Genomic DNA, 72089 nt, shown 5'->3' with positions numbered 1-72089 from the left:
CCATGTCAAAATGGCTGCTGTGAAAAAGGTATGTTGGTCTCCTCAGTTCCCAGGTCTACGCTTACAGTGTTGTTAAAAGAAGAGCTGATGCAACAGAGACGTAAACATGACCCTGTCCCAACTTTTTTGAAACGCATCTGTTTTGACTGTCAGTCTCTCATAATAAATAATCCCAGGTCCACGCAGTCCGGGAGTTTTTATCGGTACTTTATTTCACTATTTGGTCCATTACATGTCAAGCTACTTTCTGAACCTTTGCTTAATCTGGCTCTGGGTAGTATTTCAAAATAAAGGTCTGTTTCTCTACTAAACATTAACAGCATTGAATTCAACACAGACATATGCTTTTTCCAAAAACAATAAAATAAAGATGTATTTGTGCTATTTTTAATTAAATATGGGGTTTTGGTCTTTTGCCCATCATCACATTTTTACACAGTGAGACCATTTTAAGTGCAAACAGGGTTGTAATTTAAGATAAACTAGTCAGCTATCTTAAATTATCTAGTTATCTTAAATGAATTTAAACTAGTTTACATTCATCCAGGCAGCTCTTAAACAGTTTATCTATCTAAAATGAGTTAAAGAAGCTGCAAATGTTAATTATGTGAAATAAACATTCAAGTAAGCTATGGCTAGCGATTCTCATTCACACAACCTTAATTAGTATCATTGGTAACACCTGTGTTTAGCTGCGTCACACTACAAGTTTCACAAAAGCATGTGTGTTATTTCAGGTTATGTCAAAATGGTGGTTGTGAAAAAGGTCTTGGCTGGCTGGATAGACAATAAATGCTAACAAATTGTGTCCACAAAACATACCAGATGATTAGAAAGTGAATTAGACTGATATAGAAATTGTACTTTTAGGACTCACCACTAAACTAAAACACATTTCTTACATTCATGGGGGACTTTTTAACGTCTCTTGGACAAAATCTGTGAGTATTTAAACGTCTTATATTATGGGTTTTTCCACATACCTCCTGGCTTTGATATGCTTCTTGAATTGAAATGACCCTCCGGCCGTCCCAGCCCATCTCTCTCTGCTCTCCCAGCCCGGGTTGAAAGGAGGGGAGGAGGGGGGGAGGTGTGACTTCGAGCCTACCGTCGACAGCCTCGGAGTTTAGAGATCAGTAAAAGATGAGGACACTGAACGAGAGAGAAGGGATTAAAGTTCAACGTCAAGTCGAGGAAAAACGGAGAATCGACAACTCAGCAATGAAATGTATGTCTCTGAGTGTGCGTTTAACTCTCAACTAAACCCTGACTGCGAGCATCCCGAGGTAAGTTGAGTTAGGACAGGACATCTGGGGGAAACTAGACTGCTTTAATCAAAGGCACGAACAGACTAAATACATCTGCGTGTTGTAGTTAAATGTGAAGAAAAGTTTGATTATGTATCCAGTATGTGTTTGTGATTTTTTTTTTTTAAATATATAATTTAATGTATAAAAAGGTAAAGATAGTTAAAGGTAGAGGTAGTTTGGGCCATGGTCCAAGAATAAGCATGTAAACAAACAAACAAACAGCATCATGGTGTATTTTAAGGACTACATGTTTCCTATAATTTAACTTTTCTGCAAGTATATGCTAATTTAATATGAGTGAGAAAAACTAGATCAATCGGTTAACAGTCCATCAGACACCATGATATATGATATATTGGCTTCTTTCTGTGATAACACTCATGTTCCTCACATCTTCCACTGCAGTCGAACACGGTGGATCTGCTGACACTGGACTTCTTGCTCACTCCTGACATCCAGTGTCAGCAGCTGGCGCTTTGAAGATGATCAACCCTCAGATATACCTCCACTACAACTACACAGGCAAGCTGGACCACCGGCCCAGCGTCGGCACAAGCCCTGGCACCGTGAACACCAAAACCATTGTCTTCCTTATTATATGCATATTCATTGTGTTGGAGAACCTCACTGTGCTGGTGGCCATATGGAGAAACCACAGGTTCCACAACCGCATGTACTATTTCATCGGCAACCTGGCGCTGTGCGACCTGCTGGCTGGAGTCGCTTACCTGGTCAACCTGCTCCTGTCAGGAGAGAAGACCCTGCAGCTCTCACCTGCTCTCTGGTTTGTAAGAGAGGGAAGCATGTTTGTAGCACTTGGTGCCTCCATTTTCAGTCTCCTGGCTATTGCTATAGAGAGACACCTGACTATGATCAAAATGAGACCATATGATGCCAACAAAAACTACAGAGTGTTTCTGCTCATAGGGACCTGCTGGCTGATCGCCATATCTCTTGGAGCTTTGCCTATCCTAGGCTGGAACTGCCTGGACAACCTGCCCGATTGCTCCACAGTCCTCCCTCTCTACAGCAAGAAGTATGTAGCTTTCTGTATCACAGTTTTCATGGTTTTGCTCTTAGCCATGTCAGTGCTTTATGCACGCATCTACATCCTGGTTAAGTCCAGCAGCCGAAAGGTGAGCAAGCACAGAAACTCTGAGCATGCAATGTCGCTGCTGCGCACCGTTATCATTGTAGTTGGAGTCTTCATCGCCTGCTGGACGCCCATCTTTGTTCTGCTCCTGGTAGATGTGGCATGTGAGCAGCGCTGCCCAATCCTCTACAAAGCTGATTGGTTCATCGCAGTGGCTGTGCTCAATTCAGCCATGAACCCAGTCATTTACACTCTGGCCAGTCGGGAGATGAGACGGGCCTTCCTGGGTCTGGTGTGTGGCATTTGCTACAGAGGGAAGACTTCTGTCAATGGCAGCGGGAACAAGCAGTCTCTGGATCCCAGCCGCAGCAGGAGCAAGTCGTGGAGCAGCCAGAACAACCCCAACCAGAGCCAGCGGAGCTCCAGGCAGGCGGAGCAGGAGAAGGAGGCAGACACAGCCCATGGCGAGGTCTCAGTGGTGGCAGGAGGGGCTGCTCAGGCTGCCCATGAGAGTGACAGGAAAGACTGAAAGAAAGGAGCAAGCTATCTACAGTAGGAAGGTGAGGGCGGGCCTAATCTATAAACTCATCAAGTTGTGATTAATACAAAATGAAGGATTTCTTCACAAACTTGAGGCAGAGACTGCAGGGCAGTTGTTTTTCCTTTGTGCTTGATATTGATATACATGTATGCATCTTCCACATTTGGGACGCTTATTAAAATGTCCACACTTGGCATTAGACTGATTATTGTATGACACAATAAATGTCACTACCTTTGTCAAGTACAGGTTATATTTCATCATTGTCCAGTGAGAACCACATATCTCCAGATTAGCTCAGTTAACAATTAATTGAAAGATTAACTCTTTATTAATTAATTAACAACTACTTGAGGATCTGGACGTGTGTGGTTTTCATTGAGTGATGACGGTTTTAAAATAAACGGTGCTCTTACCCTTGACAAAAAAAAAAAAAAACATTTACCTCTGTGGTTACAGATGTGACCATTTAAGACAAATAAGAAGTGAAAAATCACCTGCAATGAATTAAAGTGCAATTATAGTTATGCAAAATAATGTAATGAAGAATGATTGTAGACAATTATTAGTGTAATTACAAACAATGGGAACTATTTATTATTCTATGCAGTTTATTCTGTAATTTAGTATTTACTCAGTAATCCTACAGTATACTGTGCAGTTGCTGTAATGAAAACTGCATTATAAGTTGTATATGTGATGTAAATGAGATAAAAACACACGTTGAACAGTCCAACCTGCTATCCTTTTCATTGTATCAGCATTATGTTCAAACTACATATGTGGTCACGACACAGAGAATTAATGTAGTCAGTGTAGTTCATGCAGCATCAGTTTTTTTATGATGCAAGGGCCCCATCTGCTGGGTAATAATGGGAGTTAATATCCTCAATGCTGACCAAATATCTTCAAAATGTGCTGCATGTTTCATCTCCATTTTAGTACCAAGTTGAACAAGTCGTGAATGTGCGTTTGTCTGTGTTTGTTGTTTGATTATTCCAGACGTTTTGTATCAACTTTAAAAAGCATGAAGCTGGTAAAGTGAAGGAAGAGGCATGTGGATGCAGCATGTGAAATGTGCAGCTATTTGTATGATGCAAAATATAATCTTTGACACAATAAACTAAAAAGGAGAGTAAACATACTGTGTCAGGATCAGCTCTTGCGTACAGTGTCCTCATCATTCATTTGAGAAATGATTTAATTCTAGCCATGCAGGTAGTTTAGATTTTCTATGTCCAGGTTTAGATATAGTATTTCTGCATCCACCACAATACAAGGAAAGCAAATAGATTTCTGTTTGTGTTGCTCCGAGTATTGGCCAAAGAACATTAAAATGTTCAACAGCAATAACAAGTTACAGAAACAGTTTTATTCTGGATTATATAAGGACAAAGAACTTCTTAATTTTGTACAAAAGAAGATCTATGTAGGATTTTGTGGCGTATAGTTGCTGATGGCAACCCTCTTTCCTAGCATGAAGGAGAATCTACAGAGGCCGCAAAAACACATGAAAAACAAAGGCTCTTTCTAAAGCCAGTGTTTAGTTTGTCCATAATGGGCTACTGTAGAAACATGGCGGTTCAACATGGTGGACTCTGTGAAAGACTGTGGCATCTATAAATGTAAAACATAACAAAAACATAGTGATTTTTATTTTTCAGGTTATTTTGCATATTATATTTCATTTCTGCCATATTCTGTAAATAGATTCGCCTAAATGTTACACACTGGACCTTTAAAACCTTTAACAGTGTGCTCTGTGGATTATCCCGACTAACAAAAACATTGTTTCTGGATATTTTTCCATCTACACTAATATAAACAAAAGCTTTCTGTAGGCAAGATATCACTAGAAGTAAATGAGGGAAAAGTAAGTTTCTATATAATTTGGTTGAAGCAACCCCTTAAAGTTTTAGACTGATGACACTGTGGCTAAATGCTGTAATAAACTCAAATATGTTATTGATTATTACAGCAGAGACAACAACAGAGGTTCTACACATTCACGGTTTTATTGCCAACAGTCATACAGAATAATGATAAACCCATACAACCAAAAGATTAAATCTGTAAACATCATTTGGACTTGTTTCTTTGTTTTTATTTCCTTTTTTTTTAACTATACCTGTTCCAAAATAGTGAGTTTCTGTGTGATTCCCTCCGACAAAGATTTATATTTAGAATCTGGAAATGATACATTTATAATATATAATAGAGAGGGAGGGAGGGAGAGAAAGATAGAGAGAGAAAACAGTACTCTCAAGCAGCAACACGCAGCAGGGCAAAACACAACCTCTAGTGAACAGGCATGCCCCATTGAAGATCAGCTATTGCACTTTGAAGAGAGAGAGAAAGAGAAATAAAAATACCATTTGTACAAAGAAAAGGCACATTTTCATCAACAGAAATCTGGAAAGAAGCCATGTTCTTTTTGTGTCCCAGCGTGTTTGGTTGTATAATTTCTTTATGCCACACACACAGCTAACTGTCATGTTATCAGAGAGATTCAAGTATGGAGTTGTTCCTGCTTTATATGCTTTGTTCAAAACTTTGCACATTTTTGCCAAAGTGATTACTAGAAATGTGCTCTTCAGAAATAAAGACTAACCGCAACAGAATTCTTTACATTAGCATAGTGCTTTTGTAAAAATTTAGCGGATTTTTCCTTCTCCCAAGATATTAGATTTGATGAAATTATGTAACAAAGAATTGGACAAAGTAAAAGTTAATGGCTGATAACTGTAAAAAAAGAAAAAGAAATGATTCTTATATGTTAAGTGTTTCCTTTCAAAGGGACACAAGGAATCACGGAAAGTCTTAAAGTAAAATGTATTTGGTGCTGGATTTTTTTACATTTTTTTTAAAACAATCCCAATACTGTTCTTTGCTAAAATATATGTTGTGGTGAGATGCATGTACTGTACACTCCCTCTTGCAGCAAAATACAGGCACGTTATATTACATTGCATCTGTCTTGTCAAACTCATTGAACACATGCTGATTTTGGTTCAACTGAAGTGGTCCAGTGCATATCAAATACAATGCCCCATTCATTTGGTATCCATCGGAGGACTGACAATAGTAAGGATGAGAGCATTTAAAAAGTCTGTTGCCAAAACTGCTGTGTACTATTTCTATAAGCCATTTCAAAATTTTGATTCCCACTCTACAAAAACTGTCCGTACAACCGAAATGCAGTAAACTGTTCTGAGGAACGATTGTGTACAGTGGACTGCAAAGTGCAAATGAACTCTGACCTGTCAAGCAATAATGGTTGAAAACTTTCTTCCCCCTAACCCTAACTTTCTTCTTAGAGTTGGATTTTCCACTGGACTGTAGAGAATTGTGAAAAGTGAGTGTGACTGAGAGGGGTAAACAAGCATTTCTGTGATGACATCTAGTGGCAATAAAGTAGTATTGCCATAAGATTTTCACACGCATCAATAAGTGAAGGTGATCTAATATTAAACATTCGGTACTGAGTGCACATTGTGTGGACTCAACGTTTATCTAATTCGGGCTCCTAAGTCAAAAGTGTAAATTAAGCCTCAACACATTAGTAATTTGTCTTGGTACAACTGACACAGATGATCTAACTGATCTAACTTTCTGATTGTGCTATTCATTTGTGATTCAAATGTGATTTATTCAAATGATAATTTTTAAAAGTTCTCAAAAAACAAAAACAAACAACAACAGCAACAAAAAAAAAAGTAAACGAAAATGTAAATTAATAATGTGAGAATATCCATTGCATGACTCAAGCCCCAAAACTAATCATTGACTACACACCGAAAAGAAGAATCCGGGAGGAAACCAATTCAGAAATTATCACTGGTTGAAAAGCATAAATATTTTACAGTGTCAGCATACACAAGCACTTCTTTCAAATAAAGGGGCATCAAGGTCTACGAACAATGTCCACAAGAACAATTGATTTCAAGTCATGCGACTGCAGTGACACAAGAAAATACTTCATAAAAAAAAAGTTTATCTTTAAAGCCATTGACAGCACTATGGAGGATGTCTGTTTGCACCCCAACACTTTGTGACTACTGCAAAGCAAAAAAACATTCAGTTCTAATCCCCAATAAAAGCAGATTTAATATAGTGACTAATTGAGTGAGCTGTCACGCTATTGGTGAGATTAAAGGACATTTTTCCTAAATTATTTCATTATAAACAGCATTTGTTGTCCAAACTGTTTTTGTTTCCTCGACCTCTTAGCCAACGGTACCTGTAGAAATGTGGTTGTGCTTGACAGACAAAACTAAAATTTCAGGTTTTTATTCTAAAATACTCTTGTTAACACCTCTTTGAGGTTTGATTTGCACTTCATCTAAACTACAAGAACAATTGTCTTTTTTTCTTTTCTTTTTTTCATCTTTTAAAACACCAAATCAAGATATTATGTCCAAATGCACCTATGTCTTCTCAAAAATATAGCATTTCAGTCATCACAACAAAATAATAACAGTTCTATAAATATTTTTTTTTTATCTTAAACAAATCTTGCGTCTTCCAGTGCCTCCAGTAAAGTAACAACGGGCCAATTTCCCCAGAACACTGTCAGCGCATGGAGCCTTTAAGCATTTTCTCTTCATGTTTCATCTTCAAGTTTCAGGATGGTACTGTAGGAGAGACTGTCCAGAGCTTCCTATTTCCCATCAGGCATTACAAGCATCACTGTTTCCTTCCAACGGGCTGTAGGAGACACAGTTCACTCCCAGCTGACACAATCGGCAGATTGTTGTCACGGTGATGGCCAATAAGATGGCTAATGCTGTCAAATACATGATCTTTTGTCCGTACCTTTGAAAAGAGAAAGAGATGTTAAATGTCTGTCTTCTGGTTAGAAGTTCAATTTTAGAAAAGAGTTTTATTTTCTTATATTTGATGCATTCATACTAGCTCAGTCTTTTCTATCTACAGTATCTCCCTGAAATACACTCTACATGTCTTTTAACCCCATCTTACCGTGCCCTCAGGGTCCACCAGCAGTAGGTGTTTGGCAAGTCCATTGTGCATGCCTGTCAGTACGTAGGACCCTGGGTTGGTAGTGCTCTTACGAACCAGGAAGTCCCCATCGTCTTTCAGCAGTTTTTCAGCATCACGGCGGCTCATTTTACCATGGTACCACGTCTGGCCCTCCAGCTCCTCCTGTGCCCGGAAAGCCAGCGAGCGGACAAGAAGAGGGCTCGAGTTGTCCACGGATGCTGCCTTGTGAAGACCAGAAGCCTGGGACTGGGCTTGCCCTTGGGACGGCGGATGAGACTGCGACTGAATGGCATCCTCGAAGGGCTCTGGTATAGGTTAGGGCAGTGCCAAAGTGATAAATTAAGACAGGAAGGATACCTGTAGCACAATTTTTAACTTGATATCCTACAGATGTGAAATACTAGTAAAAAGACAACTGTTGGGGAGTCCCATTGTCACGGTAGACTAAAATACACGCCACATAGACACAGCATCTTTGGTTTGAATCTGGCTAAAGACTTTATTGCATGTCAATTATTTCTCTTTCTCCAATGTAATGACACTGTTTTTGTTTTTGCTATGGAGTAATGTTTCTATGAATGAAACTTCAGTAAAGCACAGAGAGACACAGTCATGCACTGAAAAAGGCAGCGAAGAAGTAGACTGCTAGCAAGTCAATATGGATGCAGGTTTTAAAACATTAAAGCACATTTGTTAGACATCATGGATCCACAGTGAATTTTGTTAAGCAACGCTGAATGCAAAAAGACAACTTAACCTCTGGAAAATGGACTTCCAGGAAATCCGGTGACCTCATGTTGCGCTAGTAGCAACAAACATAAATCAAATGATGCTGTTTTTTGAAGGATCCTGACCCTCATAAACATCTTGTTTCAGCAGGAAATACACCACATTAAAGACGCTGAGATCCTATTTCCTATTTTAGGATCTTTGACACTTAGTCATTCAATCCTGTTTAAGCTGAATGGTATAAAGCAACCAAAAAAAAAAAAAAACGGAGTGGTGCTTGAACAGCATTATATAAAGATATATGAGAGAAAGAAAGGAAACTTTCTTTCTCTCATATATCTGGTCTGTAGGCCAGTAGAATAGCAGCTACAGAAGGAGAAGTTGATCAAAAACAGAGCAGAAGATGATGTGCTAAATATCAAATTAAATAAAAAAATGCCACAGTAATACAATTATTTTTGATACTCCTAAACAACAAAGATATCTTCTTTCACTTTTATGACTGACTAGTATAGGTAAATTAAATTATATACACTATATAATAACCTATTACACAGTATAATACTGCAATTAAGTATTTATTTAATAACTTTCAGAATCAATAGACTGAATTTTCCCACATTGTATTGTCCAGTAGACTGATTGAATTATGACTTTCTGTGACGCCAGTACTGGAGTTTGTTAGTAACAAAGTAAAATGTGACCTTTAACAGTCGAGGAACTCCAGTAGGTGGACAATGACGCTGAACTTGGTTTTTATATAAGATCAGTCCACATTTGAATAGTATAGTTCACTGCTCACATGTAATTTGTATCAGGGATTCGTCATAGTTACACACATCTTTACGTAACTGATCTTTCATGCATAATAATAGGAACGCTGAGGTTGAAGTTGAAAGGAGGAAAGAATAAAGCTGTGCACTGACATTAACACTGTCCTCCTATTGTCTTCATACTGATGCTCTGTTATTATAATGCCACACTGAAGTCACTGAGAAACAAAAGCCAGGAAACCCCTATAATTAAGAACTCTGATTAGAAAGTCATATTACGAATGCAAAGATCCTGTTCAGATACTAGCCTTCAACAGGTTAGTCCTAATGAGCGCTTCCAAATCCACTATTCAAATCACACGATCAGTCGACACTGAAACTTCAACTACATGCCAACCAACACTTACTCATGTCAAACAGGTCCTTCTGTGGGCTCTCTTTGGCTGCAGCTGCCATACCCTTTGTCACATTTTCCGCCTCTGCCTGCAGTGCTGCGAGCACCTGGGCGTCGATCTGCTGAGTGTTCACATATGCAGGCATATCTCCTGTTTTTGGTGCCTGACCTTTACTCTCAGGCATGCTGCTTATATCAAATGATCCTACAGAAGACATGGGGAGAAACGATCAGAGCAACTGACTTCAAAATTGTGTCTGCAAAACATGTCTTATGTATTTAAGTAGTGGGAAGAATGGATTTCCTTACCCTGTTGTATGAATATGGGCTTTCTTTCATCGCCCCAGTTTTCTCCACAGTGCCGCCCCTGGTAATATGTCTGATCTACTGAACCTGGGCCCATCTGATGACATAAAGACACACGGTTATTAATCACCATGAATACATATATGCATATGAATGCTGTAGTGTAGAGACCAAGATTATAGCATTGGAAGTGTCTTGTCTCTGTTTGTAGTCCAAATATTGCACCTTCTAAGTCAACCAAAATATGATTCTTATTTTCAGGTGATTATACAAACAAAAAAAAACAAAAAAAAAACCATACAACATATTTAACAAAAAAAAAAACATAGTTATGAATATTATGTTCTATTTCTTACATATTCTGCCCTCCTAAATCTCCTAAATCTAAAACACTGGATTAATTATTTTATTGAGATTACATCCAGATAAATTGAGTGGTACCTGACAACCATCTGATGCTGCGTTCTGATTGGTCAATCGGGTGTCAATGAAGCCTCCAGGGGGTGGCATCTTGCCAGGGATGTTGTTATAGTAAGGATGTTCTACTGACTCCTCCTCTTCCTCAGTCCACTGTAACTCCTCCATGTTTAATACCCTGAGAAGAAACATGGCTTGATAAAGAAACTCAACACTCTGTGTGTGTTAGGGAATATGTACGTCGCGTTACATATGTGATGAACGCCTCACCTGTCATGTGTGGAGGACAGTTTGCTTGAGGGACACTGCAGGTACTGCTGGAAGCGAAGGTCAAAGGCCTGACCGATGGTGCTGATGACGTCCTGGGCCAATCCATCGGAGCACTCCAGGATGTGACATGCTGACGAAGGTCAGAGCAGCAATTTTCAATGAGCATGTTGCATGTGAGATATGAGACTATAGAGTTTTAAAGGAATGAACACCTACCTCTTCTGTTGACGGGGTCCTTTGCTACATAGGCAACAAAATCTGTTGTGTCCTAAAAAAAAAAGAAGAATCACTACTATAAAATATGGTAACAACTTTATACCATAGCCTTTATTTTCTGGTTAAGTCACTTTGATTACATTTATAATAACAGCAATGGAAAATATGGACTAACTATTTACTAATACAGTAATACAATGTTGTTGCCATGTTTAAAGATGGATAACAGCTTTTGTAACAAGTCTTTGGTAATCAATATACAGTATTTTATTAAGAGTAATTAAATCTAGAACATATCTACATAGTATGATATAACTCTCTGTAAATAAATGTAAGTATGTAAGTGTGTTTAAAAAAATCACAATTAATAAAGGTAGTATGACAATATGATTTTTGATGAATAATAATAATTAAAAATGTAATTGCATTCAAATGAAATCTTCTTGTTTTCAAGTAGTTTAGGTCTTCCTTATCACTAAGACACTTACAGGGTCACCACCTGATGCAAAGGAGATGGACTGCATGTGATGGTTGGCTATGATCTGTCAAGAGTAAAATTACATAATATGAGTTAGCAAATGTGTTCATTCCACACGCACACACACATAATTTAAGATGTATATCAGAATTTGGTTTATTTCTTTGCAGTCTGGTATCTAACACACCGTGGTGGAGCCATATTGGAAGTATTTAACTTTTAGCAGTTGCCAGTTTGATGAGAAGATTGACACAAATTTCGCCAGTAGACGCAATTAGCTTGGCATAAAAAGTGGAAGCAAGGGGAAACAGTTATCCTGACTGTTTTCTTTCAAAATATCAGCACCTCTAACTCTTTGTTTAATGTGTACAGAAATGAAAAGGTGTGGCTCTAAACAGACACACATCTTCTATTTATTTCTCAATAGGATAACACCATAAGCTGTTTTTGTCCCGCTGTTTCTTCGATAGCCTAAAATGAACTTTAGTCAGCGAGCCATCACTGCCTGCTTGCTTGAAAATAAATCTAATACGCAGCTAGAGTAATTTGTGTTTTAGACTCAGCCTGCTGCCTAGTCAGCAAGAGTCAATGAAGGTAAAAACCAACAACTAGTTTAGTTGAACTTTTCTTGAGCTGTAACTTCTTGAGCTGTTGGGTGAGTCATAGATTTGATGCTTTGTCAACAGTTTCTTTGCACTCAGGGTACTCAACATATCCGAAATTTGATTCTTTAGTCTCTTTTGAGCTACTATGTGTTGAAATGCTGAATTATTTACTTTGGCTCCATCTGCTGGCAGTATCAAGAAGGACACTGGGGGTAGACAGCAATGAACAGTGCAACCATCTTCCTCTTTTAACTGTTCTTTTATAAAAATAAAAAAAATAAACCTCCTTAAACAAATATCCCTAAAAAAATAAGATTTCCTCTCTCAGCAGCCTCAATCTGGACAAATGTCCTCTGATCAGTGTTTTTCATCTATTTCAGCCGTTGGAGGTTCATTTGACCTTGGGGGACACATGCTGTGTGTGTAGTAAATATGTGAAAATAATAGCCCCACTTACTTAGCTACTCACTGAGCTTTCAAACTTATCCAATGACCTTCTTCTGTGAATCCTTTAGGTAACTTTTTTGCCTGATTCAGATTTACTTGAGCAAGAGCAGCAGCTAACACATACAGTATATGTGGTGGTTGAAGACAGTCTCATACAATGGTGCTGCTATTTTGTCAAATGTAATATCATAAGAGTAATAATTTGTTTTTGTGTCATGCATGTGGCTCACAGAATCCTATGGCTCTTTAAAAAGGGTTGCGCACTGACCTGTTTGCCATCGGGGGTCATCAGGTTGAGGCTACTGGTGGAGATATTTAAATTTATGGACATGCCAGCAAACTGTAAGTTGCTCTTCCCGAGGATACTGGACAGAGCTTTGGACGGTGGCTGAGAGGATCAGAGGACACAGACAGACACAAACAAAACAAAGTCACTTTTTTTTACCAATCACACAGCACATCATAAAGGAATAATTCAACATTTTTTGCTTTCTTGCTGAGAGCTAGATGACAAGATCGATACCACTCTATATTTTATTCGGAATATGAAGCTACGGACAGCAGTTAGTTAGAAAATAAGTTGTTCAGCTTAGTGTAGCTGAGCACAAAGACTGGAAACAGGAGGAAACAGATAGCCTGACTCTGTGCAAAGGAAAGAAAATCCACTTAACAGCACCTCTAAAGCTCAATAATTGTCATACTATATCTCTAGACTATTTCATGCAGTGACTTCCTGGAGTCTCCACTGACAATCGATCATGAAATAATCTGGCACATAACCTCCTGTAAAACCAGAACTTAGTTGTTTTTACACTTCAGTTTTTATACAGGTTAACCCTCCCGGGTCCTATCAGTTGCTTTTGCAATCGTGAGTGACTCCAGAGGGTTAAACAAAACAGATATAATGTGTCAATTATTGAGTTTTAGAGGCACTGATAGGCTGATTTCTTTTTGGATGGAGCCAGGCTAGTTGTTTCCCTTGTTTCCAGCTACCAGCTGCTGACTGTAGCCTCGGCATACTTCTTGAAAATGCTGAATTATACCATTAAGGTATAATTTCACCACTAGCAAATTAATCCAGAGGCGACATTATTATTCAATATTTGCATTGATTACAGTTTGGGCCATGTAGATTTCATCTAATAAGAGGGGGTGTTAAGTGTTGGATACTCAACATGCTGTCGTGAGGTGGTGATTTTGCCGAGAGGAGGCAAAGACGCCAAATAAAAACGAGCCAAATCCATTCAAAATTCTCAGTACGAAGCCGAGCAACCATAGTGCCATCTGTCACACAGCCAAAATAACATTATCTTATATCTTACGTCTGTTCTGAGGGAGAAACTGGTCGGCACTGATTTTGTGTTATATACTCTACCCTGACATTTGAACAAGCTCTAGAGAGCGGAGTAATGCTTCATTTCACACCCCACATTCAGACACACTGTGGACACACACCATGTACACGTACGCACACGCACACACACACACGCACACACACACACACACACACACACACACACACACATGCGTGCACGCACACACACACTAGCTCAGCCTCCTGATCACAGATATTGTGCACTACATGAGTCACTAAGCACTGTGCGCGGTGTGCAATGCATCGTGGGCTGGAGCTACGCCCACGCACATACAGTCCCATACCTCTTCATCTCTCTTCTCTCTCCTCAGCATCTCTCCTCTCTAAGTACAATCTCTCTCTCTCTCTCTCTCTCTCTCTCTCTCTGTCAGTCTCAGTTTTCCCTCTCTTTTTACATGAAGGAAGGATGAGAGAAAAAGAACTTACAGAGGCGATGCTATATATAGAACCTGGAAGGGTAAATGAATATCTAATGCTGTTTCCTCTTTTTCTCTCTACTGTACCTTTCACTATCATTCATTTTCTCAGCTCTCTCAGTTAGGGCACATCACTTCTCCCGTAATCACTCCATCTCCCTCCCTCCTTCCCTCTCTGTCCATCCATGTACCTTTCTCTTCCGCAGAGCTCCTTTGGTCCCTGGAACAGCCTCACACACCAGGCTGATGGCTTCCCTAGAGGGAGGGCGAAAAGGAGGATGAAGCCAAGATGGTGACCATGGAACAGCCACAGAATCACAGTTATTTTGGCATTAAGTTGGACTGTATTTACAGACACTATTCATACCAAGCGTGATCTCGGAAAGAACAAGAGTGCACAGACAGGCTAACGGCTCTGTGAGGTTGTACATAGGCACAGCAGAGCTCTTTATTTTAAAGACATTTCCGTTCTCTCATATTAGAATATTTCAGTTGTGACGGCTCATTGCTGAAATCATTTGTATAGGGAATGTTTGTCAGGCAAACTGTCTGGTATATTTTATTTCAGGACACATTACCTGGTATATGTTCTATCTTGCTGTGCTTTTTAATCATTATGCGATCATTTAATATTTTAATCCTTTGGGTGTTTCCCCACAAATGACTGTTTTTGTTACAGATAGTTGTATAATCAGATCTGTGAGTTACTGGACTATTCGGAAATCTTTGGGAAATAAAATGCTGGATGTACAGTAAGTTTATATATTTTTCAGTCTTGTCATAATTATGAATATATCGATTAATTATATGTCTCTTAAAAATAAATGAAAGACAAAAAGTAAATAAATACACTTAAAGAAAAAAGGCTGTGTTTACAATATGCCTGAAGTCTGCAGGTTGTTACACATAAAATGAAATCACCCGGCCACAAGAGACTTGAGTCAAGATTCAATATGCAGTGTAGAGTGTTTTATATGGTGCCATAGGGAATATTGCAAATGCACTGCACCTCTTGAAAGCATGCAACTGTATCTGTTTTACAGCGTTACACATCACAGAGTAAAACTGTTTTTTTAAGATGTGAAGTGAACTGTTTTGTCCGTGTTATCATTAGTATGTAACACAACATTATGTGGATTGAATGCTTTTTTTAAAATCTGGATAAATCACACAATGCAGTAGGCTGTTTTAGAAAGGGAGAAATCAAAATCTATAGAGAGAGAATCCACTGCTGTGTGGCCTTGGAAGCTAACGTTAGTCTGGACTGACTTCGGGAAGTCAAGCATAAAAGTGGACATGACACAAACCGATTCACTGTTGGCCTTTGCCTCACTGCACATTGGTCAATGATTTCAAAGATACACATGGAGTCACAGAAGAATCCATGCAAACAAACCAAATTGTAATAGCAGGCCGCCTAAATTTACTCTGAATATATATATGATATAGATAGATTCTTAATGATATTCTGCTTTTAATGCTAAGTTTAATGCTAAATGTAATGCTAAGTTTATCTGCTGAGGCAGTGATTTATTGAAAAATAGACCAAACTAAATGTATTAATTACTGATATAAGGTACTTGGGCACAGACAACAATTCAGGAGCTTAACGTGGAAACACTAAAACATTTAGTCACATCAAGAAGTTTTACTAACAAAGCAACAAATGCCATTTATGCTCATACTTTCTGTTTTCGCTCTACATGTTTGCTGCTGTTCCTTATTTCTAGTTGCTCGTCTGCCCCCAAACTTTTTTTGCCTGGACAAGCTATTATAGAGTCACAATTTTTCAGCTTCTTAGTCACTTTAGTCCTTGTGTATTTGCTAAAGTACACCAGTTATAAACATGACAGAAACACAAGTAGAGTTAGCATCAGATCTGTGAAGAGTTCAGTAAATAACCAACTTGAATTTATCTCAGATTGGTGAGAGTCGGGCATGCTGTCATCACAAAATTAGCCGCAGTAACTTCAATAATAACATTAAATGCAACATACTGTATATATTATACGTTAGCATGAAAGTAACAAGCTCGCATGGTAGCAAATAGTGAAAAAGGTTTTCATCAAGTCCATTCATGAAATGAATGAGTGAATCAGAAAAGGTGAAATATCTTAATCTTATGGTATGAATTTGAAATTTAGGTCTTTGAAAGTTCAAGTTAATTTTTTGCCAAATAAATCTAATAATGTGGTGTGAAAAACAATTGTAACAGTAGACATGAAACTGGGTTCAGACTGTCCTTTACCATGGGTAGTTACCATGGCTCCATATTAGGAATGATGGCGTACTTCTAGTCAGAGCCATAACTTTTATAACCTTTATAGATAGAATCAATTTGGACACAGATATAATCTTCAATGGTTTTCAAAGGTATCTACATTTCATATATATACACTTTAAAGTGGTGCCATTTTTTATGTGCTGTACATAATGGATAGTGATGAAATTATTAAGATCTCTATTGCTACATTTTCTGATTTATAATCAAAACATGGACCATTAAATAAGATATTTACATTTCAAACCTCAGACATATATGAACTTTTTTTTACATAAAAATAGGTTTTATATAACTAAAAATGTGCTTATTAATTAAAAATGAAAAAAGAAAATAAATTATTTTGCTAGACATTATAGCTATTATACTGAGTTGTTATTATGAACAAATATTCGCCACTCTTGTGCGTTCATTGTGGGTATAAACAATAAAGCAGAAGGTGGAATAATTGATTTACCAGGCTTTGTTTCAGAGGAAAGAGTGGACATACCTTGTAATTTGTGATCTTGTGGTGAAATCCAGTGACCTCATCGATCGAAGCACTTCTATGCAGCCTAGATACTGGAAAACAAAAACATAAAATCCAGTGTGAAATACATATTTAATGAAATGTCAGAGGTTACATTCAGATTTTCATGACTAGGACATCGTCATACAGAAAAACACCTCACAGCGGATTTGTTCACATTACCAATAATAAACTTATCCTAAAATCCACTTAACTGCCAAATCACTACAACATGAACTTAAAATTATCAAGGCAGGTGCTTATTCCATAAAGGAAAACCATGAAAAGTGGTTAGCTCAGTGTGTTGGATTATTAGATTTACATGTGTATTGAAAAATGTGAATCGCTTATAAATTCTCCATACCAAATAATGTTAACTTAACTTACTCCTCCATAATGTGAAAACAATGTCCTTTAGAATTGTTGTCTGTCCTTTTAAACTTATATCTTCAGTAAAATATTGTGACCTTTTCTTGTGAAGATCACAGAGTTTCAAATGAGAACAAATGGCCAATATGGATCTTCTACAATGTGGCCATAAATGTCAGTCTAAAATGATATCATACAATATATAACAATAAATCCATGAATACGGAATCAAAGTATTGGATTTGAAATTCAGACTTAACCCTATTGATTTTAATTCAAAATACTGATTGAGCTCCATGGCTGAAAGCTAAAGTCTATAAAACTGTCCTGTCAACAGGGGCTTAGGATCAATTTAACTTCACTTTAACTTGATTAATTAATTAATTCTGATTTTAAAACAGAAGCTTCCCTTCGAGACAAACAAAGTGTTAAAGGTTAAAGGTACCTTTCATAGTTTTTGACCACTAGTGGTGTAGAGTAGAGTGTGCAGCAGCACAATACAAATTACAATTTCAGGGTAATCCACTGATCAACCAAGAACCTTCCAGAAAAGGCTGTGAAGAAGAACAAACCAGCTGCTGTATGCCATCTACATTTAAACTGTTTATATCTTTTTGTATTTGCTACAATGTTTATATATTTTTATATTTACCATACTTTCTTATATCTCTTAACATTTCATGTTTATTGCTTGCTTTGCACCGGGGGTATGTCCTGTACATATGGCAGTGTTGACAATAAAGTTGATTTAACTTGACTTGATTTGATTTGACGAGAAAGGAAATGCATTAATTGTTTTGATTGTTAGGACTCAATGACACATAGAAACCATTTGGTAAGAAACACTTTAAGGTACATCTGTTTGTTTGTTTACAATATACTGTAGCTCCAGAGGGCAACTTAAGTTATTAATCTTGCTTTTTGGTATACGCTATATCCATGCAATGAATGTGAATGAATATCAAATTGATAAATTTCAGTTATCCCTTCATCCCACCTTCAGCTGCTTGTGCACGTGTAAATAAAAATGCAGGCAGACCTAAATCTGTATTACATCAGCATTTAAAAATAGAAACATCCAGCGGGAGTCTGACACAAGGTTGAAGCAAAGTTGGGATAGAACACAAGTCGGTGCTTGTTCAAAGTGATTTAGAAACTGCATCAGTGTGTTACTATGTCACGTGAGGTGACTGTAGTCTTCCTGTCCCATAAAACCATCTTCAGTACCAGCCACCTACTCACATTACACCTCTTCTGATTAATATTGCACAGACTGGGAACATTTTGTGCTGACAAGTTCCTATCGTATCAGAATCACATTCATAATATGGCTGTAAACAAAACAGACACATGCAGACACACTAACGTTTCTATTTTTAATAGGAGGGAGTTATTAGAATCATAACTTTCATATTATGAAGCCCCTTCTCTCCGGTGAGCATTTTGCAAGTACCAGCAAACAAATCCAATTTTGTCAACATGACGTTTGCAAATATTTCAATGTTATCTATTTTTGGAACCGTGAGTTTCAAGTGCACAATTCGGCAAGGCCAAAAATATATCAAACAGTTCTAAAATTGGTCCTATTCTGAGCACAACATGAGGACATTTTTCTCTCATGCTGTAAAACAAACAAGCGAACGGTTCGCACAGTAAAACTGAACTTCAAATTAATTATAATCAATGGGAGGCCAGCTCTGAAGAGCCCGCAAATGATCCCAGTGAACAACACAACTTCTAAGTGATCAACATGCACTAACAAAACCACAGGCACATGCACGGTACTGGCACACAGTAGAGTTGCTTACTGGAGTTTAGATGCGTTCATTTAAACATTTCCAAATGTAACATGTGGCTATCATATGGTTTAGTTGAAAACTAAACATGCTGTTGTTCCATAATGTGTACAGCTGCTACTTTAGTAACATAATATTATATACGGTCCAGTTCTGCAGTCTAGACAGGAGATGTCAGGTGAAGAAGTTCAATAAACATGCTAAATGAGATCAGTTGATGAGCTGAGTATGAATAAATGTTGTATAACTGGACAAATCTGCACCAAATAAGGGATGATGAACAGGCTTCTAATAACAGATTATATTGAATCGTTACAATATACCAGCAATGCAAAAAGGATGGTGATTATTTGAAGTAAATAATTAATGGATCATGTGACTATTTTCCTGTGAAAGTGGATAAAACCACAGAGAATGACTTCCCAAATCTTCACCTCTACCGAGCTTTGTTATTGTAGTCTTTGACAGGACAAAATCCAAAACTGAATGTGCATTTTTTTTTGTGCATTCTTTTGGGATTTTTTTTTTTTTTTTTGCATAAACACATAGCTAACATGGACTAAAAGTGTGAGTGTAAACAGTGTCACTGTCAATCAATGTCCCTTCGGAGTAATGGTGCATGATGTGCGAGGAATGACCACATGACGCTAATTAAAAGTGCTGTGAGCATAACACCACATTGAACTCAATACACACAGGACTCAAAGCACAGGCAAAACAAGGGGTGGTAGTTGGGGGATGGGGGGGTGGGGCACAGACCGGGGAACCATTTCCCCCCCTCTCACAGTGTGGATGCTTTCAGCAGCATTGACTGGACAAATAAGCACTCCCGTCCTTAATGCAGTTAATGGAATGTCACGCTGGTCACAGATACTGTAGGCTTTGTTCAGGCAAGTTGTAGTATGTGTCATATGATGGCGATCATCCTGTGTAACTTGATTTGGAACATAACACATTTCAATAAGCAAAGCTGTTCTGTATGCTGAACTTGCTTTTGTTTAATGTGCTGCGTAAATAATAAGACTTGTATGTTCAGGCTGATGCACACTCCTCAGTGGTTTGGTCCGTTTTCTTTCATTCCCTTCATACATCGAAGAGCCACGGCTCAGCATCATCACTCCTCATTCTAGTGACTCATTGCCCGGCATGATGACATTCACAGCTCTCGTAGTTGTGCGCCAACTTGTGCTCCTTTCAGTGATGTATGATGGCCGAACGACATTGACGTGAGACACGGATGCGATGAGACGAGGACACGCGCTTGCATGTCTGTTTTTTTGTTTGTTTTTTTCAGATTCCACCATTTCACCATGTCTAAAAGAGCTAAAACAGCCATACAGCTCATAAGGATGCACGATGTACAGAAATAACACATCACCATGGTTACAAAAGCATAACCCTGCAGCTCCCCATACACAAGACAGAAAGAAATACCGTCATAACATCAATGGAAATGTTTACAGCATGCTCCAAATGACACTGATAATTGCTGTTTTTGTTTCCCCATCACAGATTTTCCTCTACTTTTCCTCACTGTTGACCTTCTCTATTTCCTGAATTATTCAATGTCTATTTTGTCTATTTCTGGTCACTGCTCCTTCACTCGGCTTTCTGCTGTAGCCAACCTACATACACCCACTCAAGGGCATGTTGTGATGGGCCACTGAAGCTACATTATCTCTTCTCCCCCCCCTCTCTCTTGCAGGTAGAGCTAAGCTTGAGTCATTGAAGGAAAAGAGAGAATGGGCAAAGAGGGAGAGGACAAAAACGCAACTAAGACAGGGGGAGACAGAGAGACCACCAACCTTTACAATGTATGTCACTCCTGGACCAGAGATCTTCTCGCTTGAGTGTAGCCAACCTCTGGAGGGTTTGCTCACCAGTCCACCACCTCCACCTGGATTCCAGTCCACTCTGCCGGGCTGGAGATCGTCCAGCCTGCTCTTCTTGCTCATGCTGACGGCTGACTCCAGCTGCGAGCAGGGGGTTGAATGGGAGGCCGAGCTGCACAGAGAGCCGCCCACACCAGAGGCTGCTGTTGCCGCTGCAGCTGTTGCTGTTGCACTGGGGTTTGGACCACTGGAGCTGCCTGAGCCCGATCCCCCACCCACCTGCAGCTTAGACACAGCCAGGTCCTTGACAGCCGAGGGCAGACCTTTAATGCCCAGCAAGCTGCCCGAGTTGCTGAATTTCAGGCTGGACACCTTGTTGATGAGGGTACAGAGGGTGGTGCCTCCATCTTCCAGGTGGTCAGAGCCGTGGCTGGTGGGGGTGCTGGAACCAGTGGTGGTGGAGGAGGAATGGACCTCAGTCGGGGGTGTGTAAGATGTCTCGGCTGCAGACTGGGGGGTCGCCGAGACCTTGGGGTTCATGGACAAGCCGTGGAGAAGCTCATCGACGGATGTTACTGACTCATTCCTGAAGCGGTTGTATTTGGTACGGTGAAGCATACCCTTCTCTCTCTTGCTCTCTCCCCTCTCTCCACCAACCGACACGCACAGCCTGCCTCTTTCACAAGTGTGCTGGCAGACGTGGCTGAGCCGTGCTGATTACCCTCTCCTGTAACATAGCAGCAGCGGTACAGGCAGCAAACGCCTTTTAGCAATCACAGGCCACCTGACTGTAATTTTCTCTATTGAGGTTACAGTGGTGGTTGTGTTGAGCTGCTGCTGCTGCTGCTGCTGCTGCTGCTGTCGCCAAAGTCCAATCTGCTCTCAATGAAATCCAGAGCTGCAATCCAATCCGTCAGTGAGAAATATACAGACACAATCCATGGAAACACAGCATTGAGGCAGAGGAGGAAGAGGATGGAGAGAAAAGGGTCTCTAACAGGCTGCCAGTGTTGTGGTGCAGCTTGTTTGGTTTCCAGCGGTGATGCTGCTCCTGCTGCTGATTCTCTATTCTCAAAAATCCAAAAAAGTAAGAGAACAGAGAAAGGTCTATGTTGTAGATGATCACGGATACTGCGAGGGAAGAGCAAATACTCTCTACTGACTGCTGCCTGCCTGCCGGCTCAGAGCTAAAGCATGACTCACTGATCTGAGAAAACCTTCTCAACAAAAGGCTTGCTGAACACTGCAAATCACTTCCTGTCGGAGGGAGAAAAAAAAAACCTCCCACTTACAGCACACTAGAACCAATCAATTTTTAAATTCCCCAGTCTGACATTTATTCCCTGTAATTTATTCCTTATTATTTGTTTTTCCGAGAAAAGGAAATGAAGAAGGAGAGGAAGCTTGATTCTTTAACTTTGGGTCATAATCATTCATAATAATTTGACCGAATTCATGTTACGCACAATACCTCACAAAATGGGTGAAGCCATAAAAGTTGCGATAAAAATGACGATGACACGCACACACAAAAACTAATCACAGAAATGATAATAAATAAAATAAGAGATGAAAACTAGCATCCATTTCACTGATGGCTATAATCAGTGTCTGCCACAATACAGACGTCTTTGAATCAAGAATTAAATCTATTTAAACGGTTGATAAAGATGTCATTTTCATTAAAGGGCATAAAAGAAACCTCGATAAATCACTGAATGCAACGATACAGTAACATTTTATCATGACCAGAAATACGCAACAGCATTAATATATTGCCCATGTTCATTTATACTAGCTGCAGAATATGGGCAACATCATTCCTGCTTTCAGAAAGCTATGACTAGTTAATACACGCATAAAATATTTTGAATCAGGCATTAATGCAAAAAAAATTCATAAAGCATTCTTTGTCCATAAAATTGTTCCGCGTCTAATGTGTACGGCTACTTCTCCATCAGTATTCTGCAACAAAGGAATAAAACATTCAGTTCACAACTAGGAAGTAGATGCAATCTCACAGCTTGTCTAAAATACCCAGCAAACAGGTTCAACTACATGAATGATACTCAGAAAAAAACAATATGAATGGCATGTTTCTCAGGCAGATGAGTCAATGAAAACAACCAGAGGGATAACAGAAAAAAAAGCCCATGAGTCTCCTTAAAACCAGCAGCAATGAAGCATCTTTGTCTTCCCGGTAGCAGTAAGCACACAGCCATTCATGTAAAATGTCCTCAGGAGCATCTAGCAAAGCCGAAACACTGACACTCATTCATAAGCAGCTTCCGCTCTCACTCTGCTGCAGATTTCGCACTGCAGTCCCTCCCAACATCTCTCTTTCCTGCCTGGCAAATATATATATATATATATTATATATAATATATATATATATATAAAAAAAGAGACAGCACGTCTGCCTTCTCTCCTCAGAAAAAAAAGAGGCAAACACAAAAGCAGGGAAGAAAAGGTAGGACCTCGCAGAGCAAAAGAGGAGGCAAAAAAGACGAAGGAGAATAAGAGCGGAGGACAAAAAAAAGCATGCAATATTTAGTCTTTTATGTGAATGAAATAGCAGGCTGGCATACCAATGTTTCTGTGAATGGAAGCGAGGCCTTTCTGCCTCTGCAAGGCAATCCCTTGGGATGGCATGGTCTTATCCAATGAGAAGCCAGCTGGATGACTCATTCAGGGGAGGCTTGCAGAATAGTGGAAGAGACCATTCCAGACGCAGGTGTGCATTTTGTTTTCTCCTGACTGCCCTTTAAAAATAATACGTACGCCGTTCAGATAAGAGATGTTTGCATAATTTATCAAGATAATCTTGCCTGTTCACAAAATGAGAGGAAAGAAAAACATTGGCAAGACATACAAATAAAAAAGCCACCCCTGTGATTTTGATTGTCACCATTATCAGCTTTTTACTTCCACATTCTTACCTACACATTCAATTAGTGATTGACTGTTTATATGTATAAGGATAGATAGTACAAATGCACTACAATGACAAATGTATGTTTTGTTTTGACAGATTAGATGATTATATCTACATTTGGACAACCTTTTATAAGAATGTATTACTCTTTACCCTGAGACAGTATTCATTAATGTTGTCATTAAAAACATTTATCAGCTGACACACTGGTGAAATTATCAGCAAATACTACTGGCCAAGCAAAGATATTCATTATATGCCTTTATTTTATTTTAGTCTTGGAAATTACTTTAACAAAAGCTTACAGTTATTCTTAATAATAACTTGAATATGTTGCAGAGACTGAAAATTACGCCCGATTGTCTGATAAACTGTGATCACAGCAAGCTTTGAGTCAGTACTATACTGAAGCTCAGGGATGTCAAAATTAAAATGAAATCATTTAACTGTTGCTACTTCCAAAAATATCATTTCAATGACTACATACCAAAGCTTTTTCAGTGTTACTGTCAACCTGTCACAGTTATTAATTGAATATTATATATATGTATTTCATTATATTTATATTCAAATTTAATGTGAACTGAACTTGAAAAAAATGCAAACAGCGCATTTCTATTTGAATTTTACATCATGGTACAAAATCACTAATAATCAATTGAATAAATGCATCACAAATAAATAAAATTACGGAAGCCCTAAAAGGTCATACATACATACATTTTATTCCACCCGTTTTCCCGTGATAACGAGATGATTTCCTCCATTTTTCCGTGATAACGAGATAATTAATTCGAGATCTCGAGAAAACAAAACGATAGTCAAGTGTATTAAATCATTGCAGGAAACATCATTTAGTGTAGCAATGTCAACTGCAGTCAAGTGAGCAGACGTTTGGCTTTTCCTGATTTCAAGTGCACCCGTATTACATAATTTCTGACAAAGGTTTGTACACTTGATCTCAGGAGTGGAGTGAGGATTAGCCAAAGTGTATCAACCTTTGTCAGAAATTATGGATCAAAGAGATTTTACAGTAAATATGGCACATAATGCCTTTTTCAATTCAAAATAATAAACATTGAGGCTGAATTGCTCAAAAATGATACAGTAAATATGCTTTATACTGAGTGAGTCAACAGTCAGGATGGTCCTGAGATCAAGTGTATCAACCTTTTTAGAAATTATGGATCAAAAGGATTTTACAGTGGCGTAATAGGTTTGCTCGCTCCGTATCATGGACTACATGCATTTGCCATACATTGTGTAATACGGGCGCACTTGATTCAATACACTAGACTATCGTTTTGTTTTCTCGAGATCTCAAATTAATGATCTCGTTATCACGAGAAAACAGAGGAAAATTATCTCGTTATCACGGAAAAATGGAGGAAAATTATCTTGTTATCATGGGAAAACGGGTGGATTAAAATGTATGTATGTATGGCCTTTTAGTGCTTCCGTATAAAATGGAAATGGCATGTTGGTGGTATTATGAGGATAATGAATAATAATAATAATAATAATAATTCTGATCAAGCTACGAAGCTTGTTTTGTGTAATCTGTCAGTGTCACCCATCAAAACCAGATAGCAGAACATAAATATCCAACGTACCATCACGCCTTAGCAACTATACTGATGCATGGCAGGACTGTGAAGCTTCTGATACATTGTAGCCATGTAGCTTTGCTGACAATAACCTAGTGGCTGTCTGCAGTACTGCAACAAAACATTTATTTTATTTTTTTCCAAAACCAAAGACACACGATCATGTGTAAGGACTGGATTTTGAGGGGCTTTAGATTACGTTATAAAAGCCCTGTTCATGACTGGAACATCCACAGCATGGTAGTATATAAGAATTTAACGTTAGCAGCTCTTTAGTCTCTCAGTCTCTGCTCACCCAAGCTCACATCCAAGAGATAGGCCTTTCCTCTTCAAGTTAAAGTTCTGAACGCCAAGTTGATAGATTGCCATTAAATTCTGTTCATGGTCTACAGGTTAATGCGACTTTGGTGATCCACTATCTCTTACTCGAGTGCCACCAGCAGGTCAAAGTTTTCACATATATTTATTATATCTCCTGGATGTATTGGAATAAAAACATTGCCTTTTCCTCCTGCATCACCGTGAGATTCATATTTGTGCTCTGGGTTCTTTGCCATGACGTTCGGTACACACATTCACGTCCTCCATCAGGATGAATTGTCTTTTTTTTGTTTGTTTGTTTTCATCTGCTGATCCTCTGACCTTTCCTGTAGCACTGCTGACATTCTCCACATCCTCAGCTCTACTCTGGCTTTGGTGCTAATTGGCTAATGTTAGCATGCTGTCACCTAAAATGTAGTCATTTTCCTGCATGCATGAAGAATAAAGAATTACAAAAAGCTTGACTCACTCACTCATTGTAGTGTTCTGTATCTGTAAGCAGAGATCCTGAGACACCGGAAGGCCCACCCACTGTTTTCCTGCCACTGTGGAGAGAAACACAAGGCTGAGTTGAAAAAGGGGAGCTGAGAAAAGGCAGAAATATATGGACTGTCTGCTCCTCCTGCTGGAATCAACAATGGTGGCTGATCACTGTGAAGTGAAACCTATACAAAGTGCCAAAAACTGCAGTTCTTCAAACGGCCACTTGAGAGTGGCTACATCATCATGAGCCCGCATCATAAAATGTCCAGCTTCACAGCAGAAATAAACATGTTTACAACCTGGTACAAAAAAAGTTTTTTCTTTATAGCTATTTTACTGGTTCATGACACCTATCCAAATTATATCAAGACTTAAAGATGGCTTGTTTGAGCACCCAGGTTTCATTCAGCTCTCCTCAGCTCCACCGATGATCCACGTCCACATTTTAAGATTTGGCTGGACACGGAGGAGGCAGTACTGCCAAGACGGTGACAGCCAGAGCACCACAACACTCAAAGCTTCAAAACGGCTCTACTGGAACATATGGGTGACGTCACAGAAACGACGTCCATTTTTTATACTGTCTATTGATCACTGTTGCTATTTTCTGTTTACTGACTGCTGCTGTGAAGAGGCTGATGGACCCAGTCATCCCACAGTAGGATACGGTGGGCCAGTATGGTGCATTGGCCACAGCACAGAGTTCACAGAAGATCTAATATATATGAAATAAGATGGTACAAACATAGATGTAGTGTCTGACCTGTTGAAGATCTCTAGCTTCGTCCAGGTAATCACACAAAGTTCATAGTATTTAATAGAGGTAAGAATAACTACTTGTAGTAATAATTATGATCTATAGCAATTAAACATGTGATTTACTATCAGTTTTCTATCTCATTTTCAGACATACATTAAGAGCGATTGAGAAAGGAGAGACAGAGGAAAAGAGCATCCATTGGCAAGGAAAGCAGCAGACACTTCTCCACTTGACTACTGTTGCCAGGTTACCAAAAACATTCAAAAAAGCAAGAGTTATTTTCAGACTAGCTAGAAGCAAAATAACCAATGTTACAGAAAGGGCAGACAAAGGCAACTGGTAAAATGTTTTTTATCATTAAGAAAAAAAAAAAAAGCATTATTCACCAACAGCACCAAAAGCTCCAGAGATCTGCCTCATGATTTAAGTTTGTAACATCTGAGGAGACTCTTAAACATTTACAATGAAACATGGACATACAGGAAACTGTGAAGTAGCTGTTACGTTAAAGGCAAATTTATTTCATTATTTGTCTTGTCCAATATGTTTTAAATAAACGGTTTTCCTTGAGAGCACCTGATATTTACTCTCCAGGGGTTGACCAGTTTTTTCCTAGACTCCTTATTTTCACTTCTACAACTACAACAGCCTTTTTCCACCCAAAGACTTAAAAAAATAAACAGTGTCAGACTATTACTGGAAGACTAATTCAAATTTCAACCTGATGTTGGCACCACACAAAAAAATCTAGATATCACCAAAGAGACTACAATTTATCCTGAGGGACATGAATGTCTGGACTTGCAAACCATTCAATAGCTCTATGGATATTTCACTAAAAAACCTCACAGTGGCACTAGAGGAAAAGTGTGTTTAGGATTCATCTTCATCATAACATTGGGGGAAACCGCTGACAGTATAAAGAATGGACAGCGTATGTGTGACATCACCGTAAGTTCTCAAAAAAGCTGTTCTGAAGCTCAAAATCTGACAGTCCGGCCTCCTGCCTAATCTAAAAATCGACAAAGACGTGAATCATTGGTGGATCTGAGGCAGGCCATAAGACCACTGGGTGCTCAAACAAGCCATCTGTAATGGCACCTACCTATTAAAACAGCCACCCTGTTAATTATGCATAACATTAAGCCTTAATATAATTTGAACGGGTGAGTTATATAAAGAGCCACCCTCAGTACAGTTGTTACGTATGTTGGAATTAGCTACAGAGACCAAAACCGTTTTTTGTACCAGGCTGTAAACATGTTTATTTCTGCTAGTAGGACATTTTAATATGGACGCTTATGGACATTGACATGATCTGTAGCCAGCCTCAAGTGGCTGTTTGAGGAACTGCAGTTTTGGGCACTTCACAGCCATGGAGGTTGGGAAAACATATACATTCATTGCTGCTCATTTGCTGCCACTCATTCGCTTTATTGCAAACATGTACTTCCTTCACAGTGGATTACATCCCACTAACACTTTTGTTACCATTTACTGCAATAGATCATTTTTCATATGGGCCAGGCATACCTCTATTGTTTATTTGATGAAAATATGAATAAAAGTTACACAACACCATTATGTACACACTGAATGAAATTTCTGGAGTGTAATTTTCTTGCCCTGCATCGATGACCTAATGTGAGCCTGTTTGTGACCATATTTCAATGCCACTATTACCTGTGGTTATGCAATTATGTATCATATTTCTTAGAAGCTCAATGAAAACTGTAAAATAAATGATAGCAAATGAAAATGAATAGCAAATGTTGATAGCCTGCTTGAAGAGAGCAGAGTGATGTAAGAATGTCCTCTCTGTGGACAATAACATCCACAGCCTTGAGAGCTCATTTTCATAATTACTGTATGTCTGGGGCATCATTTGAGCTTTATGTGAATGGCTCATTAAAAAAGCGGCAGAGGCAACGGAAGCACAAGCACGTCATATATGTACGAGTGCATGTGTGTGTGTGTGTGACCCTATAGACACAGTAACCTTATACTGTATACAACATCCAAGTTAATTATGTAAAGCAACAGATTAAACACTAGTGAGAGAAAATTTGATTCAACAAATTACAATTAATTTAATCTCATTAGTGTATATAGCACATTTTATGAGTTTATTGTTTTTGTATTATTAACACAGTACAAGTGCAGTACACAAGACCTGTGAAATATCTTCTAAACTGGTTAACATTTGATTGTCTATATGTATTGGTAATGTAAAAGTTATTACATATACTCATGGAAAAGAATCATGGTTATATTAATTGTTTAGCTCACCCACAAAACATCTGCAGCTATCAGTGTCAAGTGCTGTGTTGTACTAAATGTTTGATGGTCATGGATATACATCCGTGTTATAGGTTCTGGCCTGATTGAATTTGTTCTCTAAAAAACTACAATCCCCAGAAATATGTATGTTCTTCATTTCATTACAAAACAAACTCTTTAAACATGTGAGACGTAACAGTGACATGAAATACTTTATGTTATTAAAAAGCTAGTCGGAAATGAAAAAAGTTTAAGATTCATGATGAAATGAGCAATATGAAGGGTTAATATTTAAGCCATGTCATCTCTTTTGTGTCTGCAGTTTCCTTCTGTGATGTCTTTTATTTTGTAAAACAGAAAAATACTTGCAAACACTTCAGCTAAAGCATCAATCTCACCTTCGTGCTGCTGTGATTCTCGAATCACGACCTGTTGGGTAAACAGCGATCAACACTTTTTAAACTTGCGCTCCTTTAACTCAGTCACAGGATGGTGCTATTGCTCCATACAAATATGGATCTTCCTGCAAATGTTTTGTTGCACACTAACTGTCCTGTGCTTAACATACACACAGTTATTCATGGCCTCTTTCTTATTCCTGGTTATAATATTAAATAGACATTCATCTAGAAATCTGTGAGAGCGAAAGCATCTCATTATTCTGTTAAGGAAAAACGTTTTTAGTCAACGATACTGTGTTCTCAGACAGTGGCTTTAGAGGAGAAATGCTTAGTGAGGGTTGGTTAATAATTCAGATGTTCTTGTGGATGTTTACGTGACACTTTAGTTTGATCCTGCAGGAGTAATAACCTCTTTCTAAATCGTCTGATATCAAAAGTGATAAACCCAAAGGTGATGCATTGATATTTAAGTCAATGTAAGCAACAGATAAAACAAACTCCATTTATTTCTGCTTCAAAGGCAAATAGGTATTCACAGTTTTAACAGCAGTAAGGTACAGACTCCATAATTCAACCTGTGCCATCGTTGGCATTTCGGACACTGGGGTTTTATTTGGATTTTATTTTGGCGATATAATCTTGCTTAATGTCAAACATAAGACTACAGAGTAGTTAAAAAGAATCTTACTTCCTACAGTAAACCAGCTTGGGCTTTGACTCTTGAAGGAAAAAAAAGAAAAGATAAAAGCACTGTATAATCCCAAGTGAAAATGTCAAACTGCAAGGGAGCTTTTAAAGGACTATGTGGCAGTGAAGGTGCAAAACATGTGAGACATTTGTAAAATAAACCAAACTATAAACAGGCCTGAACGGTCTCAAATACGGCATTACTTTCAAATACAGATCAGCGTTCCTCATATGCCATCAGTTTTATTGTTCCACTGCTTTCAGGTTGTTCGTTTTCACCAGTAAAAATAAAAACAAGCTATATAAAATTCATCTCCTTGTCAGTTTTGGAAGGAGTCCCAACATCATCATCACAACCAGGTGAGCCCCCCCTGCAAAAAGGCAGGTGTTGTGAATTCTTTGCTGCACGGTCCATCAAACTCTGTAAGAAGTGAACACTGGGACATCTGTTTATGATAGTTTCAGTGCCAAAGGTGTGGTCCACCTGGGCTTGAGGGCCATGTTCACAACCAGATTCAGCCACACAACAAATGAAGCTCATGACATCTTCACAGAGCTCAGTGGCCATCACAGCTTTCCTGTGGAGGGAAAAACAAGAGTTGCACTGTGCAAGTAGAGGAAGATGTTCAGGGAAATGCAAATTCTTTTAAATGTTAATAACAGATGTTAAACCAGCTTTGGTTCTAGATCTCTATCGCTATCCACATATCTGATATTATCAGTAATTCAAATAAGAATTAAATATCAGGCTACAGTTCAGCTAGTTTATCATTTGGAAACTGCTTTGCAATGAGGGAGTAGAGATTTTTTTTCTTTTAAAATCAATAAACTTAGATTTGTGTATGTACAGATGGGTGACAAATTAGAGAAACACATGATGATTGAATGCAGATGCCATCCAGGACACAAGGGGTCACTCAATGGTTTGATAGGCATAAAAAAAATGTGTGAATCATATGCTATGGCCTTCACAGTCACTCTATCACCATCATTAAATCACACAAATTAGGGAATATCTCTTTTGTGGAAAAAAAAAATGGTGTTCATCCCACTGGTAGAGTTCCAGAGATGTGTACAATAAATTGAAATGCGCAGTGAAGCTGTTCTTGCAACTTACTAAGACAGTTTGTTGTGTCTCCTTTAAATGTTTCTCGTTGATCATGTTTAATGTTCCTTTCAATTGTCACTCGTCTGTATATTTCAGAGGAATATATTAGTAATCCTTTTTTTTTTAAAGAACATATTAGTGTTTTATTATCTGCAACACAATTAGCTTAATGTTGTTAATGTAGTTACAAAAAAGTTACAGGAAATAAACTAAATTTTTAACTAAATAAATGTCATGTGCAGAATACTAATAGTTGATTTCATTTATAAATCAGCTTTGTGTCTAATTATTTACAGTCATTCCAACAACTCTGGACTTTGTACTTCTCTTCTGTTCCCGAGACAAAAAAAAACAAACAAAACAAAAAAAACACCAAACATGCAGACAGAGGAGGTTCTAACTGGTGCACATGATGTAAGTCGACCCGGTCAACCGCACAGCAACTTTTAATGGGACAAAATGCACTCGCATGCAAGAGCATAGACCTTACCCAGGCCTTTTCCCATCTTTTTAGCAGTTGCTCATGCTCTGTGAGTGCACCTCTCCATTGGTTCAAATCCCTGGATGGAATGCTCTCCTCATCTGTCAAACAACAACAGCTTTTATGGATAGAAACAATTATAAAAGTCCATCTTTGGACTCATAAAATGATGGCAGTGGCATTTGATCACAGCCAATCCCAGGCACTCCATAGTCCAGATACCTCCAATAGCTAGGCGGAGGTCCACCTCAGACATATCATTTCCCGTGCTGGCCTCAGCGACACAGTGGTAACGGGCGTCCTTGATCAGCGGCCCTTCTCTGAGCCAGCTGCTCACAAGTACCTCCCTCTGACCCAGCGGCCGGCGGAACTCCATTATGGGGGTGTCCAGACTGTGCCCATTTATTAGCCAGTGAATGTGGACATCACTGGGACCTGAGGGACAGAACTGGACTTCATGTTTGACCCCGGATGGTCAAGACACGGACACTCCACACAGACATACATAAAATAGGAATACTTGCCTTCGGTAGATCACTTTGTGGTGTTCAGTTTTTACAGCTATGTCTGAATATACATGCAGCGTATATGTATGCACAATGCCGGATCTCAGTTCTGACTTTCATCTCTCTTAAACAGTTGGAATCACAGATTAAGTCCGATTTACGGCATAGTTTTCTGGAAAAGTGAGATTACCAATATTTTTAACAATATTTTCTTGTGTATATTTTCAGTATGTGCAACGCGATCCCAATCTTTTAGCAACATACGGTAGTTTTCTGTCTTATTTTTCACCATTATTCTCACTATTGAGTCAAAAATTTAGGAAAACAAACCAGTGTTGAAAACATTTGACAAGATTTATTTAGCCTCCCTACCAAGAGCAATAGTCCCAAAATGTCCCCTCGATTTATGTACATCTTCAAATGTATTTTTCCATATATACAGATATATTTACACTTGCTTACAGCCACAGAACAAAAAGATTCAGATAAAGTATTGAGATGTAAGACATTTAAGCATACTATAATTTGTTCTGAAGAGAGATTCTCAACACCCTGGATAAAAAGGATCTAAGTTTTACAAGTTTCACATCAGGCTGCTGTTACACAATAATATACACAAATCTGTACCTTTCATTAACATTAGAACCAGGTCATTAATTTGGACTGAATACCAGCTTTGTCTTTTTAAACATTCACTCATTATACAAGACGCCTAAAAAAAACGGAGATGAGTAGTTCTCCACGAGTCAGACACCTTAAAGCGAAGGGCAGGCTTGTTTTAAACAAATCCAGAAAGACACACACACACTCCTGGTTAGTTCCATATTTAGGAAACATGCAAGGTGTAGAAAGGAGAGAGGATGAGTGAAAAAGTGAGAGGATTAAGATTTGCAAACAGAGTAAGAGGGAATGTTGAGTTGGAGGGGTGAGAGCTGGGTCATTGTCGCAGGCACCACTCACCCAAGGCCAGGCAGAAGAGCAGGAAGGCCTCCTGGGCATGAACACCCCAGGCCTGGTCCTTCAGCAGGGGAGGCAACAGTTTAACCTCCGCCTCCCAGGCCTCCACATTGTGGGGCTTAGTGGAGGAGGAGGTGGTGGAAGAAGAGGAGGAAGATGAGGAGGAGGAGGAGGAAGGGAAGGCAGAGGGAATGCTACTTCCAGAGGAGGACAGGGAAGATGAAGTGTCGACAGGAGAGGAGGCTGTGAGAGAGGGAGTGATGGAGAGAGAGAGGGAGAGTATTGAGGAAAACAGGAAATCTAACCAAGGGGACGACATGCAAACAGGGAGACTAATGAGTGAGGGCTAGGATCTAAAAACCAAACTGGCTGCAATAAATTAAATTAAATCAAAAGAAGGAAGTTCACAACTACTTACACATGATAATACCACAGAGGTGACTCATTTTAAATAATAATTCTCTGAAAATGTTCTAAAACTGAAGGCTTAATTAAAAAATAATTATACATATCAAAAAAACTTCAGATTGTTTCCAGGGCTGTTTTAGAAAAAGAACAAGTGATGATTGATATTATCAAGCATCATGTCATACTGAACAATTTTTATGTTGCCAACAGGCCACGTAAGGAAAGAATGGCTAGTAAAGGTTAATACACGGGACCATCAGAGCTGTAGCCATGTAGGAATGTCGACTTCACAGGGAGCAAAAAAACCCCAAAACAATTATTCCAGCATTTTTCTAATACGCAACACCTCGCTCTTCTTGTTTTTCTCTCCGTTTGACCTTCAAACCCGACGCTGCCACCTCACTGGGTGAGATTAAAAAGGCCCACATACCAGGTGCCGCAGATGGCAACACTATACAGCAAAGCCAGGCTATGATGTAGCGAGCAAATCTTCCCTGAGAAATTACTGTAACGTTGAAGCATTTACCCAAGTCCGATAGCCTACAAATATGCTTAAAGGGAAAGGGAAAAAAAAAAAAAAAGCTTCAAGAGATTATTTCTCACCAAAGTTGTACAAAAACACAACTCCAATTTGGAAAACATCAAGGTAACTTACCAATTTGGTAAACAATGTTTCCAATTTGGAATTTAAGAAATAGCTTTTCCTGCTGGACTAAGCTGACAGGGTGCAGCTTCTGCGAATACAGTTTTTGCTTTATCATCATAAGTCCTAAATCAGACAGCAGTTAAATCTCTACATGCAAGTGGGACGCCTGACTTTCGCCTTATAATGATTAAACTTCATGTGATGCTGTACACTAAACATACTTTCACATGGTGGAAACCACTTAAGACTTGGAAAACGTGGGAAGATGCAGCAAGTGTGTGATCTTGCCGATAAAACAGTCTCTGTGCTTACAGACGCAGAACGTCTGGCTAGCAGTAAGGTTCGTCTGCATCTGCAAACTGGATGGGCTGCGAATCACAGTCCACATCGAAGGGTTTCTCCTGGCTGTCGTCTCCGAAGGTGTGGGGGACCTGACCGTTGCTGCACTCCGGCTCGGTCTCGTACCCGGTGTCACGGAGCGCTCGGAGGTTTTGAGTGGCCTGGCTGCCATTTTGCGTCAGTCGCTCCGTCATGTTAATTTTGTCAGTTGCGGATGCTTCCATTAGACCTGCTTCACAGGCCCGATACTCAGGCTGATGGGTGCTCTTGTGACTGCCCAGCAGGGCCGCTCGGAGCCGCAGGCAGGGGGCTGGAAGGTACTGCATGTAGCAGTTGTATGCCAGTGCGGCCAGGAAGAGGACGAAAAACAGGAGGAAGAGGAAGAGAAGGGCGGTGCTGTTGTTGTGCTGCAAATACTCAGCCGCTGGGTCCAGGCTGTCTGGGTGTGGAGCGTTGGAGCTCGGGGGAACGTGGTGCTTTGGCTGGAACTTGATTGTGCTGCTGGGTGGAGGGGTTAGTGATGAGTCAGTTTGGGGTGGGGAGGTGACTGGGACTGTGGCTGTGAAGCTGGGAGGGGCGAGGGCCGAAGTTAGTGGGGCTCTTTCTGTCTTACCATTACCTTCAGCCGCGTGTGTGCTAGATGTCTCCTGGATGCCGAGGGTGGTTGTTACGTGGCCTGCCTGGTGTGGGAGTTTTGGCGGCAGTTCCAAAGTCAGGACGTATGCAACCAGGAGGCGGGTGAAGTTCTTCCCGGCGGCGGGGGCCCATTCCACTGACCAGCACTCGTAGTGACCTTGATCTTCCGGAGCCACGCTGTAAATTAGGAGACCACTTTCCCCTATGAGGTGGAAGCGAGAGGCCTCAGTGAGAACCGAGCCGTTGGTTTTCCACATCACCTGGGCTAGGTTGGATTGTACCAGGCACGGCAGCTCTGCAGAGCTCCCCGGTTTCACTGTCACACTCTGGTAGTCCCTCAGGGACCGACCAGATGCTACAAGAACAGAGAGAAAATAATGACTTCTGTGCAGATTAGTTTGGTCTAGTGACAGGTTTAGGACAATTATACAATCATGGCTCACATGATGGCAAAAAAATGCTTGAAGGTGAAAACAGCATTCAAGTTGTTATCAACTTATGTTATGGTATGATGTTGCAGCTTACCTGTTGAAGGACACTTATCTGCGTCACCATTCAGACTCTGAATTAACCTCCTGAAAAAACAAACACGCGTTATTTTTATGATGACATCAAATAAGCACTCACACAGTGTGAGACAGTAAAGCAGGTCAGACTGGACTGGATTATCAGTAACCTGTGTAATAATGCATGAGCAGAGTCCGGTATGCAGATAAAAGATAAGAGTAAAAGAGTGGATCTAGCTTGATAGTGAGTCACCTATGCCGCTGGCTGGAAGTGTCAAAGATGTTGACACAGGTAGCGGTGTTAGGGTCCCAGGCGCAGTATGGGTCACGAGCCAGGACACAGTCGGCGCAGGATAGATACTTGCTACAGAAGGCTGTGGGCGACTGGACTACACCCGAGTCTGAGCCGGCGTACAATGATTGTGTCTGTGGAAGAGAAAGTGCACAAACTTTCATATAAAAATACAAGTTACTGACTGAAAGATGAACTCTTAACCACGCAGAAGACAAATCTACAGATCAGTAACATTTCTGTCTGCGACAGTTGCAAATTTGCGTGACTCCAGACAACCACGAACACACACCACACGATAAAACTGCTGCCTCATCTGATTTAGAGAACTGTCGGTCACGCTCATGCCATCTTCTAGGCACTGTACTTTCCCACTGTGAGGCTTTTTTACAGCAGAGTACGCACTTCAGAAAACGTGCACACACACACACGTACGCACAGAGTTGTATACAGACACATAGATACACCGTATGTCGCTGTGTTATGTATATTTGACACTCACAGGTTCTCGCTATTATGTCTTTGTACATTTACTAACTTTCACAGTGAAGTCACTGACCTCCGAGGACAACAGCAGGTTCTTGATGGACTCCGAGTTCTTCAGGAGTTGGATCTCCTCCACAATATGGACTTCTCCTTCAAACAACACTGACTTGTGCAGGACTCCTTTATCTATGAGAAAATGTCAAACAAATGCCAAAGATTTGTCGCTGTTGCACTTGCAAATACTAAATAGCTCATAAATATCACGACACGACATCTTTATTTCTAAAGAGTTTTAAGTGTTAACAGCTGTTCTTACCCGTTCCAGTGAAGATGACGTCGTAAATGTTCCTATCGAGCGCACGCACCCTCTCCACAACAATCTGAGTGTAGTTGACGTCTTTGGTGATGAGGCGAGGCCCGTTGCCAATGGGCAGGACGGGATCCTCCAGCAGGGGGTGGTCCTTGACAAACTGAAGGGTCTTGTCTGGCAGGTGGAGAGAGCTGCTAATGTTCTGCTGTCGCATCAGATTGTTAATGCACTGGTGGAGGAGAGAGGAAGAGAGGACACGTTAAATATTTGATTGTAAAGTATGTTCTCCTACATCTGCAAAGTTTACACAAGCACTGACACAAAGCTGAGCTCAGTCTTAATTATTGGTTGTGTTAAAGGTGCTTACTGCTCCAGGACGTGGAGAAGGAGTGATGCCGTTGTATCGGACCCACTTGGTGTGGGACTGCTCCACTGTGGCCTTCTGCATGTACTTGCCCTTGGAGAAGACTTCTTCCACAGCTGTCATGTTGTAAGCACATACTGCTGACAAACCTACGTTACCCCTGAGGGACGAAGATGATGATGATGATGGAGTCAGGAGAGGAAAGAGAAGGGAATGTAAGGACCTGCATTATATCACAATATCCCACCCGTGATCCCCAACTCCAGATCTTAAATCACTGACCACTGGGAGGTGAAGACCCCGTAGATAACTGTCTCCTTCCAGTCGGCACCCTTCAGGATGAAGACATCATGTACGACATTGAAGACAAAGTTGAGCTCAGGCATGGAGCAGACCAGCTTAGCTTTCAGGAACGACGTCCATTTCTTCTGCAGAGTGCGCTGTCCCCCGAGGTCACCCTGCGGAAAAGAGATTCATCAGCACGTCAAACAGCAGAATTTCCACTAAGGATGAAGGAGTGGACATGTCCCCACACTTTTCTTGTTTCAGGTCGATTTTTTTGCCAAACTGTAGAGAGAATTGTTGACAAAAATGGTTTATAACTCCTCGAGACATAAGACCTGCCTTTGGTTTTTGGCTATAAGCAGGCCTGACATACCTGCCAAATTTGTAATAATTATATTTACAGTCATATTCCCCTGAGGACAGCTGTGGCTCAGGAGGTAGAGCAGGTCGTCCACTAATCAGAAGATTAGTTGATGATTAGTTTTTCGATTCCTGAGCTTCCCTAGTGAGCACGTCGAAGTGTCCTTGGGCAAGATATTGGACAGATCGGTGTGAGTGAGTGTGTATGAATGGGCGTCTTGAGTGGTTGGAAGAGGAGATAGGCGCAATAGCTCAGAACTGTTTGCAGTAACGCTGCAAATAAAGAATGAATTAACAACACAGAGCTTTACATAGCATATTACAATGAATTAATACAATTCATGATAAAGGTAACTTTTTTTTTTAAATCATCATTTGATAAATGATTATGGATTTGATTCAAGTACAGTATCAGAACTCCTGAAATCAAACCCACACCCTTGAGTGTGTGTACAGTTTATTCAACTGCCGTTAATTAAAGTCTGATAATATAATATAATGAACCGTTGTGTCCTGTTTCAGATTATGCTTCTGGCTTTTTCGGGAACATAGAAATTGTGTTACAGTTCATTACAGAGTTATCTGATCGTTTCTGGGAATTCACAACACTTTTGATGGGATGCTGGTGGCGTGTGATTTAGATAGATGAAAACCTTTTCATGTTTTAATTCTGACTAAGTAATAATTCAAATGCTTCACATAATTTGTAGAATCTCCCCTCGTGTATGCATGTACGTTAGTAGTATGTTTTTGTAAACCCTGGTTTAGTTCTTAATTTGCTTCAGCAGTATTTTTGGTATCTTTTATGTCCATATGGGTTGGGCACTTCTATCTGCACGACACAGTGAAAGACTATTCAATGATTGACTAACCGCAGTCAACTTGATTTCATGATATGAGCTAGATCAAAAAAACAGATTTAAGGTAACGGATGGAGGAAGAAAGAACAATTTACGGTGAGAAAGACATGCATGCACACGACAACAGGAACATAAGGGCTAAAGATGGATACTGCTGGTATGTGCAGATGGTGCATGACGTGTACTGACCTTACAGACGCGGGCCACCCTGGGGATGAGCAGCTTGCCAAAGAATTCATACTCCACTGACACCTCAGTGAAGAAGTAGTAGATTTTATCGTCCTCACCATCTACTCTGTTTGTCCCCTCCCTGATCACATCTGCAAATACAAAACTGGGCTCTGCAAGGACAGCAGAGGGAGAAAGAGAGTTGAGAATGTTAATGTATGAATGTAGAACAAAATCCCCCCCTTACAACCTAAAAATCTTTAAAATGCTTGATCACTTGTCACGTTGTCCTAACTCACCATTGAGCCATGATGTAGAGTATTCTGTCCTCAAGAGGGACTGGGATGGAGAGTATCTGGAAATTATTGGTTCACTGCCTAAGAAGTTATAAGCTGTCCCTGAGTACAGCTCTCCATCTGATAGAAAAGCAGGGGGAAAAAAAGCAGTTTATTGTCTGGCGATTGCCTCCCATAAAAAACTGATTATTGAGATTATTGAAGATTATAATGTATTTTACTGCAGGGCTGACAACCAAAAGAGCTCTTTGTGAAATGACATAAAACTGGCCTCAACTCACCAACCATGACAGTCGTAAAGCTTTGTGAGGGGTCAAAGGAGCACTTTCCCCTGCCGTCTTCAGGTCGGCCGTCCAACGAGAAGTCAGCGAGGTTCTGAACGCAGAGTTCAAGATTAGATTTCAGTTAAAAGGTTGCCCGTGATGATTGGCAAACACAAGCACATGTTTATCTGTGCTCTGTTACCAGTACCAAAGGCAGATTGAGCATGAACCTACCAAGTGGTCACATTGAGGTTGAAAGGCGTGTGTGCCGCAGACGTAAAGCCGCTCGTCGTCTATGACTTGGAGCACTCGGATGTAGTTTAGACAATCCCTCTGGAAAGCAACATGCCATAAACTAATTAGAATACACTGATTCAGACACCATGCAGATAAAAAAACAACATTAACTTAAGAAACATTGAACTAACCTCTTTTGATTTTCCTTTAAGCATGCACATTGTCATGGGGTTTTCTGCAACTGTCCACTGAACCTTAAAAAGAGTTAAGAAAAAGAAAATCATGATTAAAATTAATTAATTTCTCCTTCTCCTACATTCATTTTTGGTATTTTGTTGTTACCTTGTTGTTTCTGACTGTCACATTCTTCTTGCTGAGCTCAAAGATGGCCTCCCTGGCTCCCACATACAGCGCATCCTTTTTCTCACTCAGCAACAACGTGGAGTAGTTGAAGATCCCAGGCTCCGAAAACTCCATCAGGTCTAAATCTGAGCACAAAACCATTGGATCATATTACTTAAACATCCATAACAACTATAAACTTATTATACAAAGTCTGAATTATCAACATCTGGATTCATCAATATTGAGGATTTAATTTAAAGCTGCTATAATTCATATTTTTTTATACATTTTATATTCTATATTTATGACCTGGCCCTCCAGAACCCCTCAGTTACAAAGCGTGTTTTAATGTCTTGCAGATTGGGATGATTTCCCTGAGTTGGTTTACTCTCTCTCTTCTCATCGGTGTTATTTCAAGTCGCAGCAGTTTGCTATTTTTAGCTAAACAAACTGATAACCCAACAGTGTGCTAGCTGCAGCACTGTTGCTGGCGAACCTAGGAGTCATGTAATGGTGGAGACCAAAAACAGAGCTAAAAGGAAAGTGAAAAATTAGAAATGACTAGAAACAAAAGCATGCTAATGTTGCTCCATGTCAGCTGGATGGGTACATGTTGCTATTAAGTTCATTATAACAACTTGATAAACTGATATTATGTCAATTTTGTTTACAGCCTGTTTCTGCTGCCTCCAAGTGGCCAAAAAAGTCAATGCACCTCAAGTTCATTAGGGGTAAAAAGATAAATATCAACAATGTTAAAGGTGATGTCTGGCAACTAAAACACAACTTTTATTGCTGTAGAGGCTAAACAGACGTTTGAAAAACGTTCCTGCCTTTCTACGTGAAACACATTGTGTTGAGTTCATATCTCTCTCTCTCTCGCTCTGTGTTGATTGATGGCAAACCTAGTGGAGAGTTTGTGTCTGGCTGACTTTAGTTGTGCCAGGTGCAAGCGGGTTCGGGTTGCAGGTGCCTGGACATAAACACCACAATGATGAAAGTGAATACTCTCACTGACTGACTGAAACAGTGACTGTGCCACGGTGTGTGAAGAAACTTTGACTTTGTTAAAAGGTGAGCTGTACTGGTTCTCACAGGGCTATTTATGTAAACAGAACTTCCGTCTGACAGTAAGGGCTCTGACTTCCTGTGGTGAGACAGAGAGCGGGTCCTTGACTGACATGGAAGGAAACAGGTGTCACTGAAATACAGAACAATATGACGGCTCAATGCACTGCTAGTGAAGAAACCCACTTGTGAACTAAGTCATACTAACAAGCATGACTTCCCAAACTGAATGCCTTTACATTCCGTGCCCATGACGCAAAGTTTCACTTTAAATCAGCAGAGCTGTTTCAAAAGAACATTTACCAGAAATGGTTTAGTATTCACGGTGCAGGGACTTACTGTAAAAAGGACACAGAAGTACAGAAATGTACACTACAGTTCTTTCTTTATTTGTCTCTGTTCAGCTTTGTTTGCAGGAGTATGGATAGAAATGGCTGTGCAGCTAAAAACAACTGTTAGAACCGTGTGGAAGTACACAGAGAGCAATGAAAGTCATATTCATGTACATGTATGTGTACACAATCTTGACCAATAAAGCTGGTTCTAATTTCAATATAGTAAATATTTTATATATTTAGAAATCAACTGATTCAAGAAGCCAGACCAGAGCCTAAATGTATGTATTGTATTTTATGTCTTATGTATTCGTAATCGTATAGACTTTTTTTTATTTAATAAATGATCAACTACCAAAACCGCAAACATTTTTTCTTGTCATCACTTAACACCCGACCGATTATCATTCAGAAACATTTATTGTTATTGTATAAATTCAGCCTTACCTTGGTGTCTCCAGGAGGTTCGAGGCACGGCATGGGGTCCATGGGTGGAGACCTCTAGGAGCAGCCCCAGAAACACTCCCAGCACACCAAATCCCATATTAGACTCTGATAACTTCGGAACTGTGAAGTTTCCTCTGCAAGACAAGAAGAAAAAGCGGCACTTTAAAACCTGATGCAGTAAACAAACATTTTTTTAAGGATGTTGAAATGAATGAGTTCCTCACAGACTGATCACATCATGCAGCACAGACGCTCAAAGGCGTCAACCACTTCCCTAATACTGAACGCTGACCGGACTGATTCATCCTCCTTTGTATCGCGCAGGGGGTTAGCGCAGTACATCACATGTATTTGAATAAAAACGATGGAAAATACCTCTATCGTGATAAAAGCACACGTGAAATATAGAGAATATTTCTCAGGAAAACATAAAAGACTAAAAAATAGACACTAGAGCTGCAACTATAACCTTATTTTGTTAGGTAATGGAAAAAAAATTTGATCAGTTAAGAATTTTAGATATCAAATGCCGAACATTTTATGGTTCCAGCTTTCCTTTTTATGACAGTGAAAAATTTGGGGGGGTTTTCAAGCCGGTGGAAAAAGTTATTTTTGGCTCTGTTTGTGATGGATATGTTTTTATTTTTCATTTTCTTAGGTATGCTGTTGTGAAATATCAAGATCTACCTAGATCATATTTTTAATCAACTGTGGACATCTGTGTATGAAATTTCTCATTTCACTTTTCTAAAGAAACATGCTTTATTTATGAGGTTTTAAGCAGATGGTGTACACAATAGTCATCTGTAGTCTGTAAAAATCACCTAATAATAATATTAATATAATAAAAAGGAAGCACTGCTAACTCTTGTTCTTTCTTCTGTGTTCATGAATCAGTAGTTGTATTGTTTAGTACACCGCAAAACAAAAAAGGAAGCAAACTCACTCGCAGATTTTATACTTTCATGCTGATGGATGTGTGAAAGCTGTCTTCTAAATGACTGGTTGCTTTTTTGGAGCTCGCAAGCATTTCAGAAATGTGGGGTTAAATAACAAAGCAGGAAAACAGATGGATGAGGAGTTTCACCTGAATGAGGACTCAGAGAGGGGACAGCGAGGAGGAAAGAGAAGGAGGAGTTCAGCGCATGAAGAGGGCCTGAACTAACACGACTCTCAGTGGGAGAAAAACAGCTTTGTTTGCACAAAAACTAGACACCCTGTTACCCAGATACTCCAACATTAAACTCTTAACATTAACAGTGAAGTTAATGTGATGTGTCTTATGACCTCTGCACTTGAGTTTATCGTTGGAATGTGTGTTATGCAACAGCTTAACACACCTCAGGCTTAAGAAAAAAAATCCTCCTTTCATTGATTATCCTCCCCTTTATTGTTGAGACAGAGTAATAGGTGTATCTGTTGATGACAATGACAATGATGACAGCATTCCTGCTAGCTATCGGGTCTTATCAGATGCAGGTGTCGTTTTTCATCGACCAATTTGTGAGGCATTGTGATCTTAGCAGGAGAGAAAGCCGGCTTGTGAACAGCTTCCTCTCCTGCTACATTTACTTCAGGACATGCCCGATAAGGACTCCATTAGGCTGCTCTGTGCCATTTGTTTAAGTGTTTAACTTATCCAGAAACATCTCAGGATGTCAATATATTCAATAAAAACTTAAGTTGTCATATTTAATTCATGCTTTTCTTTTCCACACAAATACAGATTGGGTGCACTGAAAATTTATTTTAAAAGTTATTCCCAAATTCTGAGAAGTGATTAATAAATGGTAAACCATACTTTGTTATCAAGGGGTGCATGGTTTCATTTTGACATACTGTGTATTTTATTTTGGAAGTACTACAACTAACAATATTTTTGTGTTTTGTCAGGACTCATTTTTGTCTAAAATGATATCTTCTAGTTGAGCAAGCGGCTGTTTTAGGTCACCAAAGCTGAGGGGGAGGAAAAGAAAAGCTCATGCTTTGAAGCTTGAGTAAAATATTAAAATAAATCCTTAAATCTGTTCTCAATCCTGCTTGTATTACATGCAATGTTTGCCAAATTTACCACCGCAACGCAGGGCACATTCAAAATAACCTTAGGGCTTTCATGTTCATGACTGTCAACCAAATATATTTTGACATGAACGGAAGACTGATGACCTTTTTCTTTTACTGTAAATATTATTAACACTGAAATGGTATTAACTCAGAAAGTGATTAACATAATATGACATAATTCAATTGTAAGGATCAAGTGCTTCCTTTCTCTTGATCCAATCATGTGAAAGAAGCAGTGCAGGGCCGTGACAGCACAAGTCCAGCTTTGTACCCTGGATTTTCTCTCGTTTGACACGGATGAAGTCGGCTTTTACAATATCAGAGATGACTGATGTTGCAGTAGACAGAAAGCAGGCGGGTCAGGCTGGTCAGATGACTTGCCAGCACTTCTCTTCTCTGACAAAGTAAAATGATCTGACACAAAGCAGGTTATTCTGGTTCTCCACAACAAGCTCATAAAGAAGCTGAAGTACCCGCAGCACACCTCTGTCAATGGGGTGGGCCTGTCACGCGAAGACGCGGATAAAAGGTTATCGGATGTCTTGTAAGACGAGGATTGAGATAACGAAACTTCCCTCTCACACAAGCAGTTTCAACAAAAACTGTGCTCACTAAAAGTGGCTAAAGAAAGATTTAGTGAATATAAATGACATACAAGATACTACTTTTCAAGGAAAAGTGTTTTTACCGGTTTATTTTTAGTTAATTTATCCTGAGTTAACATTTTACAACCAAAATTACAGAACAAAAAGAGAAGATTATAGGACACATAAATCACTGTCAAGCACATTTTAATGACCTTTAATGACCTGCACCATTGTGGCTCTTCCCACTCAAATATAGGTTAGTAATCAGTTACCCAGTCGAGGGAGAGATATATCATGTGCTGCAGCACGAGTAAACAATCAATGAGAGCCACCACAACTAGAGAATGATAATTGATTATTGATGTGGTTGTAAATAAGAACAAATGGCCCCCGAGGTATGACCCCACCTAATACTGGGATTGTTGGGGGTTGTTTTGTTTTTTGTTTTTTTAGGCGAGGGTTTCCACTGACTAAATCTGGCAAAGATGGAATTCCATCCCGGCTTCGGCCCTAGCCATGGACTCCACTCTGCTAAAGAGGGGGTCAAATACACAAGGATCTATTGTTTACTGAAGATGAGGGTAGCCTCCACTCCACTCCACTCAACCCCCATCACATCCACATCATCGCTGTAGAGTATTCAACAATGAACAGAGAGAAAGAGAGAGAGAGAGTGAAAGAAAGAAGAGAGGACAGAGAGTGAAAGAAAGAAGAAAGGCATCACTTCTCCCCCTCATTCAGTTCTTTTACAGTCTTGCCAATCTAAATGCCAGGACAGCTTAGCCCTGAGCCAAGCCACTGTTTTCAAAGATCACACAAGCCCATGAGATCTGGATCTGGAAGCATTCCGTAAAAAAGATGCGCCATAAACTGTCTAATGACGGCAGCAGAGGCTGTTACATTTAAAACAAAGGGAGTGATGTAGGCACAGCGTGAACAGATGAGATAACAACACTGCATCCATGATTAAAAACCTCAAACGGACAAAATTCCTCCCAGTTTTTGGCTTTGGAAAAATCCTCTCTCGACAAACTGCATAAATAAAAGCCACAAACTAGACTCGTCCTCTGTCTGTACGCTCCTGACGCCCTCCATCAATCTTACCACTCTGGACCCCCATTTAGGCAGAAGCTTTTAAAAAACCCCAGCTTCAAGCCCTTTTGAATCAGTGTTACAGTAGCAGAAAGAGCATACTGGCAGCTACCCTATGCCGCTGAGAGATTTAGAGGAGTGGCCACAGTGGCCTGGGATATTTAAGACGGTTACCATGCTGGCAGGTCTCTTTGAGCCCTTTGTGTTCCCCTCTCAGCTCCTTTGGCTGGGCAGGGAGGTTGACACCTGCTTGGGGCCTTGGGGTTCCCAGCAATGTGCTGTTAACTGGGCACAGACATTGGCAAGTTGCCCACTGAGGACAGGGGGGAAGGGGGAAACTGGAGCTCTGCCTATCTGTGCACCGGCACTTCGAACGCATTGGTAAGAATGAAAGAGAGAGAAAGAAAAACAATCTTCGATATGTGGAAAGTGCTTTTGTGTTTTTATGTGGCACAAATAAATCATTGTGGGCATGCCAACCTTTTTTTTTTTTTTTTTGGACTCAAGTCGGTCATCATAATAAATCACTGCATAACTAGATCTCACTGGATGGGGGGGTTAGGGGTTAGTTAGTTAATTAAGCATGACTGCAGTGACTGCTCAATTATCAAGGCAGCCCACTGAAACCAAACTCTTCCCTAAGATGTAGTTTCTGTAAAAATAAATAAAAATATACCCAGTTTTAATGCAAAGGGAGAAAGTTTGTTTGGTCTTCTTACTCAAGGCAGAGCAGTGACCACCGTAAAGGACAAAATGATATAGAGATACAGAGCAGCAACTTCACGGCAAACAATCTTTGCTTGAGGCCACCAGGTGTAAAAAAACAAAACAAAACATCTCTGTAAGATTGAAATAAATGGGACAAACCCCAAGAAAAACCACTTCCCTCTGGCAGATGCAGATAAAATTCAAAGTCGGCATGAAAATTTTGCAGATTGCAGTGCTAGACGCAGACTCCTGTCAGCAAGCAAAAACTGTGGTGAAGGCAAATCCGGTCCGTTATGCAACATAGCAAAAACCTTTCACTCCGAGCAGATGTTTGAAAACATCAAGAAGCAGAACAAGCTGACAGTTACATGACTGTTCATATATTCCGGATCTAAGTATGTGTTGTGACGTATCAGGGTCTGACTATTACAACTTCACGCTCAGAGTTTTTCCTTAAGAAAACACAATGAGCGGCAACTATTTTTCCCCTTTTGTCACACAATCTTGAGATAAACAGTAAAAATATGCCAATCACGTTACAAGGTAATCCACCAAGAATTTGCTCTTGCAAACGCAGCACCTTGCCGGACCTTCAAGTTAAGTTTATCTGTCACATATGATCACATAGGTACAGATAATCATAGCGATGTCGTATTGCAGCAGAAGGTTAAGCCTGGTTTAACTTAGTAACTAACAGCCCAACAGCAGCATCTGATTTTGTCCCTTCTTTATGATGGTCATCCCTTGACTTTTAGGAAAGAAATGGTTAATACGTAAACAGTTTAAATAGGCTGATTTACTTAACCAACCCTCTCTCAGTCAAAGAGAGTCTAATTCCCAGATGAAATGGTGGGATGACTTGTCACACAAGACCACATGGTGGCCACTTCAACACTTTGCCACTTCATTTCCAATGCGTAGAGAAAAGAAGCTTCACATCCTGTGAGCAGAGAGTATGCAAGGATACACAGTGAGTGTGATGGAGGGTGAAGTGAGGGAGTTGGACATTCAGTGCCTGCCAACAACTCCAACCCCTTTACTTCTTTTCCCTCGCTGGCTCCCTTTTCCATGTACTTACTCATCATCAGCATCAATGCACAGAGATGCTCTTCTTCCTTTTGCTGCAGCACGCCAAGAGGCTGCTTCTAATTTTTCTTTTCCTGCTCCATCTGTTGCTATTATACCAGTGAGCCTAAACCACGAACAAACAAACAGTGTAATGGGAAATGTGCTTCACTGTAAGTAGGTTATTTTATGGAAAGAATGTCTCTTCTGGCAGTATGACATTTCCATGCAGTGCTTGTTGTTGAGTTCCTCCTCACTGAGAGGAAAGTTGTTCACCTTCTTCTCAGTGACTTCTGCTGCTTCACACCTCCATGTAAAGTCTATAGTCTATAGTCACACCAAGATCGATTTGCCATTATTTTGTAAAAATATGCGATCGAGGAGTAATGCTTTCAAGTCCTCTATTGGGAAAACCAATCGATGATGCACCCTTTATTTATTCACTGGTGTCTTGACCTCTCCAATACGATGACCTTGCAGCGACATACCTCAGGCTCCCTCCAGTCAAGACAGTGGCAAAGCAAATGGGGGTGAAAATGGGGAGCTAGCTCCAGTTCAAGTAGATACCAAACGTTTCTATGGATGTCAGTTTTTGAGCCATGACAAAGACCACAATGTGGCCTGCGATTGATGATTCATTTATCTACATCTTGTATCACTATGTATCAGTTGGTGGCTGGCTGGCACATCCCTGGGAGCCATTAGGCACACCCATCTAAAACTAATGTAGCATTCATGTTCTAATTTTATTAAAACTGTTTTGTTGTATTATTATTATTATTATTATTATTATTATTATTATTATTATTATAATACCAATAGGCATTTCTATTATTTTGTCCACCCCATTTGTATAAACAAGGGTAAGCCAAATAACAGAAACAAACATCCTCCAAAACAATTACATCTTTCTTTAAGTTTCAAAGTTAAACATTATAATCTGCATGAAGGGAGGATAAAACTAATACAGTCTAATCCCAAGTGTACCCAATGAACTGGCAACTGGAGTGCTTACACAACATTTTCTTAGTTGTATGACTTCTGGCTTAATCCACCGGACCATCTGTACACCCACCCAGCTGTGGGAACGATGATAACACAGCACTGACAGTTTATGCTAATATGCTAAATAGCAAAAAAAAAATAAAAATACTGTTGGTGTTTCTTTCTCCTTCAGCACTGGGGCTTGCTGTTATATTCCTCCAGAGGTATTGTGGGTTATTTAGAGTCAGGCCTGTATGAGAAAATGAGTGAGAGAGAGAGAGCCTTCTCTTGAAACAAAATACTGACACCACAGAGGATGACACACTGATGGGGACAGATGTCTACTCCAATGTCATTTGCAGATTAATGGAGTTTGGCTATAGATGTGGCAGAGACTCGAGCACCCTCACATGTGTACACGATAATACCAAATGTGGGCACCAAATCCCTCTCGTAAGACCAGACAGGGACCAAGAACACATCTCAAAATACTGCCAGCTGCATTAGAGTTTTGGGTTGAGTTTCCCCACAGGGTGATGAACTGTTTGAGTGTAGACAACCACGGCTTTACTGTCTCTCAGTATGAGCTAAGCTACAAGTATGACCACTCGAGCTGACGATCAAGGCTGTGGTCTTAAAAGAGTACTCTGATTACATCAATTTATCAAATCAAAACTGATGTAGCAGAACAACAGAGTCTTGGGCGTTTATTCTGGTCAAAACTTGCCAACATGACCCACAATGCAACTCGAGTGTCAACAGTTCAGTTGGAGATTGCGGATGTGTTATTCTAGAAGCAGCTAATGTAACCTTGAGCTGCTGGCTTCAAGCAGAGATGAGGAGCGGGCTATAGAGGTCTGGTAACCTAATTTCTTCCAATTCCACACCCACTGTTGTTGTTTTTCCATTTTCAAACTTTTAGCCTTCAGACTCAACCGACATTGACTCAAGTTACATCACTTGAAGCACTTTATGCAGCTCCCTCTGGAGCCACCAAAGCGTTATACAACCAAATACAACCTACCACACCTCAAGTTCCTCCTTACATTCCATTAGTTATCTGGATTAAATCACAAGACAACAGTTCAATCTGCATCTCTGGTCCGAGTCCAAACCACATGGAATTCACCGAAGACAGACGTCAGCTTTCACTTGTAAAGTGCAAAGTCACAGTGTCATGTTAACATAAAGTCATCTGAAAGCTGGTGAACAGCTGTGGGACCTCCACTGCACCGCTGACTACTGGTCATGTGGTGAAAATCATCTAAAAACTGCAACAGATGAGACAGCAGTCATCGTACATTATCTGTGGCGGGCTCAATGGGTGACAGATGGGAGGAAAAGTTCAACTTTTAAAAAAAAACAAAACAAGCCAGATCCAGGATTAACAGCATGATCTGCGACAACATGAATTCACATTTAAGGCTGCATGATGACAAGGAGCGTATGATGCTAATTTCTGATGTGCAACAGGCTGGAAACTGGAGTAGGTATTTAATTAAAATGTAGCCATCAATGACAGCCCAAATGTCTAAATTGAGGAAAAGAGCTTGTGTTAAGGCAACACTATACAGGGGATGTTAAATGGAAACCCTCCTATATAATTACTAGTTGTAGGGCCCCTGCTGAGCTAGCATGTCGACCTAAAGTGGCCACAGCAAAGGCAAATGAGGGGTCAGGTCCAGTAAAGGGTATATTTAGTCTGCCGATGGCAAGCTCTTTAAAAACAACACGCCCTTTCCCTGAGTCACGTGGCTCTGGAATATCTGAAAAACTTCCCTATAAAACATACAGGCAAGTGAAGTAAGCTAACTGGAGGAACAAGGACTGCTGTGTTGTGTTCCCCGTCCGAATGAGTGCCGAATGTGGCCTCTGTAGCCTGACATGAAAACATAATGACCATCCGCTTTCTCTTTTAATTAAAAGGGAGAAAATAAGTGGAGGAGTTTTACTATTAACGTCTGCAATGGCAAAAACGACAATAAAAAGGAACTTTTGAGGATCATCTAGAAAGAAGCTACTTATGAATTAGCCTCATCCTGAAGTACAAACTTTTCAGACAGCAGTGACAGCAGTTTTCCTGGAGCCCATTCAGACATTAGTCCCATACAAACAGCCCTTTGCCTCTCAATATAAGTTATATAAGTATAAGTATAAGACATACAATAATGCACATATACAAGTAAATGGATTTAAAAAAAGATATAAAGAGTCCAGCTGAAGCTGCTTTGAGTAGAGGATGTAAGTGATACTTCTCTTTAAATATGGCAGATCCTGTGAGAAACTTTCGTCACTTATCATTGGATAAACACAACATATAGCCTGGGGTCACATGAAAGCCACCACCTCTCACAGTAAAGTCATAAACCTTTCACTTGATGTAGTTTCCTTGAGGCTACTGTGATGCCAGCCAGGCCTTGGGGCGTATAATGTGGGACTATTTTGGGAAGCTGCGAAAGCCCAGCTGAAGGTCTTGTGGTCCCGAGCTGAAGGCCTTGCGGTCCCAAGTTGAATGGTAGTCGCATTGGTGGTAGCTTTTTAAAAATGGCAATATCCAAGGGCAGGTGACTTCAGCTCCCAGAGTGGAATGAACCTCTGCGCCTGGGTTTTCAATCAAATGACGCGTGACAGAACTATCTAAATATGATTATCGTGCACAGCAAGAAACAAAACAAACCATCTGTCAAAATTACAGTTACTGGGCTTTCCCACCAGTCATGGGACATTTGAAGGGGCTGTAAACATCACAAAAAAACCCTGCTATATTTTCTCCTCTCCTTTCTGCCTTTAAGAAGGACTCCTTTCTCTTCTGCTTTCTCTCAGCTCAGTCTTCAGCAGGCACTGATTTCATGGTGGTAATTTTGGCCGGCAGAGACAAAAACCTCCTTTGGAGTCCTGTGTGAAAACTCGCCCCATCACCCACAGACTGCCACAACACAAACAGTGTGTCCTCCTGAACTTGGCATACCAGGAGATAAAACGCTAATTTCACCGTTTCCCTCAAAGCACAGAGAGGGGGAAACAACACAAAGCCAAGCCCAAAACTTTAAAACACTTTGCACAAAGATTTCCCGTGATCTGGCGGGCAGATTTAAGGCACACTTCCGTCATCATGGTAATGAGAATAATTGAAGGCATTTAAGAAAATTAGATCACTTATAAAATTCAAGCAGCTGAACAAGCGGAATAACTTAAATATAAATAGTATTAAAGAAAAGCATGCATGGGCAGCACTTTAAAGTACTGGTCACTGGGAAACTAATGTTGGCATCAGCTGACACTTCACCAGGTCCTACCTCCCTTAGTTACCGTTGGTATGCCGTGAATCATTCAAGTAATTTTTTTTTTTTTTTTTTTTTTTTTAAATGGGTCCTCCATTTCACACAGAAGTGTGAAAAATAATATGTTCCACTTTGTGGTTGTAAAGTGAAGTGTCTAAAATTGCAGTTCCTTAAATGGCCACTTGAGGCTGGCTACAAAACAAGTGAAGATCCATAAGCCTCCATATTAACATGTCCAACTTCACAGCAGAGATAAACATGTTTACAGTCTGGTACAAATAACTGTTTTAGTCTCTATAGCTAATTTCTGCATTCATGACAACTGTACTGAGTCTGATTTACCTTTTCCCCGCACCCATTCAAATTATATTAAGGCTTAAAGCTATGTATAATTAAAAGCATGGCCGCTTTGATTGACAGGTGTGTGCAGATAGAAATGACTTGGTTGAACACACAGGCGTCACTGGACCTGCCTAAAGTCGACCAATGATCCACATCTGTGCTGTTTTTTAGATTAGCTGGGGTGGTAAAAAGAAGCAGGACAGCCAACATGGCGGCGGCAGGATCCAGAGATTTCGAACTTCAAAGCGGCTTTTCAGAAACCTACGAGTGATGTCATGGTTTCACTGTCCATTCTTTATACGGTCATGTGGGATTCTTTTTAATGGAATTCTTAGTTAAGTTACTGCTACTGCTAGACTTATTGCAAACTTACCAAAACCTAACAAAGAGCAGGAGGCACCTTACAAAATTGTGAGCCCTGTCTTCACTGCATCATCATTTTGGAAACATTCAAAGCTCAACAGGCTTGCCTTGCCTTTTAAAAGTTGCTAAACTATTATTGAACAATCACTAGCAAACAGTCAACGGCGGAGTAAAGGTACAGAGCAAAGCTGGTTGTCCAAAAAGCCACTGGAAGCAAGCATCTGCACCTGTGTACACCGTGCATGTCACTATAAACATCATTAGATGGAAATAAGACAACATAGAGCATCAGCTAGATTCCAAGCGGATATAAAACAAAAGAATAACAACTTAAAAGAGGGAAGGAGAACAAAATCACAAATTGAAGGCAAATAGCAAAATGACTGGGTAAAAAAAAAGAAAGAAAATTTGCACCACAAGCACCAAAGCCAAGCGTGATCAAATCAAAGCTGGGTGGCCCAGGTGTGGACATGCAAGGGGGAATAAAAATAAAATAAAAAAAGGAGTAAAGGAGTAAAGCCCTCAGGTGGTAACAAAGGGGGTTGGAGAAGCATGCGGCATTCGTGTTGAAGCATGCGGGCCTGTGAGCAGCTCAGTGTTGGTCTGCACAGCAACAAAAAGGGGGGGAGGTGAGGTAGAGGAGTAGAGTTTCTGACCTGTGGCTCCTTACAAGATGCGACGCTCTTCCTCCGGAGAGAATTATAAAATCCTCAAGCTATGAAAGGGGGGGAGAAGACAGAAAGATCAGACAAGACAGTTATGTAGCGTGTGTGTGCTTACAAGAGGGAGGAAGCACTTTGTGTTTGTGCGCATATTGTGTGTGTGTGTGTGGTTAGTTGTCTAGACCATGTTTAGACGGATATGATGATGAATGTTGAAATGAAAACATGTTGCACAACATTTATATAAAACATACAGGAATATGACCTTTTTTCACGCACACACACACACACACGCACGCACACACACACACACACACACACACTCTGGGAAGGACAAAACAATTATACAGTGACTTAAATATCTTCCAAGCACTAAGCTGGTGATATGATATGATGTCTGTCAGGATAACCTTTTATAACCAAGGACAAATGAATGGTGGGGAGTCAAATGATAAACATTATCATGTGTTGCTACCATGAGGAGGAACCTGAGGTCTGTAACTGCTACTGTGTATTATTTCCTCTTCCACTTCTTTGTCTGCGGCAGAGCTCGGGCTGCTTGCTGCGGTTTGTCTGAGATAAGCAAGCACAAATAACAGGGCTGTGGGCAGCCATGTAGTTGCACAAACCAGATGTAAATAAAGTGAGAGCGCTCTCCGCTCAGCGCTGTTGATTTATATCTGTTCTATGTGGGCTAATCCGCTGAGGGGTCAGCCACGGTCAGTCCTGCGCTTCTGAGAACAGGTTGCACAATTTATAAGATTAGCAATCTGTTGGTGGAATGCAGAGAAATGTTGCATTGTTGCATTGATGAAAATACATTGAGTGTTAATCATTGCATTTCTTTTTTTCCCCATTGCAGATGGGGTCATTGAAGGCCACTCTACCTTAAAACCCCTGAAAACTTGCTGACAAATCTTAAAGTATTTCACTTAGTTTATTTATTTTCTTCAAGAAAAAAAAAAATCATTAATTATTAGTTAATAGTTTAACACACGCTGTCACCACCATGGCTGTGAAGTAAAGCCAATACGGAAGTTACAAAAACTGCAGTTCCTTGAACGGCCACTTGGAGCTGACTACAAAACACATCAATCTCCATACGCCCCCATATGGAAATATCCAACTTCACAGCAGAAACAAACATGTTTACAGCCTGGTACAAAAAACTGTTTTGGTCTCTGTAGCTAAATTGACTGGTGGGTGCCATTACAGGTGGTTTGTTTTAACATCCAGTTATCATTCAGCCCTCCTCAGGTCCACCAATGAGCCACGTCTTTGCCAATTTTTAGATTAGCTGGGAGGCAGAAGAAGAAGGACTACCAAGATAGCGGCGACCAGAGCCACCACATTCTAAGCTTCAAAATGGCTCTTGAGAAACCTGTGGGTGACATCATTCTTTATACTGTCAGTGGTTTAATACACAAAACCTCAGCTAATTCCGTTCATCAAGGCTTAAAGTGTCATCAGATTTTGGTTCAAACATAGTTAAATCATAATTGGACTTAAACCTTTCAGACAGAAAATCTCTCAGTTGAAAAACAACCAATTCTGTTTGAGAAAATGGTTTTACAGTGTCAGCACTTGAGTCGTGCATCACTAATGAATCAAAACGAGAACAAAGGCTTTAGGGAATAATCTGTATCAGCAGTAATAGAACAGTCAGCCGGTCTTTTGCTTTTCTTTTTTTATGTGCATGAAAACAAGATTTCATCAGTCAAAAAGGTAGAAATCTTCCTATTGCCATTGTGACAGATGGTTGGGCCTCCATTCACTTTCCAGTCTGTTCCCTTAGACTGCTTCCCTGAGCAAAATTAAAACCTTTACAACAAGGCTGAATACATTCTCCCTGGACAAGTACACAAGCGTTATTCCCACAGTCCACTACAATCCTGCTCTGTTTGAGAGGAAAACATGGACTTACATATTTACTTTGCCTTGACTACAGTTCAACTTATGACTCACTGGTACTTTTTAAACAGAGAATCCATGCCTAATTATCTCTACTTCCTTAAATAACCTTGGTTTTTATCTTGAAATAAATACAGATAAACAAAGAATCAGTAAAATCCGAAGATAACGTGCTAAACTGTCAGCAACAAATGCTGTCTCAGAACAAGGAGACAAATCTTCCACACAACTGAATTCAGGTCACCCAAATCAACCCAAATATGCAGATTCATTAGCATTTGTTTGGTGGGTTAAGCCACTGTAATGCAGGGGTCCTTCTCTAGTGTATAATAGAATAATCAGATTATGTTAAGCAGAGATGATACACATCAGACTACAACTGTTCACTTACATAAGATCATATTAAGACAAAAAAGCTGCGTGTTAACGTCTTTCCACATTAGTTCCACATTAATAAACTCTAAGACCAAGGTATCCTGTAATCGTTGCGGTGGGGAATATTTATCCATGTTAAGATGTATTATTGCATTTCTGTCTCCAAGTATAGATTTTAGCTGACTGAATAATAGCAGATCAGTTTCATGATTGCTATCGGTTTCCAAAAACCACCAAGGATGGGAATTCATGTAAATCAAGGTCAATAGCTATGCTTGATAGTTGCAGTGCAGTTCGTCAATATATATCACCCCATTTTTCCATCTTCCTTCAGATTTTCCCCAATATCATGTTACTTCTTCACTCAGACAAAAAAAAAACCCCAAACATGTATGCACGCACCAACATACACGACACAACGAGCCCCTGCTTCTTGTTCTCCTCTGACAGCATCAATGGGCCACTGGGAGAAAATGACAGTTGTGTAAGATTGATGAGCTGTAGGCCAAAGGGTGCATCCCCCTCGACATCCTTAGGAAGCACTTTGACTTGGCTTCCCTCGGCTCCCACAAAACCCAGTGACAGCTGATACAGACTTTTTAACCATGCACCCACGAATCCCAATGACACCAATGACACCACGTCTCAATGTCTCAATTCAGGATGTAGGGAGTGGGTGTTGAGCCTGGGTGCGAGACCAGCGGTGCCCTCAAACCACGCCCTTGGTGACACCGTGGTCTGGAGAGGGCACAGAGAGGAAGTGGAGATGTCACGGGTCTGGGTTTCTTTTAATTGATGAGTGGACTTGAATGAGGAATGAGGACCAGGCAAAGCTGGCCTTTTGAAGACTCTTTAAGCCAGAACAAATTTATTAATAGACCCTACTTCAGAAACTGAACCGATGGCAAACACACTGACAGGACGGACTATTGAGCTCACTCCACTGTGACACCTGATTTCTCCCTTGAGCTGATAAAAAGGTCCCAGCTTGAGCTTTGGTCAGTATCTCATGACCACCACAACTCCATTTTCTCTCACTACACTCTCAGTTACAGCAGCAGTGAATTTATTTTTTTAACTATTTAAACATCCAAATCTATCAGTAGAATCTTTAAATCTCACCAACATTTGTGCAGTGGCAGTGCTAACATGCTGATGTTTAGCAGGTTTACCATGTTTAGCACGTCATTTATGTTGATGGTGAAGCTGTTTAAAAATGGTTGCATTCAGGTGCTTGGTAGAAAGCAGGAAAAATACAAGTTTCAATCAGTCAGAGAGAGAGCATGAGTGTTTAACATGTAGTCTCACAAGAAAATCCTTCTGTTGGGTTTTAAATGTCTTTACTTTTATGCGTGCATCTTCTCACCACACATCAAGGGTTTTGGCAGGTTTCTAACCTGCATACGTGTTGCAGTTGTCTAAGTGACAGTTGGAAAAGCTCTTAACCGGCTTCAGATGGTGGGTTTGGATCTTTACTCCCCTGTGGCTGACATGAATACTCACACGTAGGACCTCAACTGATAGACAAAGCAAACAGATATACAGTAGAGTGGGAAAGGCCTGTTATCTCCATGACACTGTGGTCATTCCAGTAAAAAAAAACCCAACCTAACACAATGCAACCCCACCCCACCCTTCCGCACACACACTCATTCTCATCTGTGCAGCCACCCTTACTGTCCATCTATCCCAAGTCTCTGACAGGGCTGTCAATGTGCACCACCACAGGTGGGGGAGGGAAGGAAAACGAGAGGGGCAGAGGAAGAGAGCGAAAACAGGGTTTGCTATGAGAAAGGATATCTGAGCGTGCAAATGCATACAGTGGTTGAAGGACAAAGAGGAGATAAATGAGTAGGAGGAGGATTTTCCTTATGGAAAACAAGAATGGAATTGTTGCATAAAGAAACATGAACATATAGTTTGAGGGGCTTGAGGGACACATTCTTCCATCTTGTTTCTGTGTTTTTTCCCAATGGACGGAGGCACCCAGTTAGAGTTTAACACTTCAAATAATATGTTTTTAATTGTCAAGTGACATATTTTCATACGTCTACATCCTCTCTGCGCATGTCGGGCATCGTCTTTCTGTCCTACTTTCACATATGATGCAACAGAGTGAACCCTGGTGCAAATCACTTTGGAAGAAGAAAAACAACTACTAGATGAAATTCCTGTCGATTCAAATCCTTGTTGGAGGGTGCATGGACTCTGTACATTTGCACGCACACACATACACACACACACACAAAAGCAGTGTGTTGAAGGGGATTATACAGGCTTCAATTTCAACAGAAAGAATCCCCCGTCGTCTACAAGCACTACAGAGCAAATCTGGCTTTGGAAACTTTCCTCATCCCCGGAGCATCCTGGTACAATAGGAGGCTGAACTTAAAAAAAAAATCCTGCAATCAAAACATGGTCATTTGAGAATGGCGGTGGATGATCAGCCCCTGTATGGATAGCGAAATCTGCACGGAAAACAATGTTCTTAAACTACATGAATGTTAAGATCGTGCACATGTGGGCAACGTGCACTTTGTTCCAAAATGTCAGAAAATGATGCGTCTGCAGGCTAGTGTGTATCTGGGAATACTAACTGGAATGCACATATCTAGAGGAATGTCCACTGATATCCTGCTATGTGTAAATGTTTGCTCATGAGCGCACTAGAGAAAAAAAGTGTGTGTGTGTGTGTGTTAGAGAGAAAATAAGTGGCTGTCTTCTTCTGCCTTTGTATGAATCTTAAGTAGTCCCATGTTGAGGAGGGCTTTGTTCCCCATCACTGTCGGGGGCCACGTCCTCCAACTTCTCCCCTCACTTCCTTTCGGCGTAACATTTATCATTCTTCACCCGATGAACAATCATCCTACAACATGGACTAGCATCTAGCGCACAATACGCTTACTGCCCTCCCCCCTCTTTCACCCCTTTCTGGTTGCTTGGATACCTTTCATCCAATGGGACAGCTTGTCAACAACATCATCACTTACTTAGAAAGTCCCAACCTTCACTTGACTTTGCTTTCATTTGGTCTAGGCAGAGCCTTATTAAAAAAATACTGCTGCATCTTGTTTTCAAAATAAAAAAAGGTTTCCAAGAAGATCTTTTTGTTGTTGTTCTTTTATGTTGCATCCAAAAACACTTAAAAACTTCCAAGGCTTCAACGTCTGGCTCTGAAAAAAAAAAAAAAAATTGCAATGCATCCTTAAGGGAACGACTTAAGTGGTGCAACCTTCTAATTTGCAAGAGAAATTCCCCTCTCGGCAAATATAGCATTATCCAGCTCTACTAACCAACTAGCACAATATTTTATACTGACATTATAGTGTGCTGGTGTTAGCCAGAGGAGCTACACTGAGGCCTGTTTCAGAAAAGGACTGAATGACTCAGACCCCTCTCTCTCTATGCCGCTCTCTCGCTAGCTCTCTCTCAGGGTCAACAGGTGCATTAACTAGCAAGTGCAGTGAATCACATCAACCGCATTTCATCCACCAACAGTACTTTGGAAACTTTATGCATGCATATAAACCTCTGATCCATGATCACTTCAATTCATCATTCTGAAAGCAACTTGTTTCTTCTGTTTTGTTGCTGGCCGAACTTTTTTTTTTTTTAAACTGCCCCTTTCATTTTCTGTAACTCAAGCACATAATAGGCCTGGCCTTGTTTGGCCTTCACCGTGTTTTGCGCCTATCCCTTTCAGCTGACCGGCCTACACCACTTATTCTGCTTATTATGAACGCTGACAGTAGATTATTTTGCTTACTGCAACCAAATTCTCCATCCTCCTATAGATAAAATCCGACAAACACCGGAGTGAGAGACAAAGCCAAAGCTTACAAAAGAGACAAAAAAAAGAGATAGGGAGCATAGAGAACGGGTCCAAAATGAGAAAAAGGGGGGCAGGGGATGAAGAACCCCAGAATAAGGAAAAAAGGGGCAGAATACAGACAAGGAGCGAAAGGGAGAGGTAATACAGCAGAGGCTCAAAACCCTTTTATTGGCTGTGTTTTGTCAGGGGAATAAAGACCAACTAACAGCAGCAGCAACATACCAGCACAGTGAACAAGAATGCAAATCAGCCCTGATGCAAATGTCACACGTCTTCAGGGGCAAAACAGACTGTCTTTATACCAACCCCCCCTCCAACACAACACACTTCTCTCTGTGCTATCAGAACCCCCTTTCGACTCTCCTTCAGTCCTGTACGGAAACACACAAACCCTTACAGGAGACAATCTTGTGCAGAGAAAGAGAAGTGTAATCACAAGAGATGACATTGTCTTTTTCCTTCACAGTAAACAAAAGGCCAGAGTACAGTGCGCTCTTCACACAAACACACTTTTTAAAAGAAGATAAACCCACTTACTTGTCTGTCATGGCGTCGGCTAGCGAATACTGATTCATTAAAACTTCTTTTCACTCGTCTTCACACAGTTGGAAATGGTTGAGGGAGAGGCCCGGGTGCTAATGTCAAAACACCAGTCTGTAAAAGAGGGAAAAACAACATTAGTCAGCCATTCACACCTACAGTAGGTCAACAAGATAATAAGCAGCTCATGCACTTGAACCTAACAGTAACAAGGCTGCAAGTATTTTTGTTATTTTGAATTAATTGTTTTGTCTGAAAAATAGCTTGTTATATTTGAGCAATAGTCTAAAACCCAAAGAAATAGCTTGTTATATTTGAGCAATAGTCTAAAACCCAAAGATATTCAGCTTATTTTGAGTGAAAAACATAAAATCCTTGCATCTCAGATGCAGGAACTACAAAATGTTTGCCTGATGAGTGAATAAAATAATAAATTATTATTAAAATGGTCTAAAAACAGTGTTCCAAACACCCCCACATAGAAATATATAAAGTAGGCTGATAAAACCGTATAATAATGATGATTTAGACCCACATTTAAGTCTTTTTTCATGTATAATAATGATGATTTAGACCCACATTTAAGTCTTTTTTCATCATTCATTATGCACATTAGTTTGTTCTTCGTGTAGGTTTCTCATTAGACCGCACTGAGTCTTCAAAATACTGATACTTCAAAAACAAAAGTCTGAGCAGAGCACATCTATTGTGACGGCCGCTGTATCATGTCAGGACAAAGAAATCCACAGTCTGTCGTGCAGGCCGGGACTGCACAGCTAACTTTGTAGACATGCTTCACTTGCTCACAAATTAGCCTAGCAAGGCCTGCTCTCTCCAACTTTCTGGGGGATACTGTTACCATAGTTACCAAGGCAGCCAACCAGCCAGCCAGTCAGCTAGCATAAATAGAGTGCACCAATAAATCCTCTAGACAGACGGTATGAATCTGATCACAAATGAAGAACGCATTGTGTGACTAAGGAGCAGTGATGACAGTTTTGGATCAGTGCGGCTGGTTATTGTCCAACATTTAAAAAAAAAGATCATAAACATTGCTAATTATCAAGAGGCTGTAATAAATGATTATTTTGCATAAAACACACCTCTGCTAATGATGCATATTTGGGAATGCACATAAATCAGCAGATGTTGCCTGCCAGCGTCCTGATTTTTGAAATTTTAATGAGGCGATGAGACAAGGCACATCCTGCGTCCTGCTGCCTGACGAGCAAACCTCCAAAACCTGGCATTAGCTCTTCAGCTTATCTGCCTTTAAAAGATTACGATAGCAGCACATTAGATTCATAGATTATACCCAGTTTTGTGTTAAGTGGAATAACACGGATTGTGACCTGCCAGAGTGAGATTTAAGCTCTGTAAGCAGATAAAGGTTAGATACCAATTCACAGACAGTAACGTAACAGACCTGAACCAGAAAGCTTTTAAATCACCTCAAACACTGATTAACCAAAGAGGACATAATTGTTTTATCACTGTCAGCGACATCTGGAGGGAGACAGAGGAGTGGAGGTAGGGTCCCCTCAACCACACCCAATCCTATCAGCTCCAAACCCAGACAGACAGCCAGCAGCCTCGGATCCAGCCAGCGGCAATCTGTCTGTGTGGGGACCACGGCTCAGCAGGCTGATGTGCCTCCTTTTTTTTTTTCCACTGCTTTCCTTTAACCTTTTCCAGATCACCACTTGAACTGATGCTCTAATGCATTTGTTTACCTGTCTGTCTCTTTTCATTTTCCAGTCTGAGAGCGGCTTGTTCAACTTTTGTCCATGTCCGTCTTAAGAGCAGAAACATTAGACATTAGCTGTATACACCCATCTTCCGGTAATCAATTTACTTCCATTTTCTCTGGTCTTTCAGCCACTATGTTTATGGGAAATATTTTCAAAAGAAGAAAAATGCCCGACATCGCAGTCACCTCCAGAGAAATTTGGAATGATGCAGCTCAATCAATGCGGGTGATAGTTCAGGGTTATGTGTCAAATTTTTTATTCTTTGTTAGGTTAAAAAGAGGCTGCTGTACACAAGAATGTTCGACATGAAATGTCGCAGCCTTTCTCGAGAAGCACAATATGACCATTTCCAAATGACATTTCCTTACACTACTGAATTGTTGAAATATGCAAGAATCCATGCTTTTGCACAATGTGGCAGCCCACCCAAGAATGAGAGATTCTATGAAAAATGTCTCATGCTGGCTGCTGCGATGATGTATATGGTCTTTTCCTGCAAAGCGAGGAGTTCCTTACCCAAACCCCAAAATTAAACTCCTTCCTTCTCACGCAGACAATACAAACGCAGTGCCTGGATGCTGGCGATTGACAATTCTGAATGCGGTGAACAATAAGTTAGACTGTGCTGCAAGAAATTTGCAGCTGGTGGTTTAAAAAAAAGAATCACGTGTATGACAACAGATGGGGATTTCTTACCCACGCACAGCTAAGATAGAGACCAAGAACGGTGTTCTTTGAAGTGGAGTAAGAACACTTGAAGAGACATGTTAGCCAGCTTTGATCTACCTGAGGCCAACGCTCACAAACAATCTAACCAAGCGTCTAACCAAGTGTTTCAATATGCTGTTAACTTGTGGCACGGGGAAGGAAAACGTCAGGAGGGTAATGCCACTCCTTCTCCTCTCTGGAGATTTATGAACTCCTGACAACAGCCAGCCAGGGGAAACATAAACTCTCTCCACATCTGAAGCTGGGCGCACACACTCTGCGATTGTATCAATCTTATATTTGTTGTAATCTGCCAGAACTTGTAACTTATGCTCACAAGAATGACCGGCCAATGTAACCCCAAGACGATGTGAGTGCATCCTGTTGTGGCAGTTCCAATAAAGTTTATGAAAACAAGATGGCCTCGTGCTCAATGTTGACAAAAAGAGAGAGAAAGGCAGTGTTATTTGGTGCCATTCAAATATGAAAAATGTGGAGCTGCAGATGTCTGGAAGACGCAGACAGTCTTGTCTGTAGCAAGTCTCAAGACTTCAGCTTAATACACAACATGTACAATACTACTGTGTTAATATAAAAACAAGATCACTGCAGGTAGGATAGGATCTTTTGATAACAAACATGGGGAAAATCAGACAATTAACGTGAAGACAGCTGATCCAATATGCAAGAAATCAATTTGATCTTCCCCGAAGCCAGATCATTGATTGCTGAGGTGATTAATCAGACGTCTGGACCCTCTACAAACTGATCTTCGTTCCAAAGAAATTGCAACCAATTTGTTGGTAAAATCGTGTCAAATCCATCTGCATCTGTTTTTCTGTAAACAAAACAGTGAAAATAGAAAAAAAAAAAAAAACACCTTTAAACATCTCAAATCTTCAGCTTAAGTGAAGCAAACAGCTAATCTAAGTGAACCTGCGTGGGTATTTCCTCAAAATAAAGACGCGGCAGAGCCCCACTCACTGAAAAACACTGAATTATTCACCTCCCGGATGAGATTTGAGTATAAATAGCATGCACCGCACTGGGGGGGACCGTCTATGCCGCACAGGGTAAACACAAACACGTATCAGAGGAAGAAAAAAAAAAAAGGTGTTGACATTGGGAGATGCCAGCAGTGAACACACACACACTCTCCGCACAAGCCGTTTGCTACGTGAATCTTACCATAATCTGAGTGGGAAGGTCCTGCAGGTTGAGAGAGAAGACACGCTCTTCCAGTCACACTGTTATTACCGAGAAAGTCGCCAGTGGTTTGTTTGCATGACAGATGCAGGAAAAAAAAAATAGAATATGATCATCCAGCACGAGTCTGTCACCTCCTCCTCCTCCTCTCTCTCTTACACACACACTCCCTCCTTCAGTCTCTCTGTCTCTCTTGCATGATAAACACTACAAAAAAAAGGCACAGGGTGGAGAGACAGTGCTTGCCTTAAAAGCCTGTTTCACTTTAATGCATGTCAGTGTCTCCATCTGAGTGTCTAACAGAACACCCCCCCCTCTCTCTCTACCTCTGCCTCCTCTGTCACAGCAGTCAAACGCTGCTCGCCAGTCGGGAGCGACAGCGCAGAGCCCGCGCCTCTGGAAAGCGTCAATGCACACAATTGCCGAGGAGGGGGAGGGGGAATTTGGGGTGGCGGGTGAAGGGGAGGGAAAAAGAGAGAGAGGGAGGAAGGGGGTTGAGGTTAGGATAGTGTGTATGTGCATCTGTGGGAGTGTGTCTATTGTTGTGGGGATGTCTCCCCCCCTCTCTCTCTCCTTTAAGGAATGAATGAATGAGGACTGCAGGTCCAGCTGCTGCCCTCTTTCAGCACTACATTTAGCCCTCGGCGATATGTACGCGCAGTTGCCCGTTTGTTGTGCACCTTGCTAAAAGTGACGAATGCAACAGTCCTGTCTTCATGAAGTCGAAGTTGAAACTGTTTGGGGAGGTGTATAAATAACTACGGCTATTTCGGAGGCTGTAGTTTGTGGCACTGTTAAATTATGCTGCATCATACAAAAGAGATGTTTTCAAGCCGTTTATATCAATGGGGGTAGAGTTTATAATAGAAACACTTCTCTGTTTAACACTGAATCAACACCTCTAAAAGCAGTCTCAACAACAACAAAAAAAAATTATTATGACCTTCCTGAAGGTGAGAATCATTGCAGGTCTGTTTCCCCAAGCTAAATGACAGTTTGTGTCCTCCGGCAATGGATCGTTGATGTTGGAACCAACTTCCCACTGTGCAAACACTAAACAAAGTGAGCAACGGCAAACTGATAGGAGATCTGATCAAAATCTGCGAGCTAGGATTCTGTCGTGCAACATCTTCCCTGTGCAAAACCGCCGAACCGCTCCGCTACCGACCAAAAGTTGCACAAAGGCGGCGAGACACCTTCTCTGTTCAGCTTGTTTCACACAGTGATCTCCTCCAACGGTGACAGAATGTACTGTATGTAGCTCCCCCAGCTCCATTCCCTTCCAGCTCCCTGCTCTCAACAACACAAGGCTGGGAACCTTTTCAAAACATCAAGTAAGCTGTCAATAGCACCGCAGCGATGCATCAGTAAGCTTCCTGCACTCTCAGCAAAACACGACTCATAGCAATGGGTGCAGCATCTTGGGATTTCCTGTACAGTTTTTATTAATGTAATTGCTTCCAGCATTCGCAAACGAATAAACGCCTGCTTTGCTTTGTGTGCCAATACTAGATCTACTGTTTGCCAATGGAAGGCTTTAAAGGGTGTGGACTGTTCTTTACCTTTATTGTTACCCAACACGCGAACCAATGAAAAACAGGAAATAAGGCAGTGTTTACCGATTTGAAAAAAACGCTTTTCAATCATGAGACAATTTTGCAGAGACATCCCTGGAATGCATTATGCATGGCCAGTAACACATGAGCAAACACATAAAGTGCCGACACATGCCACTGTCTGCTGCTGATATAGAGCCAGATGCTTCTCTCTTTTGCCAGTAGGAAATGATTCTAGCCCGAGGGGTGTTGGGGTACATGGGTGTGGCAGGGGAGGTTTGTGTTTGTGTGCTTTCAAAAAAAAAAAAAAAAAGGAGGTGGGGGGTTGCCCCAGATGTCTGCTCCACCAGAGCCAGCACAGCACACCTCAACATCAGAGCAGCAAGAGCCTGGCCCCCTGACCTCTAGCCTTTAACTCCTACAGGACCAAAACAATGAGGCCGCTGCGAGTCATACATCAAACTCGCCTCCCTCGTTTCCTAAAACTATGACATCCAAAAGGCTCGTATGAAAGATCACTACCAATGTCACGATCCTGTCTTTTAGTACGCAGCGAGTATGATTTTAAAGTAGCCTTGTTTGCTGACTCAACTCCCAGGGGATTCCTAACGATTAGATTGCTAATGAGCAGGAGGGAACAATGAGGGGCCGTATGTGTCTGCGTCAAAGGCGTAACACCTTTTACAGTGACCTCCACAGCAGGAGGCCAAGTGCTACAGCCCCAGACCCATTTGCAGGTATTCCAGCCTTTTCTACCGGAGGAGCTGGCTGACGACCAAAACCCAGCAGAGGGGACGAGGGGAAAAAAGCCACTGGGGGCTTGTGAATGGTCACCCTCGAATCCATTAAGAGTTTATTCAATTACCTGACAGTGGCTCGCTAAAGGCATGTGAAGAAACGTGACGTCTCCTTTGAGGTGGTCGAATCATTGCATTCGGATTTGAGGAGTCACACGCACAAATGCACAAATGTGCTTCCTATATATGCGACGCTGGACACGCTCCAGTATGAAGCAATTCCCAACTTTTTACAAGAGAGGAATTTGACAAGCAGCCAGAGCTTATTCTGAAACCCAAACAAGGCATCCAAGTAAATAACCCCTGACATCCAAAACAAGTGCCATTTCGGCACAAAGTTCAAGTTTTAAAACAAAGCTCTCTTTCAGCCACACAGTTCCTGACTGAATTTCCATTTCCCACCCATTTTAAATTGATTATTGATTGAAGAAAAACTCCAAAGCAAAGACGGACTTGCGTGCTTATGTGTAGTGAGAGCTTTCTGTGTAATTTCATTTAGCACATGTGAATCCTGTGCTTCCAATGAATGTGGGAAAAAGACAAAGAGCATCTTAAAGATAGCTCGGTTATGACCACTAATTGGATTTCAACAAATCAAATACAGACACACATGTTAAAAATAGATTAATTAGCTTTCCTAAAACAGGAAAGTTACATGCCTGCAAAGATTTCTTCCCACATGGAGTAGGTAAGGACAACTGAAAAGCACAAATGTCAAACTGAACCGCAGGTTATCTTTGGGCCTTGGCACAGCAGATGAGAAAAGATTGATTATTCTTACTCCTATCCATCTACAGCCACGCAATATAATAAAGTCTACCATATTTACTTTTCTTTCCAATGGCAATTTCAAAACCTGCAACAAGCAATAACCTTAAAACGCAAACAAAACCTGTAACCTGAGGGAAAGTCAAATTGACAGAGAAAATGCTTGAACCACTCCGCAGCACGCAGCCACTGGTTTAATGATTTGTCTGCTGCTGGTGAATGATCACACCGCAATATCCTGTTCTGGCTACTTCTCCGGGCCCCCCCTGAGGGTCTGGCTTGACATGATTCTGGCTTGCCCGAGTGCCACTGAAACGCCAGCAAGCCTATCATATTGACAAGATCCGGGCTGCTGTCCTCATGCCTGCTATGACCCAGCCAAGGACCTGTGGAAATCAGACTCGATGAGGCAGAAGAATTACTTATTGAGGCCGCGAGGGAAGGGATGTCACAGCCAATGCATTTTGGTGAAACGCTGGGCAGAGAGGACGGTGAGGCGGGGTGGTTAATGCCACTGACGAAGCTGCAGAAAACTGATTTGGACAATACAACAGCTGTATTTAGGGACAAACCAAATAGTTGGCATGGTCCAAAATTCCACAGTGCTTATGCAATGTCAATCAAGCATGTATATAATGTGAGGGACGCTTCTTGAATTCATTCATTCATTTCCTAGAGCATGTGGGAAAATACTGCTGTTCATTATGAACAATCAGTACATTTGTGGATCATTTTCATGATAAATCAATGAGTTGGTTGGTCCATAAAACATAAAAAACAGATTTTCAAATTGCCAAAGAAAATCTATGTATTATCATGTAAGGCATGCAAAAGCTGTAAATCCTCACATTTGATGATTCCACATCAAATGTTTGCCATTTTATGCATCGACAATGGAGCTATTTAAAATTTTAAGCCATTCATCAAAGAAAACTGCCAAATGTTTGATGGTTCCAGCTTCTTACGTGACGGATTTAGACAGTGGGTCTGACAAAATATAATATTTAAAGTCATAAATTTGGACTCTGGTAGATAAATCAATAATGGAAACAATCATTAGTTGCAGCCGTACATAAAACTTTTTGGCATCTTTGCTTGAAATAAATATGAATAATCAACGTGGAGCTGAAACAACTAAACAATCAATCAAATGGAGAGAACAGTATCATCCAAACTTGTTGAGTCTAAGCAAAAAATGTACTGCTTCCAGCTTCTCTTCTTTCTGGAACATAACTATTGTACCCACAAAATAAACAATGTGTATAGAAGTCATGGCCATTTTTGTCTGTTTTATGACATTTTCTAGACAAAACACTTGATTGATGGGGAAAGTAATTCTTCGCTGCAGCCCTAGTTTCCATTTAGTGCAATGGTTATATTGCAATCAACTGATCCACAGTCCGAAACCACAAACTATTTAGCTTACTATTATATAAGACAAGGAAAGTACCAAATCCTCACATCCGAGAGGCTGGAATCCTTCAACATAGGTGCAAATTCATTTTTGCGTCAATCAACTCATGAAAAAAAAAAGAAGACGTAATGCACAGAAGAACTGGAGCTCATACTGGCAGCTGTCTCTCCTTCAGTAGCCTGCACTTGATTTTAGGGTTGAAGGAGGTCAAGAGAAGGAGCACGGTGATGATGGGTGTACTTTGAATTATACAGCTAAGAGCCAAGAGAGTCACGCAGAGACAACAGGACTTCAGAGTCAGCCAGGCCAGAGGGCAAATTGTGAGACAGAAAAGCAGCTCCATAACTTCTTATTACTCCCTCCGGTCCACACATCTCCACACCAACTAAAAGAGACATGCATGCAAGGTGAAGGGTTTATGAGCATCCAGTGATGAGACCCAGCTGCAGTGTCCCGTCCTGGCACAAGAACTACAAAAAACACACCTTGAAAAGACAGACCAGTGCATGCTGCAGGTATTTATTTAATCTAATGGCAACTGGATGCACCAACAAGTCTTCATATGGACCGTGGTTAACGTGGATACGTGTTGCAGCGCTGTCAATAAAAGTCTTTTGTTGCTTGCAGTGAAAGAGCACTCTTGATTTATGCATGCCCAGGCTAGAAAACCTCTGAATGACCTCTGGGTGCCACAGAATGGCATTTTCAAAGTGCAAGGGGAGTTTAATCTTTAAAAAGATTCGGCTAGTGGACACGTAATTTTATATTCACGAGTTATTTTGCGCCTCCAAGGACAGTTGACAGCGGCTGCGTGGGCACTTTGCGCAACAAGTCGTCTCCGCTAACATCTTTTTTTTTTCTTTTTTCTGTCGCAGTTCGCACTTTGAAACAACGGCGGGAAAGTATAAAAGTTGTATGCGCAGTAAAAATTTGAAAATTAGAGAGTTATAACGCTGTTTTATATTTGTATATATTCTTTTGTGTCTCAGCGGGGGTTTCGGCTACAGTGCAACAAGTGCAGCTGAGCTTGAAGTCCGCGACAGCACGCATGAATACGAGCAGCGGGGCACAGGCTGAAATAACACAGCAAGTTAAAGCAGACGATACTTTTAGCGGCTTAAAAACCTGCACCGAGGTGAAAGTGTGTGCTCAGACTCACCGTGGGGGGATTTTTCCTCTCTTTGGCCCGGTGTGTACGAAGATGAGCGTCCGTGCAGCAGCAGCAGCGTGACAAAGTTTAGTGTGCGTGTGTGTGTATGTATGTGTGTGTGTGTCTATGTGTGGCTCTCTCTCTCTCTCTCAGCTCAGCATGGCGGCCGACTGGATTCAAACCTCTCCGGGGCTGTGATATCAACAGACAGGGGGAGGGTGCAGGGTGCAGGGGGAGGTGGTGGTGGTAGACCTAGAGGTGGAAGAAGTACCCTGCAGTAAAAATACTCTGTTACAAGTCATGCATTCAAAATTGTAATTAAGTCAAACTACAGAAGTAGCCTCTAAATGTACTTAAAGTAATCCAAGTAAAAGTACTCAGTATGCAGGCTTATTTATGGCCCATTTCACAACATATAGAACATTAGATTATAAAGATTGAGGGACTTCAATGCTGCAGCTTTTTAAGTTAGTTATCAAATGAATGTGGTGGAGTAAGAAAAAAAAACAATATTTGCCTCTGAATTGTAATAAAGTAGAAGTATGATGTAATATTTGCCTCTGAATTGTAATAAAGTAGAAGTATGATGTAGCAGAAAATGAAAATAGAGCCTATTCATGTAAAGTACATCAAAATTGTACTTAAGTACCGTACTTGAAATGTACTTAGTTACTTTCCACCACTGGAGACACCATGTGTCCCTCAGAAAGTTAAAAGGCAACATCGACCTGGACTTTTCTTTTCTTCTGTGGTGGCTACTTAAGAAATTTACTTTTTTACTATTACTTATATTCCTCTACAATTCAGAGGTAAATGAAGGTTCTTTTTTTATTATTAATTATTATTCAGATTAAGCAGTAGTATGTAAAGTAGTTAAAACCTACTCCAGCTGCAACATTATGTGATGACGAGCAATGGTGATACTGTTACTCTTTTACTAAAGTAAAAGCGTCTTTTAACGGTAGTTGCTGACAAATATATGATATCTACTGACACCCAGTGAAGGAAAGTGCATTAAGTACATTTACTCAGTTACTGGGTAGAGTTTTGAGGTATTTGTACATACATATTTCAATTTTATGCTACTCTTATTCCACTGCATCCATTATTGACACCTCAAGTTACTGGTTACAATGCAGATTTAAAAAATCTTGTGCAAAACATGATCAGATTTTAAAAAGTGTGTTGCATGAACACACTCCTCCATCTTAAAACAGTGTTTATGTGTCAATGCATCTGTAGACATATAGTGATATTATCAATGATCATCCGAAACTCTGAAAAGGGCCATTAAGAAGGCTCTTAAATTGTTTGTATTTGTATGACTCTTACATTCTGAGGATTTTTACGACATTCTCTTGTAATGGAGTATTTTGACATTGTGGTATTTCACTTTTGATACCATAATAGACAAGAGTTACTGCAAGACACACTCACAATATTGTAACGTGGTGCTTTTATTGTCTTCTTTCAGTGACCTTTCTTTGTATGTCACACGGGGCTGAAGCCAGGATTTTAGACTTATTGAGGTCATGAGTCCCCTGCCTGCAGAACCCCCACTCACTTAACAAATTGCTGACTAGCCACTATAACCAACTTGTGAAATGTTCTTTATATCACTATATTAATTGTATACGTCATTCATTACATATATAGGAATATAAATTGGTGAAGAATACTTGTGAAAGTCTCTTTTGATTTATTTTAGTTTAAGAAAGCCTTAAACAACATGTGCAATCATAAATTGGTAACTCCCTTTCATGTCATCAAACCCAACAGATTTCCAGAAATATGGATGGGGATATGACCTTAATGTCCTCTGTGACAGCTAGCTACAACCCTGGTGAAGAATCAGTTACCTTAAACCTTTGGCTGAGGGGGTTCTGTAGGTGGGGCCAGTGGGTTTAAAAGGTCAGTGCTGGAGGTCAAAGTTTATACAACATTTTCCTAAAGGAGAAGTGAATCAAAAACACAGTGGAGGAAAGACAGACTGACCCTTGTCTCATTGTGGCAGGGCAGAGGAGGAGGGAGAGGGGCTTTCCATGGCACTGCAGGCTGAATACAATACCATCTTTGAGTAAAAGACAGATTGCTGCTGGTGGAAGATAGAACAGCGTCGCAGTCTACCTCTGAGGCTGCTTTGTGGGGTTCACTGAATAACAAATGTTGAGAAATTTACCTGCCTGGTTGAGCTGAAAAAGGTCTATTATGTCCTTTCACTTCAACAAGAAAGAATTAGATTGTACCCTTTAAATATGCCAAAACTCCCAGGCATCATCAGCTATACTGCAAATTGTTTATTTTCATATCAGCCCCTGGTGATTTGAGAGCTTAGAGTTGAAGGCTGGCTGGAGTTAAAAGCGGATGGTAAGTGCTGCCTGAAATGAATACGAAAAGCAGCTGGGTTTATCTTCACTCACTCTGTGACATGTGCTGCTAAGAGAAAACAGGTGACTGAGGAATGTGTGCTGAAACCCAAATGTAATACTGGAGCTCAAATGATTTGTTACCACTTAGACAGATCTGCATCTTAAAGACATATTTTAAGTACTTAAATGATTTCAATATGAGAAATGTCTCTGTAGGTCTGTCTTGTCTC

General features: G+C 40.5%; 3 protein-coding genes across 6 annotated transcripts; 1 reads left to right on the top strand and 2 right to left on the bottom strand.

The window, feature by feature from the left end:
• The first annotated feature begins 765 nt into the window (after positions 1 to 765).
• Positions 766 to 3138, top strand: s1pr3b (sphingosine-1-phosphate receptor 3b). The gene is made up of 3 exons (XM_010742830.3): positions 766 to 941; positions 1036 to 1286; positions 1716 to 3138. Exon 3 carries the CDS (start codon positions 1793 to 1795, stop codon positions 2930 to 2932), a length of 1140 nt encoding a protein of 379 aa, XP_010741132.3. The 5' UTR covers positions 766 to 941; positions 1036 to 1286; positions 1716 to 1792; the 3' UTR covers positions 2933 to 3138.
• A 2783-nt stretch (positions 3139 to 5921) lies between these two features.
• Positions 5922 to 23526, bottom strand: shc3 (SHC (Src homology 2 domain containing) transforming protein 3). The gene is made up of 12 exons (XM_019275525.2): positions 21131 to 23526; positions 17143 to 17213; positions 14563 to 14626; positions 12849 to 12968; positions 11539 to 11592; positions 11051 to 11102; positions 10835 to 10964; positions 10589 to 10742; positions 10151 to 10244; positions 9855 to 10046; positions 7925 to 8250; positions 5922 to 7759 (listed from the first exon to the last, which is right to left on the bottom strand). Exons 1-12 carry the CDS (start codon positions 21773 to 21775, stop codon positions 7631 to 7633), a joined length of 2031 nt encoding a protein of 676 aa, XP_019131070.2. The 5' UTR covers positions 21776 to 23526; the 3' UTR covers positions 5922 to 7630.
• A 6904-nt stretch (positions 23527 to 30430) lies between these two features.
• On the bottom strand, positions 30431 to 69706 carry sema4d (sema domain, immunoglobulin domain (Ig), transmembrane domain (TM) and short cytoplasmic domain, (semaphorin) 4D). 4 transcript variants are annotated; one of them, XM_027282092.1, is made up of 21 exons: positions 69500 to 69706; positions 60138 to 60254; positions 53477 to 53535; positions 42335 to 42468; positions 40482 to 40627; positions 40331 to 40393; positions 40137 to 40235; positions 39921 to 40014; positions 39643 to 39759; positions 39365 to 39516; positions 37953 to 38128; positions 37674 to 37830; positions 37313 to 37535; positions 37070 to 37182; positions 36472 to 36644; positions 36238 to 36287; positions 35696 to 36067; positions 33687 to 33926; positions 32443 to 32655; positions 32230 to 32321; positions 30431 to 31209 (listed from the first exon to the last, which is right to left on the bottom strand). In XM_027282092.1, exons 4-21 carry the CDS (start codon positions 42429 to 42431, stop codon positions 31189 to 31191), a joined length of 2598 nt encoding a protein of 865 aa, XP_027137893.1. In that variant the 5' UTR covers positions 42432 to 42468; positions 53477 to 53535; positions 60138 to 60254; positions 69500 to 69706; the 3' UTR covers positions 30431 to 31188. The 4 variants fall into 4 exon arrangements, with proteins under 4 accessions (XP_027137893.1, XP_019131088.1, XP_019131089.1 ...); XM_019275543.2 differs by lacking the exons at positions 30431 to 31209; positions 32230 to 32321; positions 32443 to 32655; positions 33687 to 33926 and having other exon boundaries at positions 34183 to 36067; positions 69500 to 69701; XM_019275544.2 differs by lacking the exons at positions 30431 to 31209; positions 32230 to 32321; positions 32443 to 32655; positions 33687 to 33926; positions 69500 to 69706 and adding an exon at positions 63788 to 63955 and having other exon boundaries at positions 34183 to 36067.
• Positions 69707 to 72089: the final 2383 nt, after the last annotated feature.

The sequence above is a fragment of the Larimichthys crocea genome, chromosome IX (genome assembly GCF_000972845.2).
Source record: "Larimichthys crocea isolate SSNF chromosome IX, L_crocea_2.0, whole genome shotgun sequence".
Classification (NCBI taxonomy): Eukaryota; Metazoa; Chordata; class Actinopteri; family Sciaenidae; genus Larimichthys; species Larimichthys crocea.
The sequence above is the reverse complement of the archived record's forward strand: the minus strand, read 5'-3'. Positions and strand labels throughout refer to the sequence as shown.

What these genes read in the sequence shown, in the direction of transcription:
- s1pr3b (XM_010742830.3), top strand. Translation starts at nt 1,793, where the DNA reads ATGATCAACCCTCAGATATACCTCCACTACAACTACACAGGCAAGCTG.
- sema4d (XM_019275543.2), bottom strand. Translation starts at nt 42,431, where the DNA reads ATGGGATTTGGTGTGCTGGGAGTGTTTCTGGGGCTGCTCCTAGAGGTC. An exon ending in TGACAGTCAGAAACAACAAG is followed by an intron (nt 40,394 to 40,481) that starts GTAACAACAAAA and finishes ACTCTTTTTAAG; the next exon opens with GTTCAGTGGACAGTTGCAGA. An exon ending in CTTTACGACTGTCATGGTTG is followed by an intron (nt 39,760 to 39,920) that starts GTGAGTTGAGGC and finishes CTTTTCTATCAG; the next exon opens with ATGGAGAGCTGTACTCAGGG.
- shc3 (XM_019275525.2), bottom strand. Translation starts at nt 21,775, where the DNA reads ATGCTTCACCGTACCAAATACAACCGCTTCAGGAATGAGTCAGTAACA. An exon ending in TTGCATCAGGTGGTGACCCT is followed by an intron (nt 11,103 to 11,538) that starts GTAAGTGTCTTA and finishes TTTTTTTTTTAG; the next exon opens with GACACAACAGATTTTGTTGC. An exon ending in GGACCCCGTCAACAGAAGAG is followed by an intron (nt 10,965 to 11,050) that starts GTAGGTGTTCAT and finishes GACCTTCGTCAG; the next exon opens with CATGTCACATCCTGGAGTGC.